This window comes from Coccinella septempunctata, chromosome 1, assembly GCF_907165205.1.
Source record: "Coccinella septempunctata chromosome 1, icCocSept1.1, whole genome shotgun sequence".
Taxonomy (NCBI): Eukaryota; Metazoa; Arthropoda; class Insecta; order Coleoptera; family Coccinellidae; genus Coccinella; species Coccinella septempunctata.
In genome coordinates this window covers 51,162,506-51,223,453 of record NC_058189.1, presented here as the reverse complement: position 1 = coordinate 51,223,453, position 60,948 = coordinate 51,162,506, and the positions used below count along the sequence as shown (strand labels likewise).

Genomic DNA, 60,948 nt, shown 5'->3' with positions numbered 1-60,948 from the left:
CAAAAAAAACGCCCATTAAGAAATTAATTTCTACTTAAGGGTTCAATGTTTTCGTGGCTTCTTTAGTGACATAATTAATGTTTCCTAGGTTATCCTCCCCTTGGTCCTGGGAGGAAGTATGTTCAACTTTTGGTGCCTTTATGTCTTCAAAGATCATAAATATATCCCTCATAGATCTGAATATCGAAAGTTTGAATACGTTACATAAGTTGTAGATTTCAAAAATATTAACCCGAAGATGCATATGATCCAGTGGTTGGGAATGGGTATCTCCCGAAGGAATTAACAGATAATTACAAGAATGTTAAATTCTTCAAAAAAAAATCATCTTGCATCAATATAAGTGAAAGGAATTAAAGGAAGTTTCAAGTCGAGATGAACTTCACCTTTGAACGAAAATTTCACATGAATAAACAATCAACAGGACAACTGGCGCGTATTTGTGGCTGTTCATCTTAATACATTGATATAATAATAATAATTAGGTATTTATTGATACCTTAACACATTTACAATGTATAAGAAGTCAAATGAAAAATAGACAAATCAACTTTCGGGAACTTATTCAACGATGACATTCATCGAAAATCCTGTAGTAAACTTTTCGGATTAATTCACTCAAATATGAAATTCTCAAATGCCACCACTTTTTTGGGTCTCCCAATAAAAGGAAATTCTTCATTCACAATCTTTCTGATTGTGGAAATATTCAGCTGATATATAAGTCTTTTAGATTCAGATGAAACATTATATAAATTCTCTTGCATTGAATATGTTCGCTACCATCTGACGTATAGTGGATTTTAGAATATCAGGGAGAACTATTTGAATGAGCGGACCTGAATTCTAAATAGCACTTCCTGAAACCCTGTCTCTTTTTTCAATCATTTTCGGCATATTCGTAAAAAAATTTATATTAGTTTTGACAACGGCGTTATGACATTAACGACATTTCATGAGTGCCAACCTTACTCCGTTCTAGTTACAAAAACTTGAGAAAATTATTTCATGGCCAACCGACTGCTAAAATAAATGTGAATGGAGTATATGTCACATTTAACTCTGACATATTGCAAATGCTTCATCAAAACATGGCAACAACCTTCCCAAGAGTATAATCCGTCATTCAAACGAATTCCTTCTGGAACCACCAATGTGTCACCGAATCACAGAACGCTCTGAAGATATGGCAGATATATTTTACGAAAATTATCGGTTCCCCGCTCAGATCGCATTGACACTGCGATGACATTATAAGACCACAAGCAACCGGTTCAATTATAATGGAGAGGACCGATCGCCGAATGTCAAAAAGTGGCAGTTCCGCTGAATGCGTTGAAAAAACTCGAAGTACAACATTATGCGGCCGAAATCGTTTAGTTCTGCCAGACAAAGGGACACGACTTACACGATGTTGAGACTGCCACGGTCGATTCAGTCACTAGCGGTCCCAGAAGTGGCCATTTTGATGATGTGTTACGTGAGGTAATTAAGAAATATCCCGGTCATTCCCAATGTTTTTTTTCGTATATTGATGACATAAAAAGGTACAACAATAGATATAAATTGCTATTGCAATGGTTATAGCTAGTTTAAACTCTAAACTTGAACATTAGTTGTGACAATTTTCATTTCAACGCGGGTTCAATGTTGTCATTCACATATTTTCTCATTGATTCTAACATCAATGATCCCTAAGATTCTAACAAAAAGCATACCTTTAGTTTTGCGAATGATAGTACCTTGTTGTCTTCGTTGACCAGATATAGACCTTGAATTCTATAGAATCCTATTGGTGTGCACAGATTGATTTTCATCTCGGTAGTATAAGCAGGTTGAGTGAAGAATCTGTCAAGAACAAAAACTATTTCAGTCCTTCCTTTGCTCTGAGGCTCAACTTAGTCCTAGATTCAACAGTACTTTTCGTCTTCACGGTGGCATCAAAGCCATCTCTCCAACTTTTGGATGTAATCTGAAGCAAAGGAGTAGGCAGATTTCACAAGCTACATAAGGACTGCAGAACGATTACATTCCTTCTTTGTTTATCGAAAAACAACTACGAACCCTACAAAAGGTAGATAAACCTGACATTACTCATTTCTTAGGATATCAGCTACATGTCATAGATCTGCCTTTTCAGCAGGTGGTTCTACTTGAGTAGTTCATAGTTTATAGTTTGGCAAGGCGCAATCTACAGGTCGCCCTTAAGCTCCAGAGTTCCATTCCTGAAAGATTCCTCCAGTGTTTTTCTTCTTTGCTTTCTTCCTTCTCCAGAAACTTTTTCTTATAGGTGCATCTTCCTATACCATAGAAAGTCTCTGGGTCAGTAAGTGGCGTTTGTGCTCCTTGTTTCCTTTGAAGAGTGCCCAAGGACCCAAACTAACGAAACCTAGTTTTTCTTGCCTATTTCATTGAGTTTCCTTCAACACTCCCATATCAGGATTGGATCGATGACATAGGAGTTCAGTGATTTGATATCGGCTTGAATACAGAATGGATCACCATGTCACATCCTTGATAGTATTTTTCTAGGTTCAAGTCTATGCATCTTTCGATTGCAAGTATGTCTGCCTAAAAAACACTCGTGCAGGAATCTACGATAGTGAGCACTTCATGTTTGCATCGTATATTCCAGCGGCAGCCTCTGTCGTGATTTTTAAACCATATAGGGTGTCTATAAACAAATGCAAAGGACTCAGGGAGATGATTCCTCGATGAAGATAAGCAGGGTTAGTATTGCTTTTCCCATTCTTTTCTTCAACATATCATTCCGTTGAATTTTTTCTCTATGCTTAATTTTTTAATCATAACATCACTAGGCAGGTTCAAGGATGAGATTTTTAGAAAGGAGCAGGCTCTCTGACTTCTAATTCTCTCATTACCTGTACCTTCCCTATATATTCTGAGGATGGCTTCATGGGCTACCCTATCGAAAACTAGATGTGAAGAAGTTATATCCGTCATTACCTCACTTGCTCTAGTTGGGCAGTTTTTTTTTCATTTTTCAAGGCTTGGCGTACAGGCAAGCCCTGTTGAGTATTCTTCTCGTGCTCCTCTGCTTTGCTTTAATAAACCAGACTACTGCTCTATAGGTAACTATTGGTCTCCCAATCATGACGTACATCTATCGCAGTGTTTTAGGGTTGAAGCCCCAGTCTTAACGGATAGTTTTCTGCACACTATCAAGTCATTTTGCACTACTAGCAGTAGGTATTTCTGCTTATTCCACAGAAGCTTGCTCTCTAGGTTTTATCTCAGATATTTGACTCCAGACTTTCATTCTACCTTATCTCCACACAACGAGATGGATTTCATAGCTGGGAAGGGTTTTTCCGAGTTACTGTGGTCTTGGTTGTGTAAATGTTCAGTTTCTTCTTGTTCTTCAAACCAGACCTCCACAGCTTTCATGACCCCCTCGTTGGAAGAAAACTTACGAGCTTTTAAACTTTTTTCAGTTGAGGAGAGAGGATGGAGCCAAATCTGGCGAATAAGGGGGTGTTCTAGTAATTCGAACCCTAAATCACGAACTTTTCTCTTTAATTTTTTCCCGTAAAGTGGTCAGCAATGTCGAATAGTAATCTCCGGTTATTGTTCTACCCTTATCCGAAAAATGAATCATGATTACTCCATGGCAATCCCAAAAAACTGAAGCAAGCACTTTTCCAACAGATTTTTGGACACGAAAGTTCTTAGGTCTTGGAGAACCAGAGTGTCCATTCCATCGATTGTTGCTTTGTTTCTGGATCATAGAAATGTACCCAAGTCTCATCCATAATAACAATTCGGTTTAAGAAGTCTACATCGTTTTCAAATCGAGTACAGATCGAACGCGATGCTTCTACCCTTGCACGCTTTTGGTCTACATTCAAACAATTGGGGATCCATTTCGCACCAATTTTTCTCATGTTCAAATTGACGTGAACTATATGATGAACGCGTTCGTATGAAATATTCAGTGCTTCAGATATCCGTTTCAGCCCAATTCGGCGGTCTGATAAAATCATGTCATGAACTGCATCGATATTTTCGGGGACTGACACAGAAACTGGCCTTCCCGATCGGTCACCATCTTCAAAGCAAAATTTACCTCTTTTGAAGCTTGCAGTCCAATTTTTCCGCATACGAAGGACATCAATCACCAAGGATATTAAGCATATCTACGTAAATCTGCTCACCTCTTAACCCTCTTAAATACAGGTACTTGATGATGGCTCGATACTCCAATTTTTCGATTTTCACAATTTCGGCGGACATCTTCTTTCTTTTAATTTATTGCGTAACTCTGGTTTACTTTTTTGACCTCAAACTTCACACTGACACTCCTAATGACTTATTGTTCGTTGCTATGGTAACGCAATATTTTTTCTATGCATGGAACTAGTCTAGGCTAACTATAGATATCAATACATCCTAGTATGTCATCGGCATAGTCTACACCTTCGAGGCCAAGCTCCGTAAGCTTGAGAAAGTCCATATCTCTTGAAAATTGAAGAATTGGATTTGATCGGTTGACTAACCACTGCTCTGTTCGTTACCGCTCGCTGATGCAGCAATTCCAAATTTTGGCGTCACATTTCTGGAAATTTTGGGCGACCAAGTGATTTTTTCCAGATCCAATCTGGAAATCGTTCCATTAATGTATCACCAATCCACAAAACATCTTTCGAATCCTTAAAAATGGCAGAATCAAATTCTCCACAAGCTCAACGGTTGGTTATCCCACATTGTCCGATGACACATATCCTTCCAGTGGTCTCTGCATGAGAGCCTTGGTCTAAAGTCGACGGTTACAAGTCTATCCATCACAGTAAACTTTTGTTACGATTACACACGGTTAAATAGGCCTGACGTGAAAACATATCACCTCGGCCACTTTCGCCTTTCAGCTCTAATTTCCAAAACCGGCGTATTAGTGCCAGAGCACGTTCGTATTGTGCCCGACTTACATTACGATATTATCCTGCGACTTTTTCGAACGTCAACCAAATTATTTATTTAAATAAGGGGGGGCTAGACGCTATTAAGATGTAAAATGTGTTAATGTTCCGATGTTTTCATTCTGGTTTTTATTGCCGGTCGGGATAGAGCCGTTAATTGGCAAGAAGTCATGTGTGGATGACTTTACGAAGGGACTCTTTCGGAGGTTGGAACAGGTATTCCCAAGCGATTAAGTGACGAATAATTGTTCGGCAGCTTGTGTTGGGATTTGTATAATTTTTTATTTAATATTCATGGAATTTCTCGTTGAGAACTCTGTTACGGATTTCGATGTCATTGACACAACCGGTCAGATATTGGTGCGGCTCTGGTGGTATCGATGTTAATTGATGGGTAATTTTGGTATGTCGGAAGAAATATTGACAATAAATGATGATGGGTTATAATTTATAATCGGATTACGCTGACAAATTTTTTATCCCTACTATTATCAGAAAGGCATCAACTTAACTGTTTCAGCCAGTGCGAGTCTACAACATCAAATAAATTCAATTAATTGAAATTTTTTGGTCGTAAATATCATATGCTCGAACAAATCGATTAATAGTTCGAATGACGCTTTTTTTGATATAATAAAATGTTATTCAGCATTTTCCAAATTTGAGATATGATCTCAATTTTTTTAATGGTAACGTTTTTTAATGACAGGGTGAGTCTTTGACTCGTACAAATATTTAAACAGTAGATTCTTGATGTCAAAAGATATACTTGTTTCCTATATCGCTTTTTCCGAATCGGCTCGGTTTAAAAAATACAGGCTGTTGAAAAACCATAAAAAAAATTTTTAGTTCTATCGCACAAACAGTTTTATCGGATGAAATGAATTTCGGAATATAGTTTTTCATTCATTTGATGAATCTTTATGTAACACAAGATATCACACAATCACCCACGTCTCCAAGTTCACATTGTGACCATTACGTACCATAAAAATACCCAAAATTCAAGGAACCCAACTCCTGAAACTAAAAACTCTATCTAATGAATATTTGAAGATTTAAAAATAAGGTATTCTTCATATTTTCTCGTTTAATTTGATGTTCAAAAATTAAAAAGTATCTGTCAAATTTGAAAAATTGGGTCCTTTGACTGAATGCAACTCTTGAAAGATTCACAGATGAGTAGGTCCCATATTTAGCTGGTTATTCTGAAGAGAATTTTTGTTTTTCCAGGGCTGGCATAGCGCATTATGACAACTTAAAATGGCTATATCTTTTTATCAGGCCGAATCAGAAAAAATGGTATAATATAGTGTTTCTTTTGACCTCACGAATCTACTGTTAAAAAATTTGAACGACTCAAATACTCATCATCATCATTCCTGATCCCGTTACCGGGAATAAATCTACAAAAAGACACACAAAAAAAACGGTGCGAACAGACTTATAATTTCTTAGTCCTAATTGAGACTGTGTGTCCTCCTGTGACTGAAGAGACCCAACCGTGACCTAAAGATCCTCCAACACTCCGGGCATGGATAGTCACCAACCAGATCTGGCCGCCCCTGTATCCTTCTCGAGTCTCCATTATAACTGTGTTCCAAAGACCTCCACTGTGACCTGACCTGTCTAACGCTAGTTGTTCCCAGTTATGATTGGCATTAACTGATTTTTAGGGATTGATGTAGTATACCCTTAAACCGAATACACTGGCCTCCTGGTTTCCGGGCTTCCATCTGTGAATTCGCCATACAGAGTTATTTTGGGGAGTCTTGTGTCTTAGTGTCTTGCATCCTCAGAATGAGTCGGGCCCCGGTTACTTGAGTCTCAATTGTTGTACAACTCGCGCGTTGCAAGACTTCTACATTCGAAACTTTGTGGAACCAACCGCTATGCATCCGCTATTGGGTTCGTTCAAGCTGTTTAATATGTCGCCTGTAGGGCGTCCAGCTTTCGCTTCCATAAAGAAGCGTTGAGAGGACCAATGCTTTGTGAACAGCTGTCTTGGTCTTCAGATTGAGGTCTTGATTTAGAAACACTTTGTCCTTTAGCTTCCAAAATGCCCGTGATGCCGAATTGATACGGTTGCGTATTTCTGTCATATACTCACCCTGTATATCAAGTAACACTGCGTACCAAATATCAAACTTTTATTCCCTGTTGGTCAAAAGATGTACCTAACAAACTCTAAAATATAGGAACCTGATTCAATTCAATGAAATAATTCAGGAAACTCGATGGGATATGTATTTTTGAATGTATTGGTAAAATATTTTTCCCCGAAGTTGAACAGTGTTAGACGATTTCTTCATTTGGAAAATAATGAAAAAATAATGATAATAAAGTGATGAACATGAACTGATAGCTACAAAGAATATAGCTTGAATGCGAGTTCGTAACATTTTGAATGCCAACACCAACAATAAATGTAAGATATAAGGATAAGAAGTGAAGAGTGAAGAAACACTCTAGAGGATCCCACCATGAAATAAGGAGAGTTATTGTATATTCATGCCAAATGCCGTAGATCATTTATTGTATTATAAATATGTACTACTTCGTCGACCAAATGAACTAGAAGAAGCAAGTTTATACTTGTTTTTTTCAATAAAGTAGTTTAATTCCAAGGTTAAAATAGTTAATAATAAACGTTATGAAAACGTTTACCTTCGGTTATTCGCTGCTTGAGTAGTGGCAGGGTCTGTCGACGATGTTTGAAGACCTTGGATAATGGAAAAGAAATCTTCATGTCTTCTCCATTCCAGATGGACTTTTCCATTTATATAAATTATGAGTGACAATACTAAAATAACTTCAACGAAACCGTAGGCATACTTCATTGACGAATAACCATTGAACTCAAGAAGAATTGAACTTGAGTTCAATGCGAATAAGAAACAGTTAAAGTTGTGACTACTCTTCATTAACTGTTCGTAGTATACCTACCAACTGCATCTCAGACCTCAGCATTCGCTAAAGTTTCTATGTGTTCTAAAATTTCTGTGTATTCGAACCCCATCTTTTGTGGTCTTTACTTTCAGCCATCGCATTTTCGAAATCTTCATCAGCGTACCTTCTGGCACAACAAAAGCAACTTCCGGTGTAGCTTTAAACCGTTTTGTGAGGCTGTGGTGAGCTCTTGTTGCTGCAGACCCATCAGCCGAATAATCCTATCCTCTCTCATGAATTTTATGGAGTAGCCGAAGGCCAAAATGGACCGGTCGTTTGCCTCGCGTGCGCGTTAAATGCAAATATTGTCTTCATTACTCCCATAAATCGCTGAACAAGGAACACTTTCCATCTGATTCCAGACGAAGACATGAACTGCGTCGGGTGTTCCAAGGAACGTCGCTGTTGATGGCCGCTCTAGAATTGATTAGACCCATTTAAAAATTCCTCCACAACATAAGGGATCAATTTTGAAGTGACAGGTCATTCTTAAGCTCTTTGCCTCAGGGGAAGAAGTCGCATGCAGCACTCTTTTGAGATTTTTAAATGTTTTTAGGTTGTTGACATTTCAATCATTTTTGGTTGATCAAAAATACAGGAAAAACTAGACATCTCTGGATCTTTTAAACGAATTTGTTTTCAGCCGAATTGTTGAACATCAAATTACTCGAAAATGGCACATCAGAGAATTGGAAGACGAGGCTGATGACTTCTATTCAAAAAAGATTCATCAAGTAAATGAAAAACTATATTCTGAAATTTATTTCATTCGATGAAACCGTGCCGATTCGAAAAAATTGGTAAAAAAGTGTTTCTTTCGACCTCGATAATCGACTATTAAAATATTTGTACGAGTCAAAGACTCACGCTGTATAAATATAATGAAGATTCAAACCCCCTTTAAGTATTTTAGGCGGCTCTGATACAGAGAGTATTTTTTTCCTTAACTTCTGAAATTATTCGTCGATTGGACTTTTTCTCAAAATTGCAAAAAATTGAGACCCGACTGAAGGAGTTCATATTTTCAAAGAGAGGACTACAAAATGGGCCCGTTATATCTCCCAATCTGGAACGAGAAACAGGTTTTTAGGATCTGTCTCTTGTTCCATTTCTTTACACCCGCTTCATTGTTATTTTCAGATTGTAAAAGTTTGTAACACTCTTTTTCAAAAGAATATATATATATATCTCCCAATCTTACTTCTCAATTACTTATGAGAAATATAGTTTATGATACCGAAATTCTGATAAATACACCCTTGAAAGATTAAATCGGTATTGCTTCCTCTGAAGTTATGAGGTGAGAAGTTATTAGCATCATGTAGGTGATAAAAAAATATGTTCAAAATGATTCAAATTCAAACACTAAAAATGAAAAAAAATGCAATTAAAATATTCAATTCCAATTTCCTTCCCTTTTCCAAAAAGGTGTACCTACTCATACCAGGAAATAATAATTCATTGAAAGAAAAATGACACATGGACACACCAATAATTCATTAATTCTGTAACAAAAATTTGGTATAGAAATAAAAAATGAAATCATTCAGACTGCTCCAGATTTTTTCAAAATCCTAAATGCAAAACAAACGTGGTGCGAAATAATCAATCAAAAACACTTGAACAAGAACAGATGTTTTACAAAGCGATACAAAACAAATACAACTAACATTTTATCAATTCGTGGAAAAATATCAGTATTTTTTAATTATGTTTTCATTGGGTTAATATCGGTTCAATTCAGGGTTTTATTTTGCTGTTCTCTATAAAAAGCTGACCACACAACAAAGGAGTATTCCAGGATGCTTCTTACATGGACAATGTATATGATTTTTATTGTAGGTTGGATATTTCTCTTGAAAAATCCGATCATTCTTAGAGCCCTATCAGACACAATATTTTTCATATATTGTGATCAATAATCTTCAAAATTACATCCTAGATATCTTACCACATCAACCGCTTTCAAACGTTTAACGGTTTTTGTTTCAGGTATTAATTTTTCTATTTTTCATTTGACTTGTCCTATACATTGTGAATGTCTTGGGATCAATTAATATATAAATTATTATTATTATATCAAAGTATTAAAAATAGACAGCCGTCAATAAGAGCCAGTTGTCCTGATAATTCATGTCTCATTTTTCTTTGAAAGTGAAGTTCCTCTTGCCTTTGAACTTCCTTTAATTATTCCATTGATGCAAGATGATTTTTGTTGAGGAATTTATTATTCTTGTAATTATCCGTTAATTCCTTCGAGATATACCCATACCCAACCACTGCATCATATGCATTTCATCTTCAGGTTGATATTTTTGAATTTTTGAAATCTAGAACTGGTGTACCGTATTCAACCTTTAGCCAAAGAAGATCACCAACATTAGCTTCTACAAATTATGTGTCAATAATTCAATTTTTTCCATTGCAAAAATAAATATATTTAAAAACTAATCTCTTGTATTTTCCATGCAAATAACTAGATTTGGTATGCCTTCAATCAGTTTGTACAAACGTCAATTATGTTCGTCACATATTTTCGACTTCATATTCTCCGAAGTGATTCGATTCGATTGTGATAAAATACGCAATACTGAGACTTTTACGTAGAACGGACAACAAAGCGCTGATTTAAAACAAAAAAGTTTTGACAAGCCTCTTAATCCCACATTTTCGTACTATACAGAGTGGAATGTGTCATATTTCCATGGCCAACCGAGTGCTTGAATAAAAGTGAATGGTTATTATACACAGTTACGGGAGTTAGAGGATGGTTTTTTATCTCTGTTCTCATGTAACATCATGATTCTTTTGATATCTATATTTCAAAAGAAAAAATCTGTATCATGATTGAAAGCCAGACTGAAGTAAAACTACAAAGTGTTGCTTCTTTCTGTATTTGGTCTCGCCCAACAATAACTCGAAACGTGACCTCACCCAAACATTGGGTCTCAAGAACCTCATTTTGAGAGTTTCACCTTTGGCACGAGCCTTCGACCACAACCCTTCCATATCGATAACCCGAGAGCAAAGCAATAAATTCCTCATCTCGTTATAACCATCTCTCACCCATCATACTTCACATTTCCAATATACAGGCCTGCTCGTCATCGACTCAAAGGCATTTGCGGCCGTAAAAGTGAGACATTCACAACCGGGATCCCGCTGTCACTTGGCACAAATAAATTTGCTGCTTGAAAAGAACTAATTGTAGATGGCTTCGAGGTAATAGTCCAGCTTGCCGGGAGTTAACGATTGTTCTGCGATTCTTTTCGTCGGGGATACCTGGAATATTTTTGTTTTTGTGGCTTTTGTTCACGACTCTCAGCCTCGGATGTTATTTCGCCTTTCAGAGAAGATGATATTCACCTGGGATCGTACGCTTTCTACACTTATCTGTTGGTCTCGAGGGTCTTTGAGAGGTTTTTAGAATTTTTCGGATCACTTGAAGAAGTGGTAGGAAGTATTATCGCCGGATTTACCTATTTTGGGGGATTATGTTAATGCTTGCATTGAAACTGCTGATAATATCACTCTTAAGTATTTCTGCAACCATTTCCTATACAAATGAAGAAATAGATATAGCATTGAGTATATTATTGGTGAATGTGAAACATACTATAGAAGCATACATTGCCAAAATAGCATTGAGTAGTTTTTTCAGATACAAGTATAGACATATTAGTATTCGAATAGAAAGAAATTGTTTCTCGGGATGATATTTTATGAAATTCAGTTTTACTCGTTAAATTGGCGTTTTTATAGAAATGGCAGATACCGTTTGAACTGCATCAAAAATATCTAAATATGACACCTATTCCTATACCTAACTAAAATGATCAACTGCAAGGAGAAACATAAAATTTTCAGTAACAATTTCTACATTTTTTTCAGAACTACAGTTTTAAAGGTAACAGGAAGTGCACAATTTGTGTTTGTGGGCGATATGTGTTGCCTCATCGAATATCAAAAAAAGCAACATCCTTTTATTGTATTGAAATCCTCCTAGATACCCAGACATCAACCCAATTGGATGAAGTTGGAAATATCAAATAAAATTAAGGTTTTTTCTCGATTTTTTATCACGTACCTCATAATCACGCCACATTAATCTCATTATTTTAACTTCAACTATTTTTAAAAATATCTCGATACCAACTCACGGAAAAATACGTAGGATTAAGTGCCATTTTTTCACAATGCTCATCACAATCTTCTTCTTGTTCGAACCCTTCAACAATCGTCGTAAAAATGGGGTGAAAAAGGGTAACAATAAATGGACTTTGTCAATAGGAGGACTTGAAAAAAAACTGTCTTATTTTTCTACTCTTTTCTCCCCAAACCGCATGATATAACAATCAGTGACCTGATGGCAACGAATCCGATAGACTCGGATGCACTGGACCATTTATTGTCCAGCCATATGTTTTGTTTCGTTTTTCCGATGCTGCAGTCACCTTCCACAGTCCCGTACTCGAAATTCAATGAAATTTTATCGAAATTCTAGGGGTTGTAGCTCAGCCATCTTGAATATTGTTTTGATGAAATGACTTATTCTAATGACTTCTACTTTCTGTCAAAAAAAGCCTCACCTTTGAGAGCACCCACTATACAGGGTGAGTCTTTAACTTGTACAAATATTCTAACAGTAGATTCTTGAGGTAAAAAAAAAACACTTTTTCAATTACCATTTTTTCCGAATCTGCTCGGTTTCAAAGTTACAGGCTGTTGAAAAACCATAAAAAAATGTTATTTTCAGTTCCATCTCACAAATGGTTTCATCGAATTAATGAATTTCGGAATACAGTTTTTCATTTATTTGATGAATCTTCTTGAATACAAGATATCACCCACATCTTCCAGTTTTCTCATTATGACCATTACTAAGGTACCATAAAAATACCAAAAATTCAAACTCTTGAAACTTAGTTGGACGCTCTCTGAACAATATTTGAACGTTTTGTATAATAAAAGTATTAGTGCAGTTTGAAAAACTGGGTACTCTAGCTGAATACAACTCTGTTTAAAAGATCCACAGATGTGTAATGTCACAGATTTAGCTAGTTATTCTGAAGTTATTTTTTTTTTAAAGGGGTGGCACACAGCTCATTATGAAAACTTAAAATGACTCTATCTTTTATCAGTGCCGAATCAGAAAAGAAGGTTTAGGAAAAAGTGTTTCTTTTGAACTCAAGAATCTACTGGTAAGATATTTGAACGAGTCAAAGACTCACCCTGTATACACATCGGCGAAGTTATAGCAAGAATTTCAAGAAAAAGAGATGATTTCATAAAATGACAATATTTCCATTTCGCATTGTATCCGAAAAGTAGCAAAGACATAACGAGGTGTTGACCACAATGCACCCAACACAAAAAAAACTTTGTGACTTTGTGAACTCCTCTACCATTCCTAATTTCATTGCCAAAAAACGAAATTTTTTGGCTTCCTTACATTCATAGCCTCTACTATAAGAAGAGATCAAAAAAAATTACCCTTTACCAGTGGCATATAGGCGAAGGATGAGGCATCTCGGGGTGAAAATCCATAATCATCAAAGTAATGTCGAAGTTATATAACCAGTCAAACTTAGACAATTTTTCAGCTATACCACTTCATTTGCTGCTTTGTTTAGTTCACAGATGAACAAAGAACCTGAAAATTTCCATGTATCCTCATGAGCAAAAATTTTGTAAATAGCATTTTTGTGACTGCGAAAAGTATTTTTGAAAATCCTGATCGCTTGAAGGTGTTGAAGGAATTATTATCTATTTTTCGGCCAGTTTTATAATTAATTTCAAATTCCCTTCGAGCATAAAACTTTCTTTAGTGTAATTTTGAGAAGGACTAAACGAAGCTTTGAAATCAAAGGAACTTTAAGTATAATTATGAAACTGGCCATTAGAGGATTATTTTGAAGCTTGCTTTCAGACTGAGGCTAATGGGTACATATTGGGTATCTAATCCTAGTAATCCTTCATTTTCAATCCTTTTTAACAGAAACGAAGGACACAAATCTTCTGGTATCTGGTATATTTTGGTAAAGTTTTTATAGTTTTAAGATATTTTCGAGAATAAAGAAGTTATGGCACATTTTCGAAATCGATAAAATATCAAAATTTTGAAGATATCCTGAAAAGGTTTCTACTAATGGACATTTCACGAATATCGAGTTTTTACCTATTTAGTATAGGAGTACCAGAAACAGCCAATATCAAGTAATTTGGGATACCCTGTTTAAGCACAGATTCCATAGAGAATCGTTCACGGCCAATTGGAAAAGGTAGGGTCTAGAACCTCAACCTCATTTTTTTGTCATCGATTCCCAATAATTGAGTGATTTGTTCATTCACAATTACATACCCAATACAAACAATAATCGAAATCCAACAATTTTCAACGATATATCATTAGCTTTCAGGAGAATGAAGAAACATAAATATCAGCGGTAAATTGGATGGACATAAATTAAACCAAGCCGTTTCTTATAATACTCCTTGTAGGTATCATTAAGGTGAACCGAAATTGTGACCTGTTTTGTGGAAGTGATATTTCTCTATTTTAGTAAGACATCGTCCGACCCATAATCACAGGGTGTTGCTGATGAAAGAGTCTCGGATACAGGATCGGCCTCTGGCCATGTTTGTCTATCAATCGGTTTCACCGAAGTAATGAAATTATTGTAACATTAGCATTTTTATGCCTTTCTTGGATTACGATTCGGTTAGTAATTTGATAGCCACAAGAAAAATCCCGGTATTCGAACTGTAAATGATCCCAAATTGATGTTTATTATTGTGGTACCTGGTGATAAATTGTTGAAATTATAGTGTTTTCTATTTAAATATGCCGAATTTAAAGGTCATTCTCCTAATTTTTTTGAAGTTGGGAGAAATTTTCTACGCAAAGCCTACAACTAATGGACCTAGGGATATGAAATTTTGAATGTCAATTTGTTGAAATGAACAAATTGTTTCCCAATTCTTGAACATCGTCCTTAGTTGACGATGAATACTATCTAGGTTGGAGTGATTTGTTCATTACGTTTAAAGGTAAGCGCACATAAAACGGCATCGGACGGACGGTACGGATCGGAATAAATTACTTTCAATGGAACTGAATGGAGCAACGCACATATGTGCGGACGGCAGGCATCGCATCGCATCGCATCCGACGGAATTGAGGAACGAGAATCGAATTCCAACCGATGCGTGCTGTGCCGGCCGATCCCGACATATGTGCGATACCAATCGGAGATTGCCGCGGTATCTGCGTCATTTTCCAAGTCTCTACATGCAGCGGCTTGTACGGGTAGTCATACGAAATACAAATTCACGGCAGAAGCATGAGTTTTCAGGAGAACTTAATACTGCGCGTACAAAAGTATAATAAATTGTACAATTTAAGTGACAGAAATTATAGCAACCATTTTTTTTTCGTCCTTCATCAAGTCCGGAAATAAACATATTCTCCAAAATCCTTCCTTTTTTACATATGTCATGTATCCACATTCGTCTACGCTTCCTTCGCTTTTGAAACTCTTCTTCCTCCAGAACAAACGCTAGTTCCTCACCGCTTGAAGACATATTCGCAACTTATCTATTCCTCCGGCGATTCCGATGTTATATGTGCGATACCTTCATAAAAATTCCGCCGCTGCCGTGCCGTTCCTTCCATGCCGTCCGTCCGATGCCGATGTATGTGCGCTTACCTTTAGTATGCGGCGTCAATTATTTCGAAAAAATATTTATGAATTTTATTCAGTAAGCTTTTTATAAAAGTGAATATTTTTATACGGTTATTGTGATAACTAAATGTAATATTTTTAAGTTTGAACTTCTTTGATTACTTGAAAATTTCATAGAATTTTTAATGTATCACTTAGGAAAAAGGAGTTTTTAGCAGGTTTCTTTTTAAGGATGCGTCTTGGCACTGATCATCATAGGTTTTTTTCAAGTTTGAGGATATCATCGCCTTAAAAAAGCTACATAGGTATGAGAAATCGAAGGTACAAGAGTTTGGAAATATTCGAAATAAATTGAGAGAGAATAGTCAGATTTCGAATTCAATGTTTTTTGTTCAATGGACCAGTTCAGGAACGATTGCCAACCTTGTAAAAAATACAAAAAACTCTTTCAGTGGAAAGGTTTTTTTTTTAAATTATATTTGTGCCTTTCGGTTGCTTTCATCATTTTCCAATCCTTGAAATGTCCCCGGCTCTCAAACCTAAAAGAGATTAAAAAAAATTATATTGAATTTACAAGGTGAAAAAAACGCCTGAATAATGTCAAAACGCACCCTGAAAATTCAATATAATTTTTTTTTCATATATGTATATCACTTGGGTTTGAGAGTCGGGGACATTCCAAGGATTGTGAAATGATGAAAGAAACCGAAAGGCACAAATATATAATTCTAAAAGAATGCGTTTCCATTGAAAGAGTTTTTTTCTATTATTTACATTTACAAGGTTGACGAACTTTCCTGAACTCGTCCATTCAAATTAAATAGACGAGTTCAGAAACGTTTTGTAACCATATAAATATTAACTAAACGCCCACAATGGAAACGTATTTTTTTGTAATTATATTTCATAGACTATATGTCTATGTCATATTTGGGCCGTCCGGTTGATTTGAGCATTTTAAAATTTTCAAAATCCTTGGAAGTTCGCCGCCTCTCAAATCCTAGTAATGTGGAATAAAATTTGCATTATATTTATGGTTTCGTCACAGAACGCCTCAACTATTATTGTATTTTTATTTATTTTGTATGTGAGACTACACATAATGTGCGTTCGGCCAGTAGACTCTATCAGCACTTTTTGTTCCGAGTCGTTCGGGCACGCAGTTTCAGAACAAAAAGTGTCAATAGTTGTCTTTCGTTCTAGAAGGAGTAGAGTTTTCGGAATCAACTCTATGAGCCCCAGCTCCCAAGGTGGGGCGCGAAAGGAGTTTGTGTAGAAGTAGGGTTATGAAACGAGACAAACCATAAAAAAACAACTTATAAACAAACTATTCATAAAACTGTAGAATTTCCGTTTAATCCACACTGAGAATTATCTATTCATATACATTTTCGAACAAACTGCGTTCAAATTCAAATTTTTCCCATGATTTTTGTGGTTGACATTTGTCTTTCGTTCATTCAAAAATTGCCAATTTGTACAGGCTCCATTAGCCCTAGCTGATCTGTGATAAAACTCTAGTTCTACTCGCTCTGTACCGGTGTTTACTGGCCGAACGTAGTCATAGAAGTGACATAAAACTTTGACACTATCGCAGAACACAATGGTAGTGGAGGCGTTCTATGACGGAACCATAAATGTAAGCACAGAACACGAAAAAATGACTGAATAATATCGAAATTTTCCTTGAAAATACAATGTTTTAAAATGCATAAAGCATCCGAAAGGCACAAATATAATTAAAAAAAAGTAAGTAATGTAACAGCTGAACGAATCTTGTGCACATATTTCCTAAGGTTGATCTTTATCAGTTCTGGTCGAGAACCATAATATACTTTAGTTTTGTTCGCGCAATTCTGAATCAGTCTCTATTATATATGCCTGTCTTGGTTCGTTTTTTCGATGGTTCTATATCGGCTCAAAACAGACGCACATTCATTTTTTTAACAGTGAGCCCGCGCGTAGCTTTCCACAACATCATTGAACCGATTTTGAACTGTTCTGGCATGGACCGTGAATTCAGGCTCATACGCTCTTTCGATCGTTGACAGATATCTGGCGAGTCGGTCTACCGATCTAAATTCACAATATCCCACACGATATACAATATAATACAATTCAATATATACAATACAACGCACGAAGAACAATGGCTCGCTTCCAAGCGATACTTGATTATTTTACTGATTCAAAACTGGTTCAGAACTGACCCTACGAAAAAGGCGTTTTTTCACTAGTCCCGGAATCAGTTCGAACTTTGTTGGGAGCCAATTCTGCACTTCGTCCAATAATGAACTGGTTTTCGTGCCTGAGGAAATAGTTCAGATCAATCTATCATAAAATTGGCTGGTTTTCGTTCCCACATTTCTTCCTTATTATCCTTTTAATGAAGCCGATACATTATCATGCCCGTGTCATTTCATTCCATTTCGAATTTCTATACTCTTCAAGGAGCAGATAACCAAGGGTGGAAGTTGGTGTCACAAATAGGCCAATGGTGCCACCGATGATGGATCCTCATCGTTCAATGCGATCTTACACACATCCATGGCCGGCAATATTTACAATCGATCCGTCACTGGTTTCATCCATAATCACCGGGTGTTCTCGAACAAACGCAGGTGATTTTATGGCTATAAATTCGAGGAAGAGAGACATCATCGGTCTCTCACAAACAGGCGTCCAACAGGTAAAAAAGCGTCTCGAACAAGTGAAGAATTGCACACGCTCACCGTGTGATGGGACTATGTGATTTATTGGCCTAGAGAAAAGGCAAATGGGGTCCCGCGGTCTCGGGACCTATTGAGAAAATGAGAAACTCCGAAGGTTATTTGTTTTGAATAATCAGAAGTGAAATGATAATAAATTACGCCCGAAGGGACGTCTTGCAGTTGGGGAAATTGGCCGACGAGAAAAGATGCCATTAAGGAAAAAGCGAAATAGGAAGAAAGACTAATAGAAATTGGGGCACTGTTCCTGCGCCTGAATCCCAGTAAACACATTCACGTGTTTTCTACGTTTATGTATGTATGTGTGAGACATTGAATAGTATATTAGATATAGTGTAAATAGTGTATTATTACTAACCTAAAATCAACCGCATCAAATCAAATCTATAATTAACGAATATGATTCGATTCGTTACCAGAGCCACCAATAAGAAACAGGCCCTTATTGTTCTTTTACAACGTTTACTCAATAACGAGTAAGAAACATTAGAACAACGTTGAATCAGAAACCATTCAACAACCTGTTACTGTAGCCACTAATATACGATTCCTCATCGTACTGGCTCAAAGTAATAAGCTTCTTACTACTACTGCTACATATTTCTATAACTACTTAGGAATAGTGAGTAAGAAATGTCACATCAACATTGAATATGAAACTTTCAAGAATGTGTTGATCTAACCACCGTAACGAAATGTGTCCTTATCGTGCTTTAACAATGTATGTATATTCAATAGGGAGTAAGGAACATTACATCAAACTATTCAATAACCGGTAACTTCTATCACCAATATGAAAAGTGTACTCAACGTTTAATCAATATAATGTAGGAAACGTTACATCAACGTTGAATTTCCTCTTTATCCCCCACTAATATTCTTATTGAATTCCCAATGGATAAAGTCATCTAATTGTTTTGCAGTGAAGTTATAAAATAGAAACACCTGTTCCAGTTCAAGAAACATTGTGTTACTAAGCGAAAAAATTAAAGGATCAGAAAAAAATTTCGAAGTTTTAGGTGATTTTCAACAGATTGTAACTCGGAAAAAAATCATCGTAGAGTCATTAAAAAAAGCGAATCTTAGCCAAGTCTTAAGGTCTGATCATAAAAAAATCTATTTTTTTTCACTTTATCTTGAGAAAACCAACAACATTTGAACAATTTTTTGGTTTTTCTTTTCAGTCGACAGACTCCAAAAGATTTTTTTCGATTTAATGACCATGTGCATCGCATAACGTGTTCATTAAGCTTCAATTTTGTCTTCTTAAGACATCGATACGATCATTTTTCGCGGATTTATTGGTTTTTGACTTGAAAAGTATCATTTTGTCTTTGACGCTCAATATCTCAGCAACCAATGAAAGCACTGAAAGTTGAAGGTAGTTTCCGAAAACTTAAATAAATCCTCTACAACGGTAAGCTATTTTTTTTTTGAAACAAAAAGCTAATGCCGGCGCTAATTATTTTCTTAAATTTTCTGAAGTCATTGAAAAAAGTATTTGTCAAGATTTATTTTTTAATTATGAGCTTTCCAGTAGGTACGGAAAGTGTGATCCTTCAATTTTTACGAAAATTTTATGGAGTAAAGCAAAAAACAGCTGACTGGATTGAATCGACACTTTGTGGGGTATGTTGAACTCAATCAACTTGATTTACCAAAAAGCAACCAAAATCGCTTTTTTTGTTGCTTTTTCAAAATCATGGCAGGATTGACATTTTTTTTTCGAAAAACAATGGCTTATTGTTGAAGAGAATTTATTTAAGTTTTTAGAAACCACCTTGAACTCTCAATGCGAGCATTGGCAACTGTGATATTATTTATCAAAGACAAAATGATCCTTTTCCAAGTCCAATATCTCCGCAAAAAATGATCGTATCGAAGTTTTAAAGAAACGAAATTGAAGCTGAATTAACAGGTTATTCGGTTCATGTGGTGATTAGGTTGAAGAAAATTTTCTGAATTCCGTAGACTTAAGAGGACAACCAAAAAAATGAAAAAATGTTGTTGTCAGTGTTTTTCTCAAGATTAATTGAAAAAAAAATGAAGTTCAGACCTAAAAAGAAAAACCTTGAGGCTCCAATGCATTTTCTCCAAATTACTCTACGATGATTTTTCTCCAAGTTACAGCCTGTTGAAGCACCTTAAAATTTGAAGTTTTTTTCTGATCCCTTAATTTTCCCCACTAATGTATGGATGGAATAATTCATAGTTAATGTCCATAGATAACAAAAGCGGGATGAATGAAAAATACATATTTAATCGTGGGTTAACAACTTTATATGACAAGACAAAAAAACATTGTTCGTATCTTAACAACGTGATTTCAAAATAAATTTGCATCGTTATTTCGTTGAAATTTTGATTACAAAGAGGATACTTTCTACGTGTAACAAACCTAAAATAAACGTGAGGTGGTAACGCTGCTATGGATGAAACGTATTTCCTAACAACATTTTGCAGTTATCCAACGATAAATTATAGTAGCGTTAATTGAACAATACAACGTTTCTTCCACGTATCTGTATTTATTGGAATATTTGTCCCAAAAGATTTTTATACCAGCAACGAGACGAAAGTATTATTTTTTACTCAAAGCAAGCAAGTGTTCTTGAAGATTTAACAGGATAAACTCATTGTATGTGAAATAGGCTATAAAATATTGAAGGTTGATGTTTTGTGGCTGATCGTCGCTGTCAGCTTTTATATAACTACATAATTACCTTAGTCAGTACATGTTATCATTTCAAGCATAATTCTTGGAATATGAACAATACAAAAAAGATCTACCAAAAGAGTCCGTTCCCGCTGTATCAGGTTCAAGAAATAATTCCGTTAGGGTTTGAGTAAATTGTGAATAATCAACCGAAATATATCGGTGGAAGCCGACAGTGCGAAAACTCGTTTGCTTAATTTAACTCCTTCTCATGTTGCATGTTAAGCAGCTCTGCACGGACCCAGTTTAGGTTTACCGAAAAAAAAATGCGAATCTTTTAGGGTAATCGTCTCGGATTTCAGACGAAAGTCGGGAAGGTCGCTTATGGCTACCGATCACAATGACTCTCGATCAAAATCTGATCTTTTAATCATAAATATGTGGGTTGCTAACGAACCAATTTAAAACTTCAGTACCTACTCTAGGATGTATATTGAGGAAATTATATCGATCTTACGGGGATGATATGAAAATATGAATGGACATCGTTTCATCGTCTATGAAACGGCAACTTCAGTTGCGTTGTATCGCGAGCAATGCTGTTTTAGTAATCTAAGGTGACACGTTTGTCAAGTGGTTGTCAATTGTTGACAAAAAGCTCCTTGAGAATTTTGTAATATCTGTATAGTTGGGAATTACATATACTCCATTCACTTTTATTTTAGCACTCGGTTGGCCAAGGAAATTTGACACATTCCCCTCTGTATAGTAGTATGAAAAATTGGGTTGTACGCTTATCAAAACATTTTTAGGTTTTAAATCAGGGGTATTATGTCCGTTCTACATAAAAGTCTCAGTAATTACGTATTTTATCATATTGTCGAATCACTTCGGAAAATATGTGACGAACATAATTGATTGATGGCATACCAAACGTAATTATTTGCATGGAAAATACTAGAGGAAACAAGAAGAAAATTGAATTATTGACACATAATATGCAGTAGTTTGAAGAGAGTTAATGTTGGTTATATTCTTCGGCTAAACGTTGAAGACGTTACATCAGTTGTAGAGTTAAAAAAAAACAACCCGAAGAAGAAATGGATCTGCTGCAGTGGTGGAAAATGGGATTAAAGGATAATTACAAAAATATTACTCTTCAACAAAAATCATCTTGCATCCATGGAAGTCAAAATAATTAAAGGGAGTTTCAAGGCAAGAGAAACTTCACCTTTCAACAAAAATTTGACATGAATTAACAATTATGACAGAAAAACTTTATGGCTGTTTATTTTTAATACCTTGATATAATAATAATAATCATATATTTATTGATCCCTTAAGAGATTTACAATGAATAGGACAACTCAAATGAAAATTAAGTAAATTAATTTTCTGGAACTCATTCTACGATGATATTAATCGAAAATCATGTAGTAACTTTTCGCATTCGTTCACCCTAAAATAAAAATTCCCAAATGCCAGGATCACTTTTTCATTGGGTCTCCTAATTGAAGGAAATTCTTTGTCATCCTCTTCATTCGAAATCTTTCTGATTGTGGAAACATTCAGCTTAAATATGAGTCGTTTAGGTTCAAATGAAACTTTATATAAATTCACTTACATTAAATTTGTTCGATACCGTCTGATATATTATAGATATTTGAATATCAGGGTTACCTTCTATTTGAATGAGCGGACCTGAATTCTAAAGAGCACTTCCTGAAACCCTGTCTTCTCTCTTTTTCAATCACTTTTGGCATTTTTGTAATATTAATTGATATTTCATGAGTGCCAACCTTACTCCGTTCTAGTTACAAATACTTGAGAAAATTATTTCATGGCCAACCGAGTGCTAAAATAAAAGTGAATGGAGTATATATGTTTACAGAACCGACTTATACATGCGTCAGGACTATTCGGGATAAAAAATTTGAAACAATCTACATTATTTTTATAACTTTCACACTCTTGCCAGAGAAACATTTCTATATCCCAGATATCAGATATTAGAATGTTCAAGCTCTATTGGAGTACTACAGTCAGAAATCGATCTTGTTCAGGAGTGGTAGAAGCCAAGAGTTTGACTGAAAATGGGAAAGTTAACAAACGCGAGGACCAAAAAGAAATCCTTCAGTCCCTCAGTTGCCAAGGACAGAAAAGAAACGAAGAAAAATATTCTGTATCTATATTTGTCACAATAGACTTTGAGCCATATTTTGGCGATTAAGCGTCTTAATCGATGTCTTAAAGCGTCTTTAAGCGTGACGTCATTAATTTTGTTGTCGCAAAAATAGAATATCGCTGATGGTTGAGTCATCTGTCGTTGTCATTAGACAGCAAATCGAATTGTGAATTTTTCAATTTCTGTTCTTTGGCTATTATTTGAAAAATATTTATTTATTCTAAATGATAATGCAGAAACTGCATTATTGGCAATAAAAGCACTCTTCCCTAGTAGGAATTCAAATCAAATTCGATATAAACAACATATTCTCCCTTCTTCTTTATATTACCTCTTTCCGCTTAAGAAGTTCTGTGCTTAAGACGACACAGGCCAGAGACAAGATGACTCTATGACACAGGCGCTCTCCACAGACCGCCAGGTTCCGCTTAAAGCGTCTTACAGACTGACGTCATGACTTATTCGCTCGAATAGCACCGCTTAAAGACGCTTCACGCGTCTTAATCGCGAAAATATGGCTTTGGTGATGAAACGACAGCTCGGTGAATTTCAGTAAATTCTATGATAAAACTGCCATTTCACATCAAAAATTCATTCTGAACGGAATGTTTGAAACAAGGTCACTTCCAGGTTGATGAGGAGGCATATTGCGACTGATCAATGTATATCGAATTGTTGGGAAAAGTGCTATCGTGTGAAAACAAGCAGGATCCAAAAAAACTCAACTGCGTGCAGCGTAAGATTCTAGTACCAGGACGTTTAATAGCGTTTGCTTCCACTAATGAAGGCTATTGTTGTGAAATCGGTTCTTTACGCTACTACCTATTATGTGGTATAGGAGGCGAGTATACGAAATCATATTTTATTGGTCATCATCAATCATTTTTCCGATCCTGAAGCATGGAATTAACTCATTTATAATTTGAAACGATTTGTATCCAATTATTGGAGTTGAGAATGATGCTCATGGCTGATTAGTCAAACATGAGTGCGAAGATTTCTTGTACCGAGAAAAACTTGGAGCTTGGAGCAGAATTCACTTCCATGCGCATTTTGAATCCGCAAAAAGACAAACAAAACGTTATTAGTTACGAATATCCTACATCCTACAACTTTTGTGTACCTAACTATTATAGTTTCTTTTCAGGTATCCTTTCTTGCGGTATTACACATACTCTGATGACACCCATAGATTTAGTGAAATGTCGAATACAAGTTGATCCAAAGAAATACCCTAGTCTATTCAAAGGATTCAAAGTAACACTTGCTGAAGCCGGCCCAAAGGCTCTGACAAGGGGATGGGCTCCAACATTTATAGGCTATTCTTTACAAGGATTTGGGAAATTTGGATTTTACGAGGTCTTCAAGGTAAAAACTTCCCATTGATCAATATTTCATTCCAATTTATATAAAATGAGACAGTCCCATGAATAGACTTTCAAAATCTTATATGAATGAGTAAGTATGTTTCATATATTCAATTCTATTCGGTGAAGAAAGGTTAAAACAGGTCAATTTTATGTTTAAAGTTTAAAGTATTTGATCAATTTCATTTCTGTATCCATCAAACTTGGTCTCATCAACAGATACTGTACAGTGATTTAATTGGAGAAGAAAACACTTATGTGTATAGGACCTGGCTATATCTATTCGCTAGCGCCTCCGCTGAAGTTTTTGCCGACATAGGCTTGGCGCCAATGGAAGCTGCAAAGGTTAAAATCCAGACAACGCCAGGTTACACTGATCGTCTTAGAGAAGCACTTCCAAAGATAATGAGAGAAGAAGGACTAACTGGATTCTACAAAGGTTTGTAAATAACTCTTTATCTCAAATGGTCAAACTCATATGAGATTCCTCAGTATTTCACTGGAACATTTTTTTTTCCGCCCAAATAATCAAGTGTTGTTGTACCATTACCATTATCTTATGTAATCTTCACAAATATGTTTAGAGCCGACTACCACTATGCTAAATTGGACACTGAATGTAGTACTGAGATTTCATATAAACTGCGGGACCATATGATTTAGAAATATACTATTAAACCAATTTTCAGTACATCATCAGATGTCGAGTGGAAAAAAAATTGACTGTTGTCACAAAGCGTCATTGCATGTACCCTCTTCCAAGAAGGATGGTTTCGAATAAATATTCGATGAGTAACCTCTGGGAATGCTAAAAATCTGTCAGTCCAAGTAGTAAAGTAATTCTAGTAATTCTAGCGTGGGTGTCGGAACTCAAGGGCATTCTAGGAAATCAGAGAGCTGGCAACCCTTTCTTGAAATTAATGACCAATCACTGCATTCTTGAAAAATATATGCACAGGTTGATCATGAATCTCCTCACAATTCAGATTAGTCTTCATGGATGTAGTGTTTGCAATTAACAAACCCCCTCTTTCTTTTTCTTCTGACAATCTACATCTACAGCTTCTTAAAATTTCTACAATCATCAGAAATAAGAGTACATCAGTAAAAACGATAAGGAAACTACTATGATCACTTACCTTGGTGTTAGGAGTACCAATATTGGACGAAAGAGAAATGACAAAACTACTCATTCTTGAAAGATATCAGGATAGAACTAACGATTGCTTCCTGGAGAAAGTTTTGCGGTTTCTTTATCCTCCTTACTTTTACTTCATAGACAAAGAAGATTACAATGTAAGAAACAATTCGTTTGAATTTCAATCTGAGTTCAAGCTAAGCGGAGTTGTTACTCATTTTGGTGAAAGTGGCCCTACATTATGAATTTAGCCTTGCACTCCCCTTAGCGCTTTAACACTCCCCTGCTTTTATCCCAGATATCTCAGATATCAAAAGGATAAAGCTCTGTTGGAGCCCTTCACGGTTTTCGAGCTCCTGGAGGTGGTCGTGCCCGGGCAGCTCCTCTGCCTCCTGGTGTTCGTTGGGTCCCTGATATCTCCGGAACTCCTGTCGAAGTGGATGGTGCTCTTCTTGATGTTCTGCATTTTCCAAGAACCTGCTCACATCAGTCAACCAGTAGTTCGACGCATGTCGATGCCCATGTAAGACCATGTAAGGGCTTGCCAATCAGTTTCTGCTTTTTGCTTTCTGCAGAGTGTTTCCATGTGATCATGTTGCAGCTTTGATGGAGTAGAATTATCGGCATGCCAAACTGCTTGATGAAGTCTTGATGAAGCAGACTTGTTCAGGAAATATTCTTCAATTTCCCAGGACATACGGTTGGATAAATCAATGATTTCTCGACCACCAAGGTGTCGTGGTGAGTCTGTTCGTTCTATTGAGCTTTTAGGGTGATGTTTTTGATGTTTATTCGGCATTGTTCTTATTTTTCTCTCTTATTATGACTTTAGCCTTGCCGCTTCCACACTCCTATCTAGAGGAAAATTCACTTATCCCAGATATCCCAGATATCAAAAGGATTAAGCTCTGTTGGAGCCCTTTCCAGGTTTTCGGGTTCCTGGTGGTGGTCGGTTCTGGGTCGCTTCTCGGCTCCCTGCCGTCGGTTGGATCCCTGCTCCACCCGCACTCCCTGTCAGAGCAGACGGTGTTCCTGCATTCCCCTGCATTCATGTACTTGCGTACCTTTCTCGCCGTTCCCAGCAGTACCGCCCTCCGAATGACTCTATAGATATTTTCGTCTAACTGAAGTTTCCTCAAGTTCTCTAGTAGTTTCTTCGGTATCAGGCCTGTAGATAAAATGACAATAGGGATGGTCTTGATATCTTTCAGCTTCCACTCTCTCCTGGTTTCTTCCTCGAGATCCCTGTACTTTTTTTTTTCAGTGTGCCTATCTAGAAGATTGTTATTATTTGGAATCGCCACGTCGATGAATAGTGCTGTGTCCTTATCCTTATTGAGCAATATGAGGTCTGGTCTATTGTGGGTTATTTTGCGGTATGTGAGAACCGTGCGATCCCAGTAGAGCTTGTGATGTTCATTTTCCAATACAGCATCCGGATGGTAATTGTAATAAGAAACCATTGTGCCAATTCTTGGTGAATAACCTTGGCAACAGCATGGCATCATGTCTATTATTATTTATTTTTATTATTATTGAAAATTTATGATACTTTAGGCAGTTCCTACAAACAAACGAAAAATACAGTCAATGAGAGGCAAATAAGAGAAAAAGTGCTTGAAGAGCGCATCTCAATGATATTTTCCCGATGAAGGTATGCTTTTGTGAAATATTGAGTGAATCTGTAAGAGACTCTTAGTATGTATTTCTACCATCATAACTTGGTCGTGAAATTTTTTTTTCTCCTATACTCCGATTGTCATTACAGGCTTGGTGCCTTTGTGGATGCGTCAGATACCTTACACGATGATGAAATTCGCCTGTTTCGAGAGAACCGTAGAGCTCCTCTACCACCACGTAGTTCCCAAACCACGGTCTGAGTGCTCGAAGGGTGAACAGCTCATCGTGACCTTCGCTGCCGGCTACATAGCAGGAATATTCTGCGCGATCGTGAGCCATCCGGCGGACAGCGTTATATCCAAGCTGAACCAATCGAAGGGTAGTTCAACTTTAGAAGTGGCCAAGGCCATGGGCTTTGCCGACATGTGGAAAGGGATCGGTCCAAGAATAGTTATGATAGGTACCCTGACCGCACTGCAATGGTTCATTTACGATGCGTTCAAAGTGAGTATAGAGAGGCTATAATGGAGATGTAGCGTCTAGTGCCATTGGTCTGGTATGTTGCGTGCTAGCATCGGATCCATCTCATGTTTATATTGTCCTTTTTGTACTATACCTAATGTTACTGTACTGTACTTGGCGAACGATTTATGAGGCATTGCACCAAACGCATCCATGTTGGATACAGCGGCTAAACCGATCCAGTACCTTTTTCATGTAAGGTTCATACAGCGTTGTTGAGAACTAAGACCCAAGGAGGAAACCAATTTAACTGAAACATGGCATTCACATTTTCCTTTGATGGGTTCGTACTGAAGAACAAAGAACTAAGACCTAAAAAAGGGACCACTCTAACTGGCTAATGGTGTTCAAGCGTTCCTTTCTTAGGTCTTGGTTCTTAGTTACTTTGCTTCAACCCATCATCGGGGTGGGTTCATGCAGCGTTACTAAGAACTAATGCCTGAGAAATGAAAAAATTTTATTGTCAGATGGCGTTCACGTGACCTGGCAATGTTACTAAGAACTAAGGCTTTCTGGGCAGATGACATCACGTAAATGCCATCTTCCGATTAATGTTGAGTTTATGCAGAGTAATTAAGAACTAATGCCTAAGAAAGAAACCAATCTAATTGGCAGCTGTCATCTGCCCCTGAAATTGATCGCTTACTCAGGTATTAGTTTTTAGTAATAAGAAAACTAAAATAACTCACCAAAAGTTGGTTCCTTTCTTAGGCCTTAGTTCTTAGTAACACTTCATGTAGCCACCCTAGGAATATGTGAAAGTTAGGTCACAACAGGCTAAGGATAATGTACTGGGTGAGTCTTTGACTCGTACAAATATTTTTTACAATAGATTCTTGAGGTCAAAAGAAACACTTTTTTCCTATACAATTTTTTCCGATTCGGCCCTGATAAAAAGATATAGCCATTTTAAGTTTTTATAATGAGCGGTGCCACCCTTGGAAAAATAAAATTACCTTCAGAATAACTCTGCTACACAACACATCTGTGTATCTTTCAAACAGAGTTGTATTCAGCCAAATTACTCAATTTTTCAAATTTCACAGATGCTTTTGAAATTTGGAACATCAAATTACTCGAAAATGACGCATTATACGAGAAAATATGAGGAATACTTTTATCTCACAATACGTTCAAATTCATCAGATAGCGTCCAACTTAGTTTCAAGAGTTGGGTTCTTTGAATTTTTGGTATGTTTATGGCACTGGTCATAATTAGAAAACTGGAAGACGTAGGAGACATCTTGTGTTATCGTATTTCATTCGATGAAACCGTTTGTGAGATGGAAATAAAAATAAAATTTTTTATGGTTTTTCAACAGCCTTTATCTTTTAAGCCGAGCCGATTCGTTAAAAATGGAAAGAGAAGAAAGTGATTTTTTGAACCTCAGTATCTACTGTTTCAAATGCAAAAGTCTCGCAACGCGCGAGTTGTATAACAATTGAGACTGAAGTAACGAGGGCCCGATTCAGATGGAGCGGCCACATTCTGAGGATGCAAGACACAAAACGCAGAGGGAGCTCGGAAACCAGGAGGCCAGTATAAGCGGTTCCAGGATATCAATCCCTAAAATCAGTTAATGCCAATCATAACTAGGAACAACTAGCTTTAGACAGATCACAGTAGGGATCTTTGGTCCACAGTTAAAATGGAGACTCGATAAGAAATCAGCGGCGGCTAGATCTGGTTGGTGACTAATCATGCCCGGAGTGTGGAAGGATCTGTAGGTCACGGTTGGTTCTCTTCAGTCACAGGAGGACACACAGTCGCAATTAGCCCTAGGAAATTATAAGTCTGTTCTCACAGATAGTTTTTTTTTAGTCTTTTCTTAGATTTATTCTCGGTAACGGGATACAGCAATGAATGCATGAATGAACGAGTCAAAGACTCCACCTGTATATAAATTAATATTACTGAGGATTTTTTTTTCCATTAGGCATGACCCTTTTCATAATCTTCCCAAGAGTGTCTTAGAACAGAACGAGAAATGTGTTTTGACGAGAATGGCAAATCTTGTTTCTTCAGAAACAAAAGTCCTTCTAGAGATCTATTATTTACTTCGAGTTTGTTGTTCTTCTTTGTGATAGTTTCGTAAGCCTTACTAATTTCCTCAATTGTAGATTCATAATATACACATAAGAAGATGATTTATTAGTGTTTTTCACAATCAATTTCTCCTAAGAAAAAATAAAAAAAATTCTGTTAATCGAAACCAAGCGATTGAAAAATATTAATATTTGGGTTATTTACCAGGTTGCTTATCGTCTGCCTCGACCACCACCTCCACGTATGCCAGATTCTCTCAGAAGAAAATTAGAAGGAGATAAATGAACATATCCTGGAGATAACAATTTTTGGAATTCTCTACAACAATTGTTCATTCGACTGCTAGCCCATAAGAAGTTATTAGTTAGTTTTAGTCGACATATTTTCCAACTATTTTGGAATTCGATTCATAGAAGACAATATGGATAAATAATTTCTTAATACTTGCACCACGTGTGTATTAAACTGTCTCTGTGTATAAAAAATAAATCTTTTTTCAATCCTTATTTCAAACAATGAGTTCAAAGTTTCAGAATCTCATTTCCATTGAAGTAATAAACAAAAACGCAACTCAAAACTAAGACAAACGATATGAAATACATATTCATGAGTTGCCATTAAGCATAAGGGAGTGAAACGCAAGTTGTCTCAAGCCGGTCAGAATTTATGTCTTAAGTAATTGAAAACGAGTCCAGTAGGCGCCAAAAACATCATAAAAAATACGTAATATTGTGACTGGAGGTGTAGTTTCACCCTATCCGTTATTTATACGCGCATAAATTGGTTTAAATGAACAAATCTTCTTTATATTAGAGGAAAGTTACTGTAAAACCAGTATCGGACCACATCTTCCGTCCAACGTGCAGTAGCAATGAGGCTGAGCTACTTTAGTAACCGGATTTATAAGCTTGGTGCATTTTTCAGCGATTATTCCAATTTATATTCGTTCAACCATATTTGAGGTGCAGGGTAGGTATGTCATAAAACTTCCTCTAGGTTTTTTTAAAACACTGGATTACATCTAGCTTTCAAACATGCCGTCAAGTAGGCTATGCATCTCCGAAAGTTGATTTTAGAAGTTAGAAGTATGGATAAAAGTAAGAAATCTAAGATTTTTAATATAAAGAAAATATAAACCGAAGGAGGTGGAAATATCTACTCGATTCCAATTTGATAATACATATTTCCTTACGGTTGAAAGGAATGTTCAATATTCTTTTACCCCGACAGTAATAAACCTCATGAGGAGTAACAGACTACATCAGAAAGAAATAATAGTATTTTGTGTAAGAAATCATTGAAAAAGATATCTCACAAGTGTGTTATCCTCTCGATTATTTTTCTTGTATTGTAGAAAAATTAACCGTTTTTAAAATTTGTCCATTTCATGACAACTTTTTTATGACCTGAAAACTTCTTCTTCCTCTAGGAGTAGATTAGAGTAGGACTAAAGGTGGCTACAGATTACTCTGACGTGGCGTGGGAACACATCAAAATGCGTATGATTCAAAAATCTGAAATTGTTCTGACGTGACATGCTACGTACATTCCCAAGTCACGTCAGAACAATTTGAACGCTCCTGCGCAAAATCGTATGTTAGATATTCGAATCATGCGTATTATAACGTGGTCCCACGTCACGTCAGAATAATCTCTTTCGTCTGCTGTGATTTCGAGCTCCAGCTTACTTTGCGTGGTTTTGGTGGACCCAATAGCTGATTTAAAATATGATTAATTTGAAGGAAATTACACTCTTTTCCATATTTTATTACAAAATCCATATAAAAATCATATAAATAAATAGAAACTTAACATATAAAATAGATTTCAATTAACATCACACGCCAGTGTGCTGCCTGATGAAATCCCTCAGTTCTGTCGCATACATAGACGCGTAAATGCCAGGTTTATTAGGTTCTGCACAGCCTCTTCCCCACGATACTACACCGACTTGAACACCCTGTATTGTCAGTGGACCACCGCTGTCTCCTAAACACGCATCTTTGCCACCCTTCACCGTTCCAGCGCAGATTTCTCTCATGTTTATTCCGTCGTCGGGTAGATCTTTCACACAGTCTGCGTGTGATACAATAGGCAGGTTAACTGTCATGAGCTGTTTCGACATGTCGAAAGATATGTCCTTGAGTGCGCCCCATCCGGCCAAGGTCGCGATGGACCCATCCAGAACGGAGCTTCCGCGAGTGCTTGGGGTTATCTCTGGAAGTTTAACTGGCTGTATCTTGTCGCTATAAGTCAGATTCTTCTTGAGCCTGAGAAGCGATACATCGTAGCCGTCGAAGAAAATGAAGGAGAAGTTTGGATGGATAAGGATTTCTTCGACTTCTAACAGAGTCCCACCTTCCAGGATGAGCGAAGATCCTGCCCTCACAAAGGTCTGGTTTGCGAAGACTCTGAAATGAAAAATATGGTTAGTGTGTGTACTTTGACGAACACGATGCTCATTATAAATTGCTCCACAATTGAGGAAGTTCGGACAGAAAAAGTAACCTAAAGTGAACGCACAAGATCTACCACTCCTGAACAAGATCGGTTTCTGAATCTATCTACCTGTAGAGAACCTTTGAGTACTTGTCGAATTATTCCTTTGTTTTCATGCTATTGGGCAAAATTTCTTATTTTTGGATCCCAGCGTGTTAACGTTCGAATTTTTGGATTGAGATCAAAACAAGTTGTGAAAACACATTCATTATTAAAAATACCGAGTTTTATTTGATATGTCAAAACTAACAATGAATTTATTAACCACATCTTACTATGATTGAATTTTTATGACAATTTGGATTTTTCTGGGGACTTCGAAAGAATCGTTAGCAGATACGACGAAACTACAATGGATCATAAAGTTTAGTTCAACAACAAAACTTCTTTTTAAATTTTTTCAATTAACAGTGGCTCACCAAAAAAGTTCCGGAGTAAAACAGGAAACAATGTTTCAGAAAAAATTGCTGTCAAAATTGACATGATGTGAACTATCAATTATAATATTTATGCAAAATTCAAATATCTTGTGAAGTGTAGATACTATAAGAGAAAAAGTAATTAACTTCAATACCCTGTATCTCGAAAACGAATCGTTTGCGGTCCAATGTTTATGAGACTTTTTTTTAAAATTATTCAAGGAATCTCCTCTTTCGTTTGTACCTTCAGAATCATCCTCTATAAGCGATATTCTGCCGAGCCCAAATTGCTGACAAACTTCACTGGGGGGCTGCCAGCTTGTGTGTTTGTGTCATGTAATTAATAAGAATAACTAATAACAACCTGTGTTCCAGATCAATAACTCGATTTTCGTCATAAAATCCTAAGTTAACGTTGATTTCAATACAATTCTGACAGATTTATCCCATTGAGATATTATCAATTTATGATCAGACAATGATGATACTATTGTTATTTCAAAAGATTGTATTAAATTCAGTTATTAAGTACCCAATATAAGAGATCTACATGATTATGTCATGATAAGTAGGTACTCAAACTAGTGACGTTGGTAACCTACTTCAAATTATATCACCAAAGATGTGGATAAATTGGAATCAAAAATTCAGCCACCTGCCATAAGTACAAACATTCAACTGAAGAATTATTGTCTTGGCAACATCTGTTCTTTTTTGGACGAACATTTTGTGTGAAATTTCATCAATTACATACAACCAAACGCCACTTATGAGCTGCATCATTGAGACGTTATATTCAAAGGCTGCAGCTAATAAGCTTGTTTCCCTTTGCAAAAACATCATCAAGCATACATAAGGTGGTATATGTGGTCTATAAATTAAAATATCGGATGAAAATATAAGGCGTATTGAGTGTTAATAATTGTAGAAAATAACGCATACCTATATTTCATTTTCAATAGATGACAATTAACTTCCTTCAAAGCATTCACGGCGCATAGTCTATGATCTCCTCGTGATTTATAATGAATTCTTTTTGAAAATTTAAAATGAAAGCAAACACACTGTAGTTCTATTGAAAACAATGATGAAAGACCAATGAAATGAAGTTTTTTAGTTCTCGAATTCTGAATCCACATTCCCATATTGTATAATATTCGAAATCTCATAATCACTTCAGTGCTAAGAGCTACTCTCCTTTGAGATACCCACTGATGAGTGAAGTGAGTTATGAGAAATTTCCATACTAATCAAGATCCAGAAGTGGAGATAACACATAACGCAACAATGTTTTCTATTATCATTATGATTTTCCTGAACCTTGATCAAAATGAAACTGCGTAGTTCGGTTGACTCGTTATCGAAAAGATAATATGAAATTAAAACTTTATATTGAAGAAATCAAGTGGAAAAATGTGCTCGAAATTATAATCGAATACATGTACATATATTATCACCATGAAACGTTTTAACTTCTCCGAACAAATCCTAAAAAAGCAAATTGGCACAATGAATAAACGGATAAAAAAAACTTATGTCATCTAATTGGTGGCGTAAATGGAAAGTGGCAACCTGATTTTTTTATTTTGAATTGCTGCCTGAGAAACTGATAGCAGCTGGCTAACTTGAATATCTACAGAACAGGCACAAGTCTGAAACTCTCAGAAACCCAACCAATCTGTTGTTAGGATTTTCAGAGCATTGAATTGCACCAGATGCCTTTGTCTCTATTCTATACGCTCATATTATTGAGATCTTCATTCATCTTCTTGAGATCTTGATTCAAGGAATCAATTTACAAATTTTTTGGGTGATTTCAAATGGTACGAAAACCGATTTCTTTGAAGTTATCTAGTGTAGCTGCGGTATTATATTATATTCGTTTCAAAAAACGAAAAGCCACAGGAAAATCAATTATCTGATCTGAAGAATCAAATGAAACAAGTCATGCCTTTGGTTTGACTCATTCTTATTCTTCGATTCATCATGTGAAACTGAAAGAAAACTCTGTGGAAGGGACTATGGTCTTGAAAGTGTAAGAGGGACATCACAGTGTGATACGTGTAGATGTTGAACAGAGAATGACAAAATGAAGTTTGAGGCTGATTTGTTTTTGTTACTTTTGAAATTTCACTAGCCCAAGGTAATGATTTCTCAGGAATTGATAGGTATTAGATATAATATAATAATTAAGAAAAAATGGAAACATACCCATCGAAACAATGAGCAGCCGTCAAAACAAAGTTTGGAGTAAGAATGCTCCCTCCACAGTTGTGTTCATCTAAATACTGAATAGAAACTTCGTAAGGGAACTCTGTAATGTCTGCTGGCCTTCCACCAACTATTCTGTCATCTGGTACAACATGTCTGTGCCTTGCAGCAGCTTCTGAAACCAATTATTACACTCGATGAGAAATTTTTTGTCTTTCTAACATTACTCCACAATGCGATAGATTTTTTTCTAGGGCGAATAGTATTCAGTTTTAAATATTTTTGGTTTTTACTCACCACTGAAGACGCTGATGGCTATCAGAGGAATAACTAAACTAAACATTATAAATATCGGATGTATTTGATGACAGAATTTTTTCGAATGAACAATAGATATTTACGTTTCTTATATATGAAAATACGGTAGAGATATTGTGCTACTTCAGATTTGTTGATATTTTGTTATCTAATCTAAAATATCCCCTTTCTAAGAATTCAGGATTTAACCGCTTCTGAAATTTAGTTCACAGGAAGTAAAGTGATGAGATGAATTCCCGGTTGATATCTATAGATTTGGAATTTTCATATGCATCGAATAAAAATAAGATCTTTCGATGATACTCGGAGAAACAGTAATCTCAGTGATTAAGATAAGTCATCTAAAATTAAACGTGTTCTGAATGAACCCATACTTTGTTACTCTCCATTCTTGCTTCTTCCAATGCGATCTTTTTCAGGACACAATGGTTATTCCTGTTTCAAACATCGCAGTTACCATTCCTGGTAATGAATCATTAGTGATTGTTTTCTCAAACCAAAACAACGCATAAAAATTAATTTATTCTCTTCTGAGAAAAAAGAATATGAAAACAAAATTTAAAGCACGACAGATTAACTAATAGGTTTTTTGGATCTTCTTTTGTCTTCTCTTCCACTGTGCTATATTGAAAGAATATTTTTTGTTTAAATCGTCCATTCTCTGAATTTTTAGTACCTACAATTGTATTGTTTCGATTGAGACTCAATCGAATTCGACAATGAGAGTTCATTTATTTTATAAATTGCAAATCTACTTTGCAGAAGTACACTCCTATGCTAAACCAGATCAGACAAGCACGAGAAAAATACTCGACAAGATACAAAACGTACCCAAAAAAAGCACTTGGTATCATTACAGATCTCACCTCTCTACTTCTAGTGATGGATACGATAGCCCATGAGGTCATTCTCAGAATATCTAGGGAAGGAACAGCCAATGAGAGAACTGATGTGTTGACATAAATCTGGAAAGAAAGTATCAAGAATGTGACATAGTGATCCATTCTGATAGAACTCCTATATCATCGGCTCAAAGCTGATATAATATGACGAAGAACACTCAACCAAATAGAAAAGAACAACAAGGTCTCTCTAAACTGGGTTCTTGATGGTGAGAATGGGGAGGGGATGAATGAAAAGGTCAACAGGCTGGAACACAAACGCTATTTAGTGGCCCAGAATCTTTCTGTGTTATAGGAAAATGCACCTATAAGAAAGAGTTTTTGGAGAAAAAAGAAACTGAAAAAGATCTGAAAAGCGTTTGTATCTCAGTAAGAATAAGTTATGGCTGCTCAGTGCTCACAGGACATCATTGTCTCTTCAGGAAGCGAGATCTCTCATCAGTGATGAGAAAGGGTTTAACAAAAACTGACGAATGTAGATTCTGCGAAGAAGAAGAGAAAACTTCTGTTCACTGATCACAGAGTGCCTCCCAATGGTTAGACAACGCATAGAATGTCTTGGATGAGAAAATGTTAGGAGGCTAGAGTTCACTGGTGCTCTGGATCTGGAGGTCATACTTATTAGAACATCTCTGATGTGGGGAAAGGGGGACCCAAAAATTCCTAAAGGTCGAAGTGAACTGTAACACTTTTTAAATTGAAATACTAAGTATAACTACAGGGTGATTTTTTTAAGTGTTTCATTAGACGTATTCGAGGAAGGAATTGTAATACAGATTCAAGATTTTGTATTTTCGTTTTAGAGTACATGAACTTGAATTACTAAATATTTGCAAACGTAATCTACTTCCGGTTTTATCGGAAACGTATGTAACTTCGTTATTTCAAATGCAACACCCTGTATGTTTATATTAATATATATTATTAATATGTATTAATATATATTAATCCATATTCTCAAAGTAATTCAACTCCCAATATATCGTACAATTAGAATAAGGAATGGATGAAAAAATTTTCTGATCTTCTCTTTTATTCCATCAGTCGACGTTTCGGTCCAGGTATGGACCTTCCTCAGGACTCCAAAATTACATTAAAATGGTAACAAATCTCACATGGACAAAAAAACTCACCGGAAAACAGAGAGTTATTAGATAACAAATTTAACATCGGTTGACAGAACTAAAATCAAAACAAGCAGGCATCAACTAATATGAGCGAAAAAGTCTAAAATCGACACAATTGTTCTTCTATTCAATAATCGTCCAAAAACCCTTTTTTTTAGTCACATATTCGAATTCTCAGTTCAATTCTACACTGATTTGATGTATGATATGTGCAACCACTCAAGCGATTTTTGAATTATATTCTGATAATAAATAAAAAAAGATTGTCACAAATTAGTGTTCATATCTTCAAAATCCCTCATTGTAAGAATTTATTTTTGCGAAAGTTGAATAAGAGACAGAACGCTGATACAGTTTCTTGTGTAACTCATGAGGAATGAGAAGTCTTGCAGCGCGCTAGCTGTACAACAATTGAGACTCAAGTAACGAGGGCCCGACTCAGATGGAGCGGCCACATTCTGAGGATGCAAGACACAAGACTCCCCAAAATAGCTCTATACAGCGAACTCACTGAGGGAGCCCGGAAACCAGGAGGCCAGTATAAGCGGTTTAAGGATACACTACATCAATCCCTAAAATCAGTTAATGCTAATCATAACTGGGAACAACTAGCGTTAGACAGGTCACAGTGGAGGTCTTTGGTCCACAGTTATAATGGAGAATCGAGAAGGATACAGCGGCGGCCAGATCTGGTTGGAGACTATCCATGCCCTGAGTGTGGAAGGATCTGCAGGTCACGGTTGGGTCTCTTTAGTCACAGGAGGGCACACAGTCGCAACTAGCACTAAGAAGTTACAAGTCTGTTCGATTTTTTTTTTTTTTCCTTCTTCTTTTTGTAGATTTATTCCCGGTAACGGGATACAGCAATGAATGAATGAAAATGAATCATGAGGAAATATTATACAGGGTGTCTAAAACAGGGCTCCAAAGTGAGCCTTAATAAAACTGATGCCTCATTTTTTCAAATGGCAACCCTGCAATTTTTTAATTCCAATCAATTACACGTCGAAAGTTATTTAGGGTGTCTCACACATTTCATGCCTTTAAGATCAGTAGTTTCGCCGTTATTGCATAAAATTCGAATTTCACGACTAAAGCCAGATTTTCCCACAATTCATTTGTATGCTTGTATATTTTGAAGTAGGCTATGTTAGGAACTTTCATTCTTACTTTTTTCAATGATCGAGCACTTGCAAAACATGAAATAATTACACTAGAATGATATTTCAAAAGTATGTTTTTTATTTGCAAATGTACTTATTACAGCATGCATTGCATAGTGCTCGATCAGTGAAAAAAGTAGGAATGACAGGTTGATCTCATCATTGTTCAGAATTTGGGAAGATGAAATAATTCAAGGAAAGACATCCGATCAGTCACAGAACATTAACCTTCAAAATTTCATAGCCTACTTGACGACGAATTTTTTTGAACGCATGTTATAGGTAGTCTTATTTATTTATATCTTTTTGTTGCTCAGATCTCGATGGTTCTGCCTGTGAAAATGAGTTAGCGTGTATGGATCTTACGATGAGAATCGCAAAATTCTGATACTGCCCTGAGTGTGTTCAAAAATAGATTAGAAATCGGAACATATTGATAAGAAACAATACTTCCATTCATTAATTCAGTGGAGTGTTCTTTAAATACATATCCGAATCCGATATGAATAAAACGCACATCGAGATAATTCGCGTTCGTTGATTCAAATATGGTGAAAATGATTATAATTATTACAGTTATGGAATCAACCAACTCAAAATCCTCGAAGGATGAGTTGGACTTTGTGCACAAAGTCAAAATGAAATTTTCTCATAGGACGAAGGATTATTGCGTAAAATCTGTTGTTAAACAAATTATTGCTTCATAGTTTATCGGAGATACATTGTCTTTTTATCAGTTAGTGCTGAGTGCAAATGAAAGGGATTTTCTTTAATTTGTAGTCTACAGATTAACCTAGAATGTTGTGTTTCTGTCTCAAATTCTTTATACATGGTGACTGGTGACGTAAGGGACAACGGCTCTGTGGAGATGGAGAACCTCAAACTGAATGAGGATTGGGTGTTTGAATGTCCCGTAAGAATATTGATTCAAGAAAAATAGAGTGATTTATGAAAAAATGCTTGAACTATCTTTATGAAAAAATGCATACATATGCATGCAACATATCTTCGTTAATATGGCAAATTTTTCGCTGATATTTCAGAGGATCTTTACTATAGGTACGATTCTCCATTAGTTGAGAAATACTCTGAAAATTGCTTGCTCCTATTGCAAAATTTAAATTCACGTGTCAGGTGGAAAATATCATCCTGTATGTGGGAGTGAGATTGAAAAAAATCGAATTGAACTGGCGTAGGTATGCCATAAAAATTTAGTGTGATAAATAACGAAATAGTAGACCAAGTAGACACACGTGTTCAGTTCGTAGAACTTTTTCAACCCTATTTCACCCCTATTTTGTGTCGCTTGAATAAAGTTGGTGCCATTTCTGGAATCTATGATCCCTGAGAAGATTTTCTTATGAAGAATGCGGGAATATTTTGGACAGTTCGACTAGTTCACTAGCCTAGTATTGTTTTCTTGTAGGTATTGACATCTTATTTTGAAATCACGCACCTATACTTCATTCACTTTTATTTTAGCAGTCGGTTGGCCATGGAAATTTGACACATTTCACTCTGTATAGTACGAAAATGTGGGGTTATGAAGCTTGTCAAAAAATTTTTGGGTTTTAAATCAACGCTATGTTGCCCGTTCTACGTAAAAGTTTCTGTTATTACGTATTTTATCACAATGTCGAATCTCTTCGGAAAATATGTGACGAACATAATTGAAGTTTATACAAACTGATTGAAGGCATACCAAATCCAGTTATTTGCATGGAAAATACAAGAGATCAGTATAATATCATAATATGCACTAGCTTGAGGAGAGTTAATGTTCGTTATCTTCTTTGGCTTACATCATTTGTAGATTTCAAAAATATTAACTCGAAGATGAAATGCATATGATGCATTGGTTGGGAATGGGTATCTCCCGAAAAAATTAACAGATAATTACAATAATGGTAAATTCTTCAACAAAAAAATCATCTTGCATCAATATAAGTAAAATGAATAGAAGCAAGTTTCAAGTTAAGATGAAATTCACCTTTGAACAAAAATTTCTCATGAATAAACAAGTGACAGGGCAACTTGGGCGTATTTGTGGCTATTCATCCTAATACATTGATGTAATAATAATAATTATAGGTATTTATTAGTACCTTAAGACATTTACATTGTATAGGACAAGTCAAATGAAAAATAGAAAAATCCATTTTTAGGGAACTTATTCTCCGATAACATTTATCGAAAATTCTGTAGTAAACTTTTCGCCTTAATTCACTCAAACATAAAATTCTCAAATGCCACCACTTTTTTGGGTCTCCCAATAGAAGGAAATTCTTTGTCATCCTCTTCATTCACAGGCTTTCTGATTGTAGAAATATTCATCTGAAATATAAGTCGTTTAAATTCAGATGAAACATTATATAAATTCCCTTACATTGAATATGTTCGCTACCGTCTGACGTATTGTGGATTTTAGAATATCAGGGTATAACTATTTGATTGAGCAGACCTGAATTCTAAATAGCACTTCCTGAAACCCTGTCTCTTTTTTCAATCACTTTCGGCATTTTCGTAATAAAAATTGATATTAGTTGTGGCAACGGCGTTATGACATTAACGACATTTCATGAGTGCCAACCTAACTTCGTTCTAGTTACAAAAATTTGAGAAAATTATTTCATGGCCAACCGACTGCTAAAATAAATTTGAATGAAGTATAGGGTAGTTGTGACAGCTTGTCACAAGTCTCCTATCATTGTCTCCTATTGTGGTGTATGTTTCTGGCAAAGTTTTTTCATTCGTCTTGTGGTGCTATATCACACAATGTATATGACCACATTTTTTTGCCAAGAAAAAAGAACCAACCGAATATGAACAAATCTGCTGTGCTTGCTAGCTCACATATTGAGAATGAAATTGCAGCTTTTAAATTTGCTACAAAATAAAGAATGTGGAAAGGGGGGTTGTGAGCGAGACAAATAAGGAGCCTTAAAAGGTAAATTAGAAAAGCAAAGTTCATGACGAAGAGGAAAAAGCCGAGAACTATACAGAAAATGATTGTTTTAGTTACCTTGAGAACTTCAACATTAGGCAAATTGAAAGGGATGTGGACTTCGAATGCAAAGGCTGGTCTGACAAGTCTTGTGCTGGTGGCAAACTCCTATAGAGTCATTCGGGGCAACTGTGCGCACTTCTGATTTCAAGCCATACCCTGTTTCAAATATTGAAGTTGGGAAAATTAAGACATATTCATAAGAGAGAGAATTTTCTCTATAAGAAAACATCAAAAAGCAAACAAACAAAAACGTTTTCTTTCCGAAAAAAGTAATTTAATGGTGAAAGTCGGAGTGCGTTCACATGCCCCGTATTGCGAGTAAGTGTGCACACCCTCACGGGGTAAGTGAACGCAGTGCTTAGTGAACCACACAATCAAAACAAATAACAAAATAATGTCATCAAAATGTTATAATATTAGAGAAATGTTGTTTATTGTCAATACAGAAGCGCCTTTTTACAAGCAGTGCATTATTGTTCGTGCCACCATTCATGGTGAACACAACACTTGATACATTCCCCTCTTGGTGGCTCTTCATATTTTTCTGAACAAATAGGACAATATTGATCGAGTCTTAACCAAGAAAATCAATAATGTCATTATTTATTTCTTACTGAACAAATGCCCATATAATGAAGCTATGCGCACACTTACCCGCACACACTTTCCCAGTAAGCCAAAATTTGAATTGATGTTCTTATAGTGTTGAGCAGCTAAGAGAACCTAACATTTTGTATTATATATTTAGATTACTATGCGCATAATCGAATAAAATATTGTTCAACACTGTCGGACTCGGAACTTGAACCTGGCAGAATTTGCAGAGATGCTAAAAATTAAAAAGAAAACTAGTGAATTTGATTGATTGCAAATAAAAAGTTAAAGAAACGTCGCATGGCTCACTACTATGAAAAACTAATTTGGCGATTCTGCGCCCTTGCTTCACCCAAATGAACCCCTCTTTCATACATTGCATAGTCGAGATATACGCACTGCGCACACTTTTACCCTCTGCGCTAAGTTACCCCGAATGACTCTTACATGTGACATAATTACCAATGAGTGATTTATTTATCAGTAATATAGTATGTAGTTTCTTTTCTTATTCACCTAATATATCAAATACATGGGTGTTATCTCACCCCGGTATTTGTTACAACTTACCCTGGCTGCAGGAGAGTTGTGAGAAGGAAAGAAATTTCTTTTTCTGTAGGATTCCACTGAAACATTAATAATCTTATTAATTCTGAAGATTATTTCTGATAGAATGAAGATTTTGCTACATCGACTCTTATAACTGATAGATGTAGAATGTTTCTACATTTGTTAGTTAGATTAAAAGTTGTCACCATTGTCAGAGAGTTATTGCCACTTTAAGAGGAGTTTATACCACGGGACTTTCTTTCCATCCGTATAAGGCGTAAAGGGAAAAAGACTACCAGAATGTGAGGTGTTGCCGGAACATATGAACGATAGGTAGAAGTTACGAATATTACAATATTCATCACTTTCGTCGAAAAGATGGCAGCACTTAATGAACGTCGTTCTTCAATTTCACCAGGATACGAATTGTAGCCAATGGCGAGACTTTTCGAGAAATTTTTTCTTGTGGAAATTCATAGAAAAGATAATTGCACTTCGGAAAGTTAATAACATGAATGAATATTCGTTCTTCAATGAAAAAAATTTCTGATTTTTTTTCCGTTGGACGAAAAAAAAAATTTCTGACTTTCCGAAGTGACGAACTGATTGTGCTGAATTATAATGAATCAGTGGTTTCTGACGTAAGATATTCATTTCCTTTTTTTGAACTGACCACTAAAACGATGTAGACCTCTCTTAAAGAGATGTGCGAAAAATTAAGATTTCAAATATTGTAGCACATTAGTTGTAGAGTATACCTACTTTCAGCTTAGACGTCAGTCCACTGCTCTCAACCTTAACCTTGAACTTTTTTATCTTGCAGAATTAGGAGAGATGGCAAATGAATAAACACTCGTATTTGAATAATAACAGTTTATTTGTGAATTAAGCAATTCAACTTCGGACAAAACATACCTAAACGCAATATATTAAAAGTAAGAAACAAAGTGTTGAACCGAAGTTGTAATTTTTTTTTTCTCATTTGAAGAAGACGTGCAGTCAAATGAGGTCTGATTGGTCGCCTCGGGATCATTATTACCGAAATCAATCATTCCAGACAGCTTTATAACTCGGCTTCAAAACCAAAACAGCACCTAGATAAATTACCTTCGAAAATTTCCGAGGTAATTACTCGGATGTAGATTCCATATTTATATCCAATTATTTACATCCATAGTGTATGGTCGATGATACAGTCTGCCACTAATAGACGATATTAGTTGTTCACGATCCTATTGAATCCCAGGCTCGATACAACCAAGGCACACGGGGAATAGAAATGGTGATGGTCGAAAAGAAAAAAGATAATCACGTCGTCACGTTCTGGAAATATATTGTTGAGGAACTAACATAATTGATGTATATTATTTGGTGTTCTCTTTTTCCCTCCCTAATGATAGTTATTCCGTTCGTGCGAACGTAGATTTAAAAAAAATCGAACCATTCTACACAGCTAGAAGATTCCGAACGAGCTAGGTTACGATCATATAAAAATTTGCCAGTTCCATCTTCTACATTTATTTTTAGTGTCATTAGATCTTATTAATATTGGGTTCGATTGGTTGAAGTCCAGTTTGAATTGTCACCATTTTTTTTAATCTTCTTGTCAGTGTTGATAAGTCCAACGACATCTCAAGAAGTCTTTGTAGTCATATCTTGATGTTTGGGAGCTGTCTAGCCCAAATATCTGATTTTTAGAGTGTCCAGTTCTGGTCATTTGTAGAATATACATACTTCCAGCTGATTCTTATCCACAGCACAGAGCTAACAAATTTCATCTCCTAACCAACCTCAGTGGTACAGATGACGTTTGTACTGAGAGTACTCAACTGTATGAACAGTTCAGGTTGTAGCAGCCGTAAGTGCTCCTTTTTGTTTTCGTGCAACACAACTTGAAAATATTTTATACGTAGTATTTTGAATAAATATCCAGTAAGTATTTGTGTTTTAATTAAATCGAAGTAGGTGTACAGGATGACACTTTGACTCGTACAAATATTTCAACAGTAGATTCTTGAGGTCAAAAGAAACACTTTTTTCCTATACCATTTTTTCCTTGATGAAAAGATAGAGCCAAGTTTTTATAATAAGCTGTGCCACCTCTGGAAAAACAAGATTACCTTCATAATAACTAGCTAAATCTGTGACACTACACATCTATGGATCTTTCATTCTTGTATTTGTTGTATTGTATTTAACACTAAGGCCCGTTTGCACCAATACCCCTTAAAACGAGTACCTAACTAAGTGTCGTTTAAAGTTAAGGGACGCTTAATTTTATTCCCAGTTGCACGACTGTGGCTTAACAGAATCTTAAGTAAGGGACCCTTAAGTTTTTATATCTAGTGATATTTCTATTTTTTATTTTGGTGCAACTTCATCCTAGTCCAATAAAGCTATTTCATTGGTTGGCCGGTTGCCGATGATCGTTGTCATTTCATTAACCTAACTTAATTGTCCTATTAGTCAGTTTTAAGTAAATTATTATATTATTATCAAAGAGTAACAACTTTTTGTTGTTGAATTAGCATTATTATTGATAATGATAAGGATTGTCAAAATAAAGGGTACCTAAGTTTATACAAGTAATACTTTCTTCGTGAGGTCTTGTGTGACTTTGTTTTATTAATGTTGAAGAGGAACGTGAAGAAAATGTCCTTATTGTCCTTGTTAGTACGAATACGATGAATGATTGCGAAGCAAGTGGTGGTAATCTATAAAGGGCACTCAACTTCTCAACAGAAGAAAAGAGTTTGTTGTTAACTATAATATGATTTGTGACACCAAATTGAAAATTAAAAAAGAAAGATGGCATTACAATAAAGGCAGAGGAAAAGGCTTGGTATTCAGTAATGAATTCATTCAATTTTCAAAATCCATCAAAAATTGGAATTTCTGCAGCCAGTTCAACAAATTATTTTAAGTTAGAATCCCGCCCTTAAATTCCTAAGTGGTCATTACAGGTGCGCTTAAATTTAAGGCTAGCTTTAGCCATTTAAATGTTACTTAAGAGTTGGTGCAACGTAATTTAAGTTAAGGGTTAATTTTAAGGGAAATTTAACACTAAGTGCGTTTGGTGCAAACGGGTCTTATTGTTTTATTCTTTAGCAACCTCTTTTTACCTACTACTATCTATAGTACCTATATGTGAATCTTAGTAAGTCAGTTGAAATATTCCATTCCTTTCTGTTCTGAGCCAGATAGTTCTCCAATATCGTGCGGATTTGTATGTGTATTCCTCGAAATTTGCTCCGTTTGTCCTGCACATAAAATATTATCAAAAATAAGGTACAGTTATTCTCAGACATTTCTAAAAACTTTACAATTCTTAATCCGTCAATTCTTTGGAGAAACCACAGAACGTTTCGTTCCAAGAAGACAACGCGGGTGTTTTCTGTTTTTCAGCTATCCCTTGGGAGATAAAAATCGGCATTTTTCACGCACGTACAGCAAAAGCGATGAGCAGTATTTATTTTAACGCCTTCATGAAATTCTCGTCTCAGTGCCTATTACGAAAATGGGATAACTCAATAAAGGAGAAATAAACCGATTTGTTTCGGCACTAAAAAATTGACTATCTCATAAGATTCGCCCGATACAAAAACGAATCACAATAGAAGGTTGTATCTATAATTTCATGGCTAATAGAAATTTCTTGTTAACGCTTTAATGAATCGATTTCGTTCAGAGCTTCGACCCACAATATCTTCATCTACCTTCACGACTATCCTCTTCTATTTGTCTCCATTCCTGTCTTTTCCTGTTCTTTTTTCTATTGCTAAATCTTTTTATGACGTTCATTGTGCAGGTTCTCCAACTAATTAAAAATTTGTTAAATATTGAATTGATGAAGCCGATACTCGATTAAAATTCATAATTGAATAGAACAAACTATATGATTCTCACAAGATTGAGTTGTTAGACCATGACATGTGTTTCGCTGTCACAATAGCATCATCTGGTGGCTGAAGTCAGTAGTTGGGAGGCCCAAGAGTGAAATTCGGGATTTACTCGAGCTTGTCAGATGAATACAACAGAAGATACCTTCTACCCTGTAGAGTACCTGTATATAATGAGAATTGTCTAGGACAGCCTATCAGAATGGTAAAAAAAACGATCATTGTACATACTCCAGCGTGTCAGATTAAGATATATGTGGTTAATTACATATTGAAAAGAATATATTCTCTTAATCTGACAATTTAAGCGTGACGAAAATTTGTGGTAGGGCGCCAAACTTGCAAAAAAAAAGTCACGTGTATTCTCGAGCGCGGTGGCTTTTTTCTTAATTTGAAGCTGATGATTCAGGAATAACGGAAGGAATATGATTTGAAACAATAAAAATTGGCCATAAAGGTCACAAAAATCAGTTTTTTTAAATATCTCCTCTTCTGGGCTTCAAATTGTTTCTGCATTCATCATTATAAAAGTTGTAGAGCATATCATTCTCTACAAATTTTGTCCGAAGCATTTTTTGCTACTTTGAACGTTTTTGAGACATATGGCGATGAATGTACATACATTAGTCTTGGTTTCTACATTGACCTTGGTCTTTCGCATTTGTGGCTAAGCTCCTCACCTTTATCAAAAAAACCGAAAACGGTTAAGGGTATGAAAAATTGCCTCAGACAAATATATAGAATACAGTATAGAATAGAATTTTACTATCTACAATTCTCATAATGAATACAGAAACGATTAGAGGTACAGGAAGAGAAATAATGAAAAAAATGGCTGTTATCATCTCCAAACAGATTATTCAGATTAAGTGAACCCCCCTGATTAGTGTCAGATTAATGGGGCAACACGTCTGCAACACCGAGATTACCCATCTGTATGAAAATCTGACACGCTCGAGTATGTACAAGTAACTTGGCAGGAACACCTAGGTCGTTAGCCCTTTGAAACATTGTTTCAATAAAGTTTATTACTACTACAAGAACGATTTTTTCTGCATTTTCAAAGGACCGCTGTGACATTGCGTCACGTTCGAATTGTTTTTTGAAAAGTAGATTCCTTTGGGCCCAATTAACATTTCTTTAAAAATCTTACACGCCCGAAAAAATTTTTTTTACCATTTCCAACTCTTCCGTACAGCCAGCCCCACCAAGCAAACTGTTAGATTAACATGAATTTATTATCAGAGACACGTGGGGCATATACAGGCTGTTTCTTAATTGAATGTCAATATTTATGGGGATGATTTTTGGGCCCATTTTAAGAAAAAAACTTCATATGAACATATGTCCTAAACGTCTTACCTTTTGAGATACATGTTGGTAAAGTTTACAAAAATAAATCATTTATTATTATATATATATATAGTCATTTTGACCCTTTTTACCCATTGGGTGTAGGGTGTTGTGTGGCCTCTACATCTGAATATATTCCCTCCATTTCTTTCTATCCAATGATATGCGTCTAGCTTCCGGAATATTCGTTCCCCTCTTATTCAATATCTCCGCAATGACTTGTCCCCAACTTCTCTCTGGTCTTCCCCGTCTCCTCTTTCTGACGTCTTTGGCATCCCAAATTCTCCTCGTCATTGTATCCTCCTCCATTCTATTCAAGTGTCCCCGCCATTCCAGTTGTCTCCTCTCAATAAATTCTTCTAAAGATTCCACTTGCAAATCCTCTCTAATTGATTCATTCCTTATCCTGTCTCTTCTAGTCACTCCCATTACTCTCCTTAAGTATTTCATTTCCATAGCCTGCAATCTTGACTTTTCTCTCAAGTTCAGGTTCCATGTTTCACATCCATAAGTCAAAGTTGGTCTGTAGATCGATTTATACACTTTGAGCTTTGTTGACTTTGATACTTCTCTCTTATTTATAATGCCTGACCTCATGGCGTGGTATAGTTTGTTTGTCTTTATTATTCTATTGTCGATTTCATTGACCCGTCCCCCGTGTTGTTCAAAAATAACTCCTAGATATTTATATCTGTCTACCTGTCTTGCCACCGCCATCACCTTTGTTTTCCCTCTATTCATCTTCATTCCATACTCCGATATAACCTCATCCCAGATATTCAAGTTCTGTTGTAATTCTTCTTCACTTTTAGCCAATATTACTACATCATCCGCAAACACTAGCTCCGAAACACATACCCTTTCCATTCTATGAAAACCCACTGTAACCTTTTAAGTTTTTTGTCTGCTTTTCTCTATTATATCGTCCATAAGGGTTATGAACAATAGTGGGCTCAATCCTCCTCCCTGCCTCAGTCCTCTTATCGTCGTGAAACTCTCTGAAATTCTTCCCTTCAGTATAATCTGGTTCACGGTATTTTCGTACAACTTCTTTATCAAGCTGATCATCTTTTCACTGACTCCTCTCCTTCTTAACGCATGCCACACTGTCTCCCGTATCACCCTGTCAAAAGCTTTCTCTATATCTACAAAAGCCAGGTAGAGAACCTCATCTGTTCCCAAAGTCCGCCTCATCAATTCTTTCAAACTGAAAATATGGTCTTGTACGCTGTGATTCTTCCTAAATCCACTTTGAGATTTCAACAACTTGCTCTCTATCTTCTTTCTAATTCTGTTCTCTAATATCTTTTCATAAATCTTCCTTACTGTGCTGAGCAACGTGATTCCCCTGTAGTTTTTGCACTCTTTGTTGTCTCCGCCCTTGTATATTGGTACCAGTAACCCTACTTCCCATTCCTTTGGTATTTCTTCAGACTGCCAAACTCTTCGAATAATCCTCCAAAGTATTTCAAATCCTCTATCACCCATACTCCTCAACATTTCCACACTTATTCTATCTCTCCCTGGTGATTTACCCAACTTCATACTCTTCAGTGCCTGTATCAATTCTTCTTTCTCTATTTCTGCCTCTTCTTCCTCTTGAATGTCTCCCTCGTTCACCAATGTATCATCTGTTTCTTCTTCCACTCCCAGTAAATCCTCGAAATATTCTTTCCATCTCTGTAGAACTTTTTCTTCATCCCTTATTATATTTCCCTTCTCATCCTTGATATTAAAAGTTAACTCTGTCGCTTTTCTTCCTTTCATGCTCTTCATTGCAGTATAGAATAATTTTTGGTTCTTCCTGCTATCCAGCTCCAATCTATTGCCAAATTCTTCCCAGCTCTTTCGCTTCGCCTCTTGTATCAGCTCTTTCACTTTCTTCCTCTGTGCTCTATATTCCTCCATTATTGTTGCATTTCTCCCTTGCAGACAGGTTTTCCAGATCTTTTTCTTTTTCTTTACTTCCATCCTGATACTTTCAGACCACCAATTCGTTTGTCTCTTATACCTCGCAAGGTATATGCAAGGTCCTTATGTTCGAAGAAAGTATTCCCTATGATGATCATTTATTATTAATATCTACAAATACTACTTCAGATATTTTAATGAAATCTGTCATACATGTTCTATGAATCAAGAGGCATTTTTTAATGTATCACTTTTTTTTAATTTCCACCAGTGGCTTTCGTACGTGATTCGACCTACCTATTTTGGCAGACATTGATGGTAGGCCACTGATTTTTCATGAAATAAAAAGTATTTTTGAAATTCCCAATCATTTCTTACCAAAGTTGATCTTTGTATTTGACTTGACTTTTTCCAATCCGATTCACAGTTTCCGCTTAAAAAAATAAAAACCGTTTCTCTGCATGATCATAACGATATCGTTAATACATACATTTGACAATATCACCATGGAGGGACATACGAAGATTTAAATTTTTCAATACATGTATGACAAATTTCATTAAAATATCTGAAGTGGTATTGTAGATATTAATAAATTATTTATTTTTGAAAACCTTACCACCCTGTTTCTCAAAAGGTAAGGCGTTGTGGACATATGTTCATATGAGGTTTTTTTCTCAAAATTGGCCCAAAAATTACCCCCATAAATATTGACATTCAATTAGGAAAAACCCTGTACAGTATCTCAATCTGGCACGCTCGAGTATATACACCTGACGATTTTTTTTTACATCTTTGAAAACCGGCAGACGCTTTCCCCACCGATGAAAGTGTATGTGCATCATAGAATCTTTTTTCTTTCTACCATTTAACCTGCAAAATCCACTAGGTCTCCACGACATTCGAGTAAATACCGATGTAGCAACTATAAACTGGAAAGTTTACATAATGAGGATTCGTCAGTTTTATTCTGTTTCTATTAAACGCTCATGGTCAGTAAGCATGTAGTAAAACTTTCCTCTTTTCTAAATTCAAATAATAATAAGAACACACATAATAATAAGGACACTCAAATTATGACGAAGCATTGTACCATTTTGAAATCTATATAAATGGTTTATATTTTTGTAATATTTGGCCACTTTTTTGATTTTGTCAGTGTGCTCATTAGCTCTTCTATGAGGTATTTCAGGATTTTTCATTCATTCCGAGACAATCTATATAAAAATCACAACACAAACATAACTCGTTCATTTAGTGGCCTCTCTAGATGATTTCTCCACCTTGTGAAAAATAACGAACCCAGAAACTCATCTTAATCCCCACATCTAATTATTAGAACGATTCCGGTCCATCCATCCTCGAAGAGGTCAAAAAAACACCGTGATTTGAATCAGGCGAGGATTCGAAAAAAATTGATGTCCCAGCGATGCGTGAGCTGGATATTAATCCACCACGTCACCTTATCGTTATCTTGATGATGGGTTTCAAATACAAACATGCCTTGACCGTCGAAGCCGCACCAATCATTACCGTAGAAACCAAACCAGCATCATCAACTTGATGTCTCACTTTGCGTGGCCGAAGAAGTGGATGGGACGGGGCGGACAATGTTGCCGGGTCATTCGACTGGTAATCCCAAATGTAAAGTTGAAAATTCCGAGATTGAACCACCATCCGATGAGAAATTTCATGGTCGCAAGCACTGGGATTCAGCACAGTTTGGAGCAATGGGGAATTCTCCTCAATTTGGGTTATCACTGCAAATGCAAGTTTAAACTGAATAATTATGAGTTTCATTCATCATTTTTGCAAATTCACCGCGGAAACTATTCAAAATCATCCTTCAAATGTGGGGTTTTAAAGTTTAAATCGTTTTGTGCGGAGTTTACGATTTGGCAACAGCGCATACAAAACAATGAAAAGAACAATTTCCGATCAGCTTGTTTATAAATAAAATATTACGACCTTCCTCCTTCGTCGCAGACTTCATAGAAAGCCATCTTTGTCTATCTCATCAAGATAATGCATTTGTTGTCCTTTACTATCAAGGCATATTTCAGTCGATGTTGCCAACTTGTGCAATTCTCACAAAACGCTTGAAACTTTAAACACCCATTTTTAAGTGCTTCAAATAATTTTTTTTTGGGAAACGGTTGAAATGGTTATTTCAAAATGTGACGTTTCAAAGATATTTCATAAAAAATACATAATTTTCGTCAGAAGGAGTATTCCCTATTTCTCAAGTCCGCAAGGATCATCTTTTAAGGGCGCTAATGAGAAGTTCTCTCAATGATCCTATTTGTTGAGTTTTCACAAGAATATTTTAAAATAGGTTGTCTAAGAGTGGGACAGAATTTTAAAGGATACCCCACTGAATTTTTTCTTTAAACTGCTTTCCATAAAGTACATTTCCTGAAATATGAGTGTCAAAATAGTTATTTTTGTATCAAGACCGCGAAATGGCTCTTCAACAACCGAGAGGATCTCGAGGCTTACAAAAATATTTCACGGCCATGATAAAAACACTTTTTGCGTACAACCGTGAAAATATGAAGCCAGCAATTCTAGTTTCGTTGGCGAAGGAGTTATGTTGCCCTGACGAGGTCAAATGAGACCGAAACCATGATCAGCATCTACTCTTTGTCGACGAAATGGAATTTCTGGTAATACTTTGAGCGATGGTAGTTTGTTAGTTCGCTTTAGATCCTAAAATTTGTTAATTTAACTATCGGCGAATGTTATGCATCTGAATTGATTTCGTTTATTTTTGAAGAACTTCATTTTATTCCAATTGTAGATTGCACCTTATGTTCACGGGCTTCTGAAGCATTCCTCATGACCTTATGGGTATAGGTTGCGATGGTCATAAACACAACTAATACTCGATCTACTAAACTCATCAACCTTTCCAGCTGGTGGAAATTTCAAAAATTGGTGGATCAACCAGTTGAATTAAAATACGAAAATGATGTGCCTACCACTTCCACCACAATAATATAAAAATGACTTGTTGGACAACCACTCTTCCAACACACCAGATTTGTGAATTAAAAACGCGCCTAAATTTTCCCCATTCGTGATAATGTCTGACAGTGGAAGTTATATATCGCGGACTGTATAACGCCTGCGTACAATAGTTATTTGTGCAACCAGTTGGGAAAAGAACGCGAAATACGAAAAATAGTGTTTCCCAACATGTTTCACACATTTTTTTTCAAATTTTGAATAAGATGTTGCTATGAATTCAAATTAAAAGTACCAAAAACGTCTTTAAAAGCTTCGCTCGGAAATTCCTTTAAAATCTTCTAGTGACAGAAATTATTCAATTTTTCACTCCGTTACTATGAAAGCAAGTATCGTTTCATCAGTTGCGAAATGTTTTACTGTGCGTAACTGGTTGCGAAAAGTAAAACGTTTCAAAACGTCAATGAGTTTTAAAAAGCGTCATTTCATATGTCAAAATCAGAAAATAAATTATTTTGAATTATGATCTCTCATTCAAACTGAAAATCTAGCCCCGTGTTTCATAAAGTTTGATCGGGGAATCAACGCTTGATTGACGAATAGACGTCAATTTATTTTCAATCGATGATTCAGTCATGATCATTCAGAATAGCATTCTCGCATCAACTTTTGATGGTCATAGGTCCATTCAATTGTTCTCAATTGCTACTTCTTCAATATATTCAGAAATGAAAAGGTTTCAGTGATTTTGTTTTAGAAATCGAGTGACTGTCACATCGTTGATCAGACAATCAAAGTTTTATGAAACCCGCTGTAGAACTTTGTAAATTCCCTATTAGTTTTATATTGAAGTATCAAAATTAAATTCGATGAATCAAATGAAATAAAACAATAGACATCAGACAGGAACTGCCTTGCGCACTGTTGAATATGTATCATTTATCACTTCCATCAACAAAAATAATCCAATAAAAACGTTTTCGGAAGCATGAAAGAATTATTAAGAACGATTCTTTCGAAAGATGCTAATATATATACATGTTGAAAAATTTTTGACAGTAAGTATTTCTTATTGAAAAAATTTCGAAGCTTTTTTGTTGAGGCAGTACCGTGGTTCATCTACGACCTATATCTCTTGTGAACAAATATAGATTTGCGTCTTTATTTCAGTGTGAAAATAGTCTCAATTTTCCTCTTTTGTTTTGACTGATATGAAAAATATTGCGAAAAATGTATCTCTAGTAAATTTAACAATCCATCGAACATTTCATATGAATCACTTCGTTTTCTTAGGGGTAGATTCTATTATCCTGATAGTATTTTGTATTTTTTTGTTCAACCATTATAAATATTTTACTTCTTCCATTAATTGTTTTATGAATAAACTTCTAAGCTTCATACGGCCGTTTTCAATAAACCTATCTATCCATCGTTTCACTTACTGACGATTAGTAACCATTGGTAACCATTCTAAAATATATCTACAGATAAATCATAGAAACGAAATCACATGCATTTTCTATCTTCAGTAACTGAAGCAATGGATAGATAGGATTATTGAAAACGGCCGTAAGTCAACTTTGTCTAGAACTTCTGCTTGTTTAAGGATAACATTTCATAATCTTTCTACAACGAAATTGGACAAATTTAAACTTAGGCGAATTTCAAGTGAATCAGTCAATTTTTGCAGTATCCTCAGCTTTTGAATGATGGTTAAATATTATCGGGTAGTCAAAAAACGAATCAACCCATAAAGATCTACCCAAAAGGAGAATCTACTATACTGAAGGGCTAACATACAGGTCTTGTATACCTCTCTAAGGTTTTTACATTGTGGTTCTGAAAATTCTATAAATAATATGTTTGGAACTGAAATGTGTATGCTATGATGGTATATTGTATGTATATTGGTACATATTAATTTCTAATATTAATTGTACAAATTCAACTAAGCTTATCAATTCAAAACAACGCAATGCACAGAAATAATACGTTTGACGTATAACAGATCACTATATACTTTTATATCCTATTTAAAGCTCTAATTGTTGTCCATAATTCTAAATTTTCCTAAATTTTTTATAAATTGCAAATACAAATATAGCACATCCGACAGCGAATTTCATTGATATCAATTGAGTCCAAACAATGTTCAGATGAAAACTAACATCCTGAACACAAAACGAAACCATACTTCGTGTTGTCACTCAGGATCTTTGTTTTCTGGTCTAAACAAAGTCGGTTTTGAAAATCATCACGAGAAATAGAATTCGAAATTCGCGCCCCTCAATTATAAAACAGAAAACTGTTATCAATCAGTTTTTCTGTATTGACAGAACGTTTTCAGCGCCATCTCATCGTCAAATGTGTCAAATATTCATGTTGAAATGTAGTTGCTTTTTAGTACTAGAGATATGAGGGCATTTCCTATCTTTCTCCTCTAGTATCTTTGGCTCCATTTGTAATCAATTCGCACTTCATCATGGAAGCTAGACAGATGGTGTTATCTGTTATCATTTGTAATTAAATTCAAGTCTAGTCTTGTCGAGTATGTCAATTCGACTATTTTTATATCTTTGATCCCTTGTAGACGTCCACCCCACCGATGAAAGGGCATACCTTATATAACCATTTTTCTCCCTACCATCAACTTCACAAGCCACCAAGTCTCCACGACACTCGAGTGAATCCTCATTCAGCATCATGGGCTCCCCTGCTAATAATTCAAAGAGATCTTAATCGAATTTCCCCAATAGAATTTGCTATTATGGAAAATTCAATTGATCGCAAAGTATCCTTACCTAGTACAGCACTATTCGCTAATGGTTGCAAGAATCACATGATCCAGGAAAAACTAAATCATATTGTGGCATCAAATATGAATTTCCTCGCCAAATTATACCTACTTTTCACCTAGGTGTTGACAAATTCTTTCACATGACATGATCATGCCCCATAAAAACGTTATATTCTTTTTTTTCTCTCGGAATAAGTTTCATAACTTAAAATTAAGTTTTTTCTCCACTGCTTATAAATAAAGACATGGATTCTTGGGTCAGCAGTTTTGGTGACCCAAAAACCATGCAAATCTACTCGAAACTCTCTGTTACCAAGTAGTTTTCTCAATGTTTTCACGCTCATCCCCGCAGAAATTTTCTTACTGAGTTATGTGTTTTTGGATTTCCTGAATTTATTAATTTTACATAGTAGGTGTTGTTGAGAACCTACTGTAGGGAAATTTCGCCTCAGGACATGATACCTTTATTTCACAAAATTTCATGTTTCGGAACAAATTTCCCTCTAGTAGAGTCAAACCTCTAACGATAAAGATTCCTCTCATTTTGGACAAAACTATTATCCTGGCAACCAGGTACCACGGACCGACGGTCAAGCTGAGACCCCTCAGGTAATCTAAGTGCGGGAATAATGAGAACATTGTGTCGTGTCGACGATACGAAGACTGGACGGTGTGTAATTATGAGGATGCCGTCCAGGAAAAAATCTTACATCTAATATAAATAAATGCTTTTTAACGAGGAGGAACAAGCTCGAACTTCTGTAGTTCCATGCAATTAAACATCTCCGGTCGTTTTTCAGAAGTGTTTGATGGTGTATTATAGACAGGCGCCGGCGTTCGAGTCACGAAAAAGATGCGAATTGTGAGAATGCCCGCCGCAGGATGAAGACGTTTAGCAATTTGGTGGAGATATCCTGCAAAATGCCACGTTTTTTTGAGGCTAGGAATTGTTTCTTGATTATCTTCACCGGAGAAGAATAATGAAGGATATTTCCTCTCTGGCATGCACATCACTTGCTCACTAAGACGGCTCAATAGTTGGCATAAGTTTCAACAGCATTGATCTGTAATTTCAAAAAAAAGAGTCCAGCAACAAGCAATATAACACTAGAAAACTGAGAACTATAATCAATCTAGAGGTTAACGGATTGGAAATCGAGTGGAAAGAAATATGTACTCAGGTATTACCCAACATAAGAGACTGGCTTGGAAAAGCCATCAACAAAATCAAGGCAGAGATGAATTGACTCTTGCCAAACTGGTAGTTAGAAAGAGCCACATTCATTCATCCTCAAAGCTGTTGCTAGGCCCTAACTGACCATATCGAAAAGATCTAGGTAACATAAAACAAGTTGTAGGTACGATAAGCAATATATGTCAAAGATTATAGAGTAGAAATATCGGAAACGCCCTCATATCTCTAGTAATAAATACCGACTTCATTTTGGCCAGTGAAAACACGCGTGACAATGAGATGGCGTTAAAAACGCACGCCTATACAGTGACTCTATTAAACACAGTGGCGACATTTGTGGTCTCGTTTTTCATCGTTTTAGCAAGAATATGGCGGATTTGGTCACATGACGTGACGTGAGCCAATGCGCATTCCGAATTAGAGATCATAGCATTGCAATCTGTGCTTCTAAGCCGCCATATTCTTGCTAAATTTCCAATTGTCGCCACTGTGTTTGATAGAGTCACTGTAACTGCCTATACAGTGACTCTAACGAGACTCTAGACTACATTTTGGCCAGTGAAAACACGCTTGACAATGAGATGGCGCTAAACACGTACTGCCAGTACAGATAAACTTTTTAATAACAGTTTTCTGTTTTTTAATTGAGGGGCGCGAAATTCGAATTCTATTCCTTGCGTATTAAATTTCAATATCGACTTTGTTTCTATCAGAAAACAAACATCCTGAGCGACAAAACAAAAGTATGGTTTTGTTTTGTGATCAGGATGTTAATTTTCATCTAATCATTGTTTGGAATCAATTGATATCAATGAAAAACGCTGTTGGATGTGCTATACTTTTATTTGCAATTCATAAAAAACTCACAAAAATTGAAATTATGGGCAATAAATGAAGCTTTGACTAGGGCACTAAAGTATATGGTGATCTGCTATACGTCGAAGGTGTTATTTCTGTACCATAGGTTGTTCTGAATTAATGAACTTAGTTGAATTTGTAAAATATACATATCAGAAATTGATATGTATATACACATATACTTATGTAGGTATTATTTATAGAATTTTCAGAACCACACTTAAAAAAAACCTTACAGACATATACAAGAGCTGTATGTCAGTATAGTTTCTTGGTGCTTTTTTTATGATTTCCTTATGATATGGTCTCTTTATGACACAATATACAAATTGATTAATGAACGATCAAAACACTGACAGCAGGTTTCATAAAACTTTGACTGTCCGATCAACAATTTGACAGTCTCTCGGTCCCCAAATGAAAATCAATATAACCTCTGCAATTCTGAATATATTGAAAGAGTAGCAATTGAGAATCATTGAATGGACCTATAAAAATCATAATTTCCCCTTAATAGGCCGTTCATGCAAGGGATGCTTTCTGCATACAACAGTTTACGTGAATGAACAGTTCTCAATTGACCTGCAGTAAAAAGTTCACTGCACATGGTGTACTTCGTAGTGTTTGCTGAAGTAATTGTCTTCAAGCCCTGAGAATTTTATCCACTTCGGAGCACTGAAAATTAGAATCAATGAATGACCGATTCACATGTTACGAATTTTAATACTTTCGCTTCCATTTTCCTTAGTTGAGTGAAAAACTTAATCTCGAGAATCCATTTCAATATTTGATCCACAGTTCTTCACCATTCAATAATTTTCGAACAATATTTTGGTGTTTTCACCAAGAATAAGACGAAAAAATTCAATAATCAGAAACTAGAACGAGCTAGATAAACAAAAGGCAGATAGAGAATCAAAACATTCAAAACCTCTTCGATCAAAATTGACGTCTGAAATCTTAAAAAATTTCATATTTTTCTGCAAATGGCACTCAAATTAATATTGTAATCAGTTTTAGCGTCTTAAAAACACGCTTGATACACAGATGGCGCTCAAATCGCTTTAGTCGCCTCGTTTCCTATCTTTCTACTCTATAATCTTTGCTACGTACGACATAAATTCAGAAAATCCTAAATAACTCAGGAATTTTTAATTTTAGGGGCATCAACATATTAAAACAATACCATTATTTTTCAACGCAGAATCCAATGTAATCATAAAAAATAGGTTTTTTCCTTGAAAAACGAAAATTATAGGCAAGACTGATCCAAATTTTGGACTCAACATATGGAACACCACGTGACGAATTTTTCAAAATTCAAGAAATGTACAATATTTCTACATTCTTCGACTTCAAAAATGTGAAAACGGTAAGTGCTTAAGATATTTGAAAAAGAAATAACAGACATGATACTGAATACGCATAATTCCCTTTTTTTTTAAGTTTTTTCTCGATATTTTGAAAACCATTTGGACGAATGCGATGATTTGAACAGAAATACACTGCGCAAAAAAATTAACGTACATTCTGAAAATCTCAATTTTAATGAAAGTTAACTCTATATTGACTTTATAACTTATTTTTTATGTTCTCTCGGGAAGGTTTTGAACGAAACAAGACACATTAAATGGAAGAAAAATTCAGGATTTCACCGAATCTTATGTGAAAGAAGAGAAATGAACAATTTTCAAAATACTGAAATGCTGATAAGTGATTTAATACTTGGTATTTCCACCCCTTGCGTTAATTACAGCTCGGCAACGACGGTTCATACTCAAAATGAGTGATCTTAAAATGTTCTGATCTAATCCTTTCCAGATTTTTCCGAGTTGGATTCCTAAGTCATTAAGAGTAGATGGATGATTTTCTGAACTTCTCAGCCTTTTATTGAGGTTGTCCCAAACCTGCTCAATCGGATTGAGATCTGGACTTCTTGCTGGCCATTTCATTCGAGAGACTTCAACCTCTTCAAGGTACTCCTGAACGATGCGCACACGCTGGGGTCTGGCATTATCGTCCATAAAAATGAAATTTTCACCAATGTATGGGGCAAATGGCACTACATGCTCTTCAAGAATGTTCCATATATACTTATCAGCATTCATAGCTCCATTATCAACGACCACTAGGTCTGTGCGAGCAGTCAAAGATATTCCACCCCATACCATAATCGATCCTCCCCCGAAACCAGTAGTATTCAGGAAATTGCACAGAGCATATCTTTCATGTGGACGTCGGTATACAAGGGAACGTCGATCACAATGGTAGAGGCAGAATCTAGACTCATCTGTGAAGAGAACTCTTTCCCAATCGGCCTCTTCCCAATGGATATGCTCTCTCGCAAAATCCAAACGCGCCCTTCGATGGGCTGGGGTAAGAGCTGGGCCTCTTGCCGCGACACGAGGCCTTAAATCATATTCTCTGAGGCGATTTCTTATTGTCTGAGTGCCAATTTGCACCTCATGAGTTTGCTCAAGCTGAATTTGCGGTTGCAAATCGTTGTCTCAACGAAGAAACTCTCAAGTAACGTTCTTGAATGGCAGTTGTTACCCGTGGTCTACCCTGTCCTGGTCTTCGGACATTCATACCTGTCTCCCTGAATCGCTGCAACATTCTGGACACACTTGTATGGGAAACTTCAAACCTTTCTGCAATTCTTGTGTATGTCCACCTTTCTTCTCGCAAAACTACCGCTTGGGCACATTCCTCTTGGGTCAAATTGCGTGTTTCGCGTTGCATAGCGATCGAGTGTAGAAAATCAAACGAAAGAAAAACTATTGATCACTAGAATTGATCGAGAACAACTGATTTTAGAATGGAGCCAATATATTCAAAATCTGATAATATCATCTTTTTTTATTCCTGCTGGGAAAAAACATCTGTATTGAAGAAAACCGTTGAAAGTGGATGATAACATATGCATGCATAATTCTGATAAAAATAATTATCATTGAGAACACCTTCAGTTGTAGAATAAATTTGAGATTTCCATAATGTGCGTTAATTTTTTTGCGCAGTGTATATTCAGAATTAAATACTCTATAAAAGCAGCTCAGTAGATAATGTCGAACAATATCACAATCCCAATTTTTAGATTTCAAATAGGTCCAGTTCTCCAGAAACTAATAGGCCTAGTCCCTCGAACTTGGTACACCCTTTATAAGTATACAATAGAAAAACCGATGGATTCAAATCTACGCTCACAAGGGATACAACATTTCAAAATTTATTCTTCATTTGATGTCGTCCGAAAAACAATTCTCCTCATGGTTAGTCGGATAGCTATATTGGCATCTTGTCCTCCTCATCCTCTAACTTGTCTTCGTTTTTTGCTCTAAATA

General features: G+C 35.9%; 2 protein-coding genes across 2 annotated transcripts; one reads left to right on the top strand and one right to left on the bottom strand.

The window, feature by feature from the left end:
• The first annotated feature begins 23,724 nt into the window (after positions 1-23,724).
• Positions 23,725-30,341, top strand: LOC123314293 (phosphate carrier protein, mitochondrial-like). Its single transcript, XM_044899469.1, has 5 exons — positions 23,725-23,982; positions 24,289-24,509; positions 24,728-24,947; positions 27,415-27,770; positions 30,043-30,341. The coding sequence occupies exons 1-5, from the start codon at positions 23,802-23,804 to the stop codon at positions 30,118-30,120; spliced, it is 1,056 nt and encodes a 351-aa protein (XP_044755404.1). The 5' UTR covers positions 23,725-23,801; the 3' UTR covers positions 30,121-30,341.
• A 1,246-nt stretch (positions 30,342-31,587) lies between these two features.
• LOC123320704 (trypsin-1-like) lies at positions 31,588-35,419 on the bottom strand. The gene is made up of 3 exons (XM_044908106.1): positions 35,262-35,419; positions 34,965-35,139; positions 31,588-32,246 (listed from the first exon to the last, which is right to left on the bottom strand). Exons 1-3 carry the CDS (start codon positions 35,305-35,307, stop codon positions 31,673-31,675), a joined length of 795 nt encoding a protein of 264 aa, XP_044764041.1. The 5' UTR covers positions 35,308-35,419; the 3' UTR covers positions 31,588-31,672.
• Positions 35,420-60,948: the final 25,529 nt, after the last annotated feature.

Excerpts from the sequence above, each read along its gene's own strand:
- LOC123314293 (XM_044899469.1), top strand. The coding sequence starts at position 23,802 with ATGTATATCGAATTGTTGGGAAAAGTGCTATCGTGTGAAAACAAGCAG. Across the intron at positions 24,510-24,727 it reads GATTTTACGAGGTCTTCAAG|ATACTGTACAGTGATTTAAT; the intron begins GTAAAAACTTCC and ends TCTCATCAACAG. Across the intron at positions 27,771-30,042 it reads TCATTTACGATGCGTTCAAA|GTTGCTTATCGTCTGCCTCG; the intron begins GTGAGTATAGAG and ends GTTATTTACCAG.
- LOC123320704 (XM_044908106.1), bottom strand. The coding sequence starts at position 35,307 with ATGTTTAGTTTAGTTATTCCTCTGATAGCCATCAGCGTCTTCAGTG. Across the intron at positions 35,140-35,261 it reads AGCCATCAGCGTCTTCAGTG|AAGCTGCTGCAAGGCACAGA; the intron begins GTGAGTAAAAAC and ends AATTGGTTTCAG. Across the intron at positions 32,247-34,964 it reads GCTGCTCATTGTTTCGATGG|AGTCTTCGCAAACCAGACCT; the intron begins GTATGTTTCCAT and ends TTTTCATTTCAG.